This window comes from Pelobates fuscus, chromosome 5 (assembly GCF_036172605.1).
Source record: "Pelobates fuscus isolate aPelFus1 chromosome 5, aPelFus1.pri, whole genome shotgun sequence".
NCBI classification, from domain to species: domain Eukaryota; kingdom Metazoa; phylum Chordata; class Amphibia; order Anura; family Pelobatidae; genus Pelobates; species Pelobates fuscus.
The window spans coordinates 378,570,902-378,642,990 of record NC_086321.1 but is presented as its reverse complement, the minus strand read 5'-3'; the positions used below and the strand labels follow the sequence as shown (position 1 = coordinate 378,642,990).

General features: G+C 44.7%; 2 protein-coding genes across 2 annotated transcripts; one reads left to right on the top strand and one right to left on the bottom strand.

The window, feature by feature from the left end:
- Positions 1-25,703: 25,703 nt before the first annotated feature.
- LOC134610464 (BTB/POZ domain-containing protein 17) lies at positions 25,704-37,279 on the top strand. The gene is made up of 3 exons (XM_063453430.1): positions 25,704-25,871; positions 34,527-34,803; positions 35,473-37,279. Exons 1-3 carry the CDS (start codon positions 25,781-25,783, stop codon positions 36,551-36,553), a joined length of 1,449 nt encoding a protein of 482 aa, XP_063309500.1. The 5' UTR covers positions 25,704-25,780; the 3' UTR covers positions 36,554-37,279.
- Positions 37,280-48,704: 11,425 nt separating this feature from the next.
- On the bottom strand, positions 48,705-68,157 carry SLC26A11 (solute carrier family 26 member 11). The gene is made up of 18 exons (XM_063456277.1): positions 67,852-68,157; positions 58,495-58,747; positions 57,656-57,848; positions 56,536-56,621; positions 56,371-56,450; positions 56,142-56,284; positions 54,967-55,142; positions 54,622-54,694; positions 53,293-53,343; positions 53,005-53,065; positions 52,873-52,928; positions 52,550-52,690; positions 52,158-52,285; positions 51,944-52,043; positions 51,016-51,149; positions 50,199-50,265; positions 49,270-49,379; positions 48,705-48,967 (listed from the first exon to the last, which is right to left on the bottom strand). The coding sequence occupies exons 2-17, from the start codon at positions 58,714-58,716 to the stop codon at positions 49,312-49,314; spliced, it is 1,779 nt and encodes a 592-aa protein (XP_063312347.1). The 5' UTR covers positions 58,717-58,747; positions 67,852-68,157; the 3' UTR covers positions 48,705-48,967; positions 49,270-49,311.
- Between the last annotated feature and the right edge of the window lie 3,932 nt (positions 68,158-72,089).

Genomic DNA, 72,089 nt, shown 5'->3' with positions numbered 1-72,089 from the left:
CCCCTAATACTGTCACACAGCTGTACCCCCTAATATTGTCACACAGCCATACCCCCTAATAATGTCACACAGCCATACCCCCTAATATTGTCACACAGCCATGCCCCCTAATAATGTCACACAGCCGTACCCCCTAATATTGTCACACAGCCGTACCCCCTAATATTGTCACACAGCCGTACCCCCTACACAGCCGTACACAGCCATACCCCCTAATACTGTCACACAGCCGTACCCCCTAATATTATCACACAGCCGTACCCCCTAATACTGTCACACAGCCGTACCCCCTAATACTATCACACAGCCGTATCCCTAATGCTGTCACACAGCCATACCCCCTAATACTGTCATACAGCCATACCCCCTAATACTGTCACACAGCTGTACCCCCTAATACTGTCACACAGCCGTACCCCCTAATAATGTCACACAGCCGTACCCCTAATACCGTCACACAGCCGTAACCCCTAATACCATCACACTGCCGTACCCCTAATGCTATCACACAGCCATATCCCTAATACTGTCACACAGCCATACCTCCTAATGCTATCACACAGACATATCCCCTAATACTGTCACATAGCCGTAACCCCTAATACCATCTCACTGCTGTACCCCTAATACTATCACACAGCCGTATCCCCTAATGCTATCACACAGCCGTATCCCTAATACTATCACACAGCCATATCCCCTAATGCTTTCACACAGCCGTACCCCCTAATACAGCCATACTTCCTAATACTAAAGGCAAAATGGAATTGGGGGTACACCCGGAGCATGCATTTTGCAGGAATGTTGACAGTACTAGGCGGTACGGCTGTATAAGGGGATTCCTTAATACAGATTAAGGAGCGCACTCACATAAAAATACATTTTTACATTTTATAAGGCTACTTAAAAATCACCCATGTCAGCAAACAAATATGGGGATTCAGTTCCACCAACGTTCCATTTTGTGTTAAGCCCACCACTAGTTCACAGTAGCCCGGTATCGGTGGGTCCTACGAGGCCCGGACTGGCCATCGGGCACACCAAGCAAATGTGATGGCCATGGGCCGAGGCCGGCAAGGGAGGTCACAGGATCACCCCTGTTAGCCCATGCAGGGCCCGCGCTATCCAAGCGCAGGCCATGCTGCATTCCATGCCGCTGGCTGGGGAGGGAGGGAGAAAGGAGAGGACCTTGTGTCCACCCTAGAAACCTCTCCAATCTTATATCCATCCCATGTAACTCTCCTTTTAAGCCCTCCTTCCATTCTGCCCTCTGGAATGCACGCTCTGTGTGCAACTTATTCCTCTCACACTCCCTTAACTTACTTGCTTTAACTGAAACTTGCCTCTCTCCTTCTGACACAGCTACCCCTGCCTCATTATCCTATGGTGGTCTACGGTTTACACACAACTCAAGACAGTCTGACAGTAAAGGTTGTGGTGTAGGGTTTCTCCATTCCTATGGAATAGCCTGCCTACCGCCATCTCCCCTAGTCTTCAATTGTTTAAGAAGTGCCTTAAAACCCATCTCTTTAGGAAAGCTTATGGCCTCCCAGAGTAACCTCTACCTCACACACTTGTCCCTTGCTCTCTCCTAAAGGGCTGCACTCTACTCTCTCCTCCAGCTCTGCTTCACTCCCATCTTATTTGATTGATATTTCCTGTCCTATTGTGTTTTATACCCCACCTCCTATAGACTGTAAGCTCATTGAACAGGGTCCTCTTCAACCTATTGTTTTCTTGTAATTGTCCTATTTATGGCTTAATCCCCCCCCCTCTTCTAATATTGTAAAGCGCTACGGAATCTGTTGGCTCTATATAAATGGCAATAATAATAATAATATAATGCAAAATTAATGTGATAAACGCAATTCGAAAGCATTACAGTGTCATAACTAAACAATTAAAGTGATAGTGCTTTGATGTGTATACTCATAATGCAAATCATACCTGCTGTAAGAAAATTATAATAATATAGTAATGCCACTTAAATTATAATTTTCATTGAGCAGATATAACATTTACATTGTAAGCATATACATCAAAGCACTATCACTTTACAGCTGTACCCCCTAATACTGTCCGGATACAGTGTTACAGAATGGGATACACAGCCGTACCCCAAAATACAGTCGTACCCCATGATACAGCCATACCCCTTAAAACTCTCAGGAAGCAGGGTTACAGAATGGATTACACAGCTGTACCCCCTAATACAATCGTACCCCCTAATACTATTTGGATGCAGGGATACAGAATGGGGAACACAGCCGTAGCTCCTAATACAATCGTACCCCTTAATACTATCTGGATGCAGGGTTACAGAATGGGGAACACAGCCGTAGCTCCTAATACAATCGTACCCCTTAATACTATCTGGATGCAGGGTTACAGAATGGGGAACACAGCCGTAGCCCCTAATACAATCGTACCCCTTAATACTATCTGGATGCAGGGTTACAGAATGGGGAACACAGCCGTACCCCCTAATATCATTACACTGCCATACCCCCTAATACTGTCACACAGCTGTATCCCCTAATGCCATCACACAGCCATACCCCCTAATACTGTCACACAGCTGTATCCCCTAATACTGTCAGGGTGCAGGCTTACAGAATGGGACACACAGACTTAGCCCCTAATACAGCCGTGCACACTAATACTGTCAGGATGCAGGGTTACAAAACGGGATACACAACCGTACCCCCTAATACAGACTGTGACGGACCGCCTGGCACCCCGACTGGGTACCTCCGTCTGGGACACAGGAGTGCTTCAGCCCCTAGCCGCTGCAGCTTGGTTGGGGTCTCTTAGTCGCTTCCCATCCTGGAACAGGGTCCTGGGTACAGTTTCAAGTGATTAAGCTCTCCTGCAGAGTATAGCTGATACACCCAAACACTAGCCCAGACTGAGTGAAGGAACTTTATAATGGCCAAGTTGCCCACTTTTATACAAAGCCCCCAGCAGAGGGTCTCCAAACAATACATTGCAAGACCCTCCCATAAATCTCTGTTCCTGGGAGATAATTGCGTTAAAGACTGGTGAGCTAATTATATCCCAGGAAAAGAGAGGCAAACACAAAAACATAGAATCTAAACATCATAAAAACATACAAAAACATACAATAATCCCACAAATAATACATCCCTTTTGGGAGCGCCACAATACGGGGTGCTCCGGCTGGCTCTTAGGTAGCGTTAGTCTCAGGCACCTTCCCTCCAAAAAGCGCTCTCCTGGCGGAAGAACCAAAACCAAAACCCCGAACCAAGTTGTCCGGGAACCGCACGGTCACCTCATGCCGAAAACAGTTCCTTAACATTCGCGGCTAAGTCCCGCTGAGGACTATTCATGGGAGCCAGCGTTCGTTTACATTTGAATGAAGGGAAAGTGCCGAACCATGGGCACCCAGGGAAAGCTACTAATGGCGGCTGAGGAAGTTAACTCTTGAACGGGGTCTCCGACCTGGACCATAGCCGGTGGGCAGGAGGCCGGCTTCCACACTCCTCCAGGAGTTGGTGGCAAACGTCCATGGTAAAAAGGGTGATACCGGAGTAACTGACGGAAGCCAAGCACAGAGAGATGGACACAGGTTTCTTCAGGAAGGAAGAGATTCTTTATTGGATCACCGATCGGGACTCAGAGGGACTAATGTCACCAAAATACAGCAAGTTCTGAGCCCCGGACAATAGTGCAGGCTCCTTATATAGGCACATAACTCCTCCCATATTAAGCTCCACCCGCACATTCTCTTGACCAATCAAATACAAATAAGAACTAACTTCCTGCTTGACCGCATGGCCTGTCCAGCACAATGGAGGAGGGGAATACTATATCCTGTATTCTTGCACATGCTCCGTACACTACTGATCGTATCTTGCCTCGTGCAACCAACTGATCGATACGTCAGCATATGCACGTACACATGCCACGTGGTAATCTCGGCCTACTAAATTTATTTTTTACCGAGATTCCACCACATTCCCCCCTTTGATGCCTCTTGATATTTCACAATTACTTGAGGCATCACTTAACCTTAGTTTGCATACACCGCAAGTTACCATGAACCAGACCAGACTTATCTATGATTTGAATCTTCAACACTCATCTTCCTGCATTGGTTCTCCCTGATCTAGAGCCTTATATTTATAAATTGCCATTATCTGTGCAGCAGCCTTCCTCTCTGCTATATTTTCTATCAGGCTTTGCACAGACCTAACTACTAAGGGTATAAGACACGGCAGGAGTAGACACAACATTAAAATTAGTAGGACTCCACCTACCACTGCCTTAAGCCCTCCAAACCACTCATACCAGCTACCAAACCAACTACTTGGATTATACCCTTTCCATACCTGTGTAGGCACATGCGCTAGTTTAACCATATGGCTAGTAAGCTCAGCTATTGCTTGCCCTTCGTCATCTATTTGAAGACAGCAATTGCTCAGGTTAAACTTCCCACATACACCTCCCTCTACTGCCAAAAGGTAATCCAAGGCTAATCTATTTTGGTATACTGCTGTCCTCATCCTGGTATTGTGCTTCGCTAGAAGATTGAGCGCTTGTGATGTCTCGTTAGTAATAATCTCAACCACTGCCTGTAATCTTATAATACGGTTGAGCATGTAAATTGGGGTTCTATAACCAAAGGTACCATCCTCTGCCCACGTGGCTGGCCCATAGTAATCTATAATACGCTGGGGAGGCCATTCATTATCTTCCCAGGTGCCTATCTCTATGGGTCCTCTTTTCTTCCTATGATTCACATCATACACTTTAACACCTAAAGTCTCACCTGTTTCGATAGGTAACAAGAAGAAGGATGGTTTGAGCATACCCAACACACATGCCCCTTCCCAGTCCTGTGGCAACTCCGAATAGGCTTTCTTACCACAGATCCAGTACAAATTTGCTGGGGTTCTCCAGTTAGATGTGATGGATAAATCAAACCATACATCCTTTAAATTGGCGTATCTTGCAAACGGGTTAGATGGTTCTGAGACATTTGAAGCCGACCACCAAGTTGTATTCTTTGTATCATCATCATAAGCTTTTTGCCCTAGACAAGTTAATTCTCCTACAGAAGTATTATACATCATTCCTTTCCTTGCTATGCAAACATAACCTATGATGGAGGTCTTTAATCTCCACTCAGATTTACCTCTAACACTCATATGATAATCGGCTTGTGTAGATATTAATTGGTCAACTGCCTCAGAACCGGACATTACCTCCTTTGCTTCCCAAGGCCATTGGTCTCCCATGTTAGTACCTCCACACACATAGCAGTTGGTAACATTAAGACTACCGGCAATACTTTCAGCTAAATCAATAAACAGGTTTTTAGCATTATGGGGGATCTTATTATCTATGCTCATCTCTTCATAAAAGGAATGGTATACTTGATGAGTCTGGGAGGATACCGTATCAGTCTCTATCCCTATAAACAATACTGTCCCAGGATCTAAACCCGTCCCATATATTTGAAACCCAAATAAATTACCATATTTATCTAAGAACTTGTCAGGGTTTTTTATAAGTACATGGATTGGATTGCATTCCATAGACTTACAGTATGGATTGGTAGGCAACTTAGTCACAATCATGTCCTTGTCTACTGTCTGTCCCCAAGTTGCCCACCCCACACAAGACCAATATGGGCAAAAGTTATAATCTCTATTTGGGCATCTAGGGCTCACATACTTATTTTTACTACTGGGACAAATATATTTATCATTAGACCCATACGTCCTCTCCCATCTAAGATCCCCACATACATTCCACGGCTTTCTACCACTTGATATCGCCTTACACGCATCAAATAGCAGAACACCCGAAGAATGTACGGATTCTAATACCGTCTTATTAATTAGGGTCCCCTGAGGATCTCCATTCATGAGAGTCAACCAAATTGTACGAGGTTGATACTCTGGACTGAAGCACTTAGGTTCTCCTACTCCTAAATGGCACACACTATATTCTATATTTAAGTATCTACATCTTGATACATCTCCTTTACACTCGTATTGCGAATGCCAAATTAGGGTTTGGGAAATATGGTTACCTGTTCTTGTAGTCTTAATGCATACCTCACAGCTAGGAGTGTCGGTACCTCTACCTTCCTGAATATAAAAATACACATATAAAAACATTATTAAGAATACATCTTTCGTCGTCATCCTCAGTCTTCGTCCGTGCGAAGGCACCTCAGCTTCCAGGATGTAAGGGCTGCAGGGAATGGAGTTCTGCTCGTCTTCACAGGGGTCCCTTCGAGACTTTTCCTGACTTATACACTCGTTGGTGAGCGGACAGGCTTTATTATGGCCTTCTCACTCACTTACCAAATCTCTGAAACAATAAAATTTGTAATCCACAAGGTTCCTCGTCACTCCGACAGAGTCGTGCGCTTTAACCGGATCTTGCAGGGATTCTCTGGATCTGCTGTAGCTTGCCAAGAATCGACTGCTGCTGGTTTAACCCTGGAGTGATGTATCCACGGAGTCACTTCGGCTACTTTTATCGCTGTAGGGGTAGACAAAAGAACAACATAAGGACCTCTCCACTTAGGCCCTAACGGTACATTATTCCACTCTTTAATCCACACTTGGTCTCCTGGGTGGTAACTATGAACTGGGGGATAAATATTCACAGGTAATCTATCTTGTACCCATTTCTGTACCTCCTCCATAGTCTTACCCAACTCTACAACCTGCTGCCGGGTAATTCCTTCTCCCAACTGACTCAAATCCCCCCTTAAGTTACCAAGTACGGGAGGTGGTCGCCCATACATGATTTCAAAAGGAGAGAGGCCCATCCTTCTGGTAGGTGTACTGCGGATTCGCAATAGAGCTATGGGCAAGAGAACGTTCCACTTAAATTGGGTTTCCTGACACATTTTAGCCAACTGATTCTTAATAGTTCTATTCATTCTCTCTACCTTACCAGAACTCTGGGGTCTATATGCCGTATGAAGCCTCCACTTTATACCAAGCATATGAGTCAGTTGTTGTAGGCACTGATGAACAAAAGCTGGATGTCAGGGTACCTGTAGTCTCTACCTCAGAGGAGGTGAGAGACTTAGACGTTTATCCTCCCAGAGGGGTTGTTTCTTCCGTTCCTCGCGGTTCTCTCGGCCATTTACAAGCCGACCGCGAGGGATCCACTTCCTTATATGACGCGACGCTCAGTAGTCGACGTCATGACGCCAACCCGGGTCGACCTGTCAGTCAATGAGCAGATGCCGAAAGCCTTACTTTATACCTTGATTCTAGAGGGTAATCACGCCCCCGACGGGCCATTCTAAGGTCCGGTATACGTACCTACCACCTGTTTGTACTCTGCGTGTTGGATCCCTGTCCCGATCCTGACATTACGACAGGGCCAATGGATCCTGCAGGTACAAACACTCAGGTTGGTCCTTCTGACTCTAGGTTCGACGCCATGGATCACAGAATGGACCAGATGGCTCTAGCACTACAGGCGTTACTATCTCGTTCTGGTAATCAACCAGAGGAGATGCGTAATACTTCTATCTCTCCTGTGAGTTCAGGTCTAGAGGTAGCCACTGTAGGTGCTTCTTCCCGTATCACTCCACCTGTACGTTATGGTGGTTCTCCAGAGAAGTGTCGTGGTTTCTTAAACCAAATAGGTATCCATTTCGAATTACAACCCCGCTCCTATCCTACAGATAGGGCGAAGGTTGGATTTATTATCACATTACTTGTTGAGAAAGCTTTGAGATGGGCCAATCCATTGTGGGAAAATGATAATCCGTTAGTATATAATTATAATGCCTTTGTAGCTGCTTTCAGAAGAACTTTTGACCCTCCAGGTAGAAAGGTCAATGCAGCTAGATTACTGTTGCGCCTTAGACAAGAAAACCGAACACTTGTGGATTATGCACTAGAGTTCAGGTCCTTGGCGGCAGAGGTTAAGTGGAATGAACAGGCTTATATAGATGTATTTTTAAACGGGTTATCAGACATAATCCTTGACGAGGTTGCTACTAGAGAGCTTCCTGAAAATTTGGAGGATTTAATTTCTTTTATTTCTCGCATTGACGAACGTTTAAGAGAGAGGCAGAACACTCGAGAGAGAAACCGTAGACCTTCCTTTAAACTAGCTCCTTCATTTCTAAGTTCTGAATCCACAACCTCACTTTTTCCAGAACCTATGCAGATAGGCAATACTCGCCTCTCAGAAGAGGAGAGACAGTACAGGAGAAGGGAGGGGTTGTGTATGTACTGTGGAGTCAGAGGTCATTTACGCCTAAATTGTCCTAATCGCTCGGGAAACGCTCGCACCTAAGTTTCTCTAGAGGACAGGCCTTGGGTGTTTCTATTTTGTCCTCTAATCTTAATTATAAAGATCACAGGCTTCTGCTACCCGTTTCTTTAACTTGGGAGAAGGGAGTACTAGAAACTATGGCATTGATAGATTCCGGAGCTGCTGAGAGCTTTATCGACCAAGTTTTTGTTACCAAACACGCTATCCCATCCCAGTTAAGGGAGACACCCTTGGCCGTTGAGGCCATAGATGGTAGACCTTTAGTTGAGCCTGTTATTTTCCGTGAAACCATACCCGTTAAATTAACTGTTGGTATCTTACACGAGGAAGACATATCTTTATTGCTTATTTCTTCTCCTTCTGTTCCCATAGTCCTGGGGTACCCTTGGTTAAAAAAACATAACCCTATTATTGATTGGGAATTAGGGGAGATAATCTCATGGGGTCAGGGTTGTCAGGACAGGTGCTTACGGACAGTGTCACCGCTTTGCGCAGTTAACACACCGATTAATTCTACCTACTCTACAGAGGTACAAATACCGCCCCTGTACCTGGATTTAAAGGCAGTATTTGACAAAAAGAATGCTGATACTTTACCTCCACACAGGTCTTTTGATTGTAAGATTAATCTACTACCTGGTACTATGCCCCCCAGGGGTAATGTATATCCTTTGTCCACTAAAGAGAACTTAGTCTTAGAGGAGTATATTCGTGAGAACCTTGAAAAAGGATTCATTAGGAGATCCTCCTCTCCTGCCGGGGCTGGGTTTTTTTTTGTTAAAAAGAAGGATGGTACACTAAGACCTTGCATTGATTATCGAGGTTTGAACAAAATAACCATTAGAAATGCCTACCCAATTCCTTTGATTACCGAGCTCTTTGATCGTCTAAAAGGCTCCAAGATTTTCACCAAGTTAGATCTCAGAGGGGCGTATAACTTGGTGAGAATTCAGCAGGGACACGAGTGGATGACGGCGTTCAATACCCGTTATGGGCACTATGAATACACAGTAATGCCTTTTGGCCTCTGTAATGCACCGGCAGTATTTCAGGACCTGATCAATGAAGTTCTTAGGGAATTTCAACATGACTGCGTTATTGTATATCTGGATGATATACTTATACACTCTAGAGAGATTGAGACTCACCACAGACAAGTCAGAAGGGTATTGCGCAAGCTTCTTCAACATGGCCTGTACTGCAAATTGGAGAAATGCAGCTTTGACCAATCCCAGATAAACTTTCTTGGTTATGTGATTTCTGGGGAAGGGTTTAAGATGGACCCGGATAAGCTCCAGTCCATTTTGGATTGGCCTTTACCCAGGGGCCTCAAGGCCATTCAGAGGTTTATTGGATTCTCCAACTATTATAGGCGCTTCATTAAGGGTTACTCTTCAATTATAGCTCCTATTACCAATATGACCAGACAGGGGGCTGACACTAAGAACTGGTCTACTGAAGCCCTTCTTGCCTTCAAAACACTCAAGGAACTGTTTGCTTCTGCACCAATTTTAGTTCACCCTGATACGACTCTGCCTTTCCTACTCGAGGTAGACGCCTCAGAGACAGGTATAGGTGCTATCCTGTCCCAAAGGTTAGGTGTGGATAAGCCCTTACATCCATGTGTTTTTTTTCCAAGAAACTATCAGGCCCTGAGAGCAGATATGACATTGGTGACAGGGAACTACTAGCAGTTATCATGGCTTTAAAGGAGTGGAGACATTTATTGGAGGGCACCTTACATCCTGTTACTATTTTGACAGACCACAAGAACCTGTCCTATATTGGGGAGGCCAAGCGCTTGTCCTCCAGGCAAGCTCGTTGGTCTTTATTCCTCACGCATTTCAATTACGTGCTCACTTATAGACCTGGTTCTAAGAATTCTAAAGCCGATGCTTTGTCTCGACAATATGAACCTTCTGCGATATCTGAGCCGGTTTTGTCTTCTATAGTACCCAGGTGCAATATTATCGCCAACACGAGTCTTAAGATTCACTCTCCGTTGCTTGGTCAGATCATGAAGTTGCAGCATCTGGCGCCTAGACAGACTCCTGGGGCAAGGCATTTCGTTCCTCCTGAACTCCAACTGGAACTCTTACAGTGTTTTCACAACAGTAAGGCGGCTGGGCATCCGGGTATTCGCAAGACATGTTCCTTGATCTCTAAAGATTTCTGGTGGCCTTCTTTACGGAAGGATATTAGGGATTTCATCGGAGCATGTGAGGTCTGTATGAAGACTAAGCAACCTCATACGCTTCCATGTGGGTTGTTACATCCCTTGAACATTCCAGAGAGACCATGGTCCTGTTTGGCTATGGACTTCATTGTAGATTTCTAAAAAACAGACTGTGATCCTCACGGTGGTTGATAGGTTTACTAAGATGGCTCATTTCGTGCCCTTAACTAAACTCCCGACTTCTCCTGAATTGGCGGAGATATTCGCGAGAGAGATTTTTCGCTTACATGGGATACCTTCCGAAATTGTTTCCGATAGAGGTTCCCAATTTGTTTCACGTTTTTGGAGATCCTTCTGTTCTCAACTAGGCATGAAATTGATTTTTTCTTCTGCCTATCACCCTCAGTCTAACGGAGCTGCTGAACGTACCAATCAAAAGATTGAACAATATTTGCGTTGTTTTGTTTCTGAACACCAGGACGATTGGGTCGGTTTGATTCCTTGGGCGGAGTTTGCACACAATAATCTCGTTTGTGATTCTACTCGTTCCAGTCCCTTCTTCATGAATTATGGCTTTCATCCTTCCATTCTTCCCTCGGTTTCTCCTTCCCAAGGGGTACCGTCGGTTGATGTTCATGTTGCCAATTTGAGGAAGTTGTGGGATCAGACTCGACAAATTCTCCTACATAATTCCATGTTGTTCAAGAAACACGCTGATAAGCACAGAAGGGCGGCTCCGGTTTTTGTTCCAGGTGATAGGGTATGGTTGAGTACTAGAAACATTCGTTTGAAGGTTCCTTCTATGAAATTCGCTCCTCGTTACATTGGTCCTTACAGGGTTCTGACTCGAATTAACCCAGTTGCGTATCGCCTAGCTCTTCCAGCTGCCTTACGCATTCCTAACTCCTTTCATGTTTCTTTACTGAAACCGCTAGTCTGTAACAGATTTTCCTCCACTATATCCTCTCCTCGCTCTGTTCAGGTTGAGGGTCAGGAGGAGTATGAAATCAACTCCATCATCGATTCTCGAATCTCCCGGGGGAAGTTACAATATCTTATTGACTGGAAGGGATATGGTCCTGAGGAGAGGACTTGGGTACCTCAGGAAGATGTACATGCTCCTCGCCTCCGCAGGGCTTTTCACTCCCGTTTTCCATCTCGTCCCGGTTCCTTCCGCCCGGTGGGCGTTTCTGAGAGGGGGGGTACTGTCAAGGTACCTGTAGTCTCTACCTCAGAGGAGGTGAGAGACTTAGACGTTTATCCTCCCAGAGGGGTTGTTTCTTCCGTTCCTCGCGGTTCTCTCGGCCATTTACAAGCCGACCGCGAGGGATCCACTTCCTTATATGACGCGACGCTCAGTAGTCGACGTCATGACGCCAACCCGGGTCGACCTGTCAGTCAAGTCCTGAGCACTAATCAGGACTCGTCGGGGGCGTGATTACCCTCTAGAATCAAGGTATAAAGTAAGGCTTTCGGCATCTGCTCATTGCCCTGTCGTGGTTCTAGCCTGTCTAGACACTCAGTGCTCTTGTATTCTAGTTGTCTCTTTGGTTCTGACCCGGCTTGTCTGTACTACCCTGTTTATCTCTGTTACCCTTTAACTCGGCTTGTCTCTCGCTTACCTGTCCTCTCGTTCCCTCGACCTCGGCTTGTTCCTAGACCATTCTCTACTTACTCCTTACGTTAAGTCCGGCCATTCTAAGGTCCGGTATACGTACCTACCACCTGTTTGTACTCTGCGTGTTGGATCCCTGTCCCGATCCTGACACTGGACCATTGTCCGATCCTATAGAGCAGGGTAGTCCATATCGGGGTATTATTTCTCGTAGCAGGAATCTCACAACTTCCCCTGCTTTCTCTGTACGAGTAGGACATGCTTCTACCCAGCCTGAATAGGTACACACAACTACCAGTAGGTAGCGATGTCCACCAGATTTAGGCATTACTGTATAGTCAATTTGTAAATCGGACATGGGGAGTCCCCCCATAAACTGGACTCCTGGTGGCTTTACTGGTCCTTGCCTTGCATTATTCTTAGCACACGTTACACATCTTCGTACAATGGCCTGAGTCAAGTTAGACAATCTTGGTATGTAGAAATGTTTTCTGAGAGATTCTTCTGTGCTGTCTCTCCCAGAATGTGTCCCGTTGTGATAGTTTTGGACAATTTCTACCGCTAGTGATGCTGGAATGACTATTCTTCCATCTTCTAACTGATACCATCTGTTCTCCAAATACTTTCCAGGTTCAGTCTTTAACCACTCCTGTTCTTGAGCTGTATAAACTGGAGTCCATTGAGACAGTGGAGTTGGTATAAGAGCAGCTATATGCTCCACATATTCCTGTCTTCCTGATTCAGCGGCACGCTTAGCTGCACTATCTGCCATCCGATTTCCTTTGGTTACATCACCATCTCCTCTCAGATGCGCTCGACAATGTATAATACCGACTTCTTTCGGTTCCCACACTGCTTCCAATAGTTGTAGGATTTCAGCTGCGTACTTGATTTCTTTGCCTTCTGAATTCAATAGTCCTCTTTCTTTATACAAAGCTCCGTGGGCATGAGTGGTTAAAAACGCATACTTGGAGTCCGTGTAGATGTTCACTCTTAACCCCTTAAGGACACATGACATGTGTGACATGTCATGATTCCCTTTTATTCCAGAAGTTTGGTCCTTAAGGGGTTAAACCTTCAGCCAATTGTAACGCTCGTGTCAGTGCTATCAATTCTGCCTTTTGTGCTGATGTTCCTTTTGCCAGTGGCCGAGCTTCTATCACCTTGTCTATCGTTGTTACTGCATATCCTGCATAGCGGATCCCTTCTTTCACATAACTACTGCCGTCGGTGTAATATTGAACATCGGGGTTCTGGATAGGAAAATCACGAAGATCTGGTCTACTTGAAAATACTTCATTCATCACTTCCAAACAATCATGTTGACTTTCAGTAGGTTGTGGCAAAAGGGTAGCTGGATTTAAGGTATTTACAGTCTCTAAATGCACTCTTGGGTTTTCACACAACATTGCTTGATACTTGGTCATACGGCTGTTACTAAACCAATGATTTCCTTTGTAATCCAGCAACGTCTGTACTGCATGTGGGACTCGTACATAAAGTTCTTGACCCAGAGTGAGTTTATCGGCTTCAGCTACTAGCAGGGCGGCTGCAGCTACGGCTCTTAGACAAGGTGGAAGTCCGCTGGCCACTGCATCCAGTTGCTTAGACATGTAGGCAACAGGTCTTTGCCATGATCCCAAGTACTGTGTCAATACTCCCACAGCCATTCTTCTTTGCTCATGTACATACAGGTAGAATGGTCGTGTGTGATCAGGTAGACCTAATGCTGGGGCACTCATCAAAGCCTTCTTCCCATCTTCAAATGCCGTTTGCTGTTCTTGAGTCCATAAGAAGGGGTCGTGCTCTGTACCTTTGATAGCTGCATACAGAGGTTTTGCCAGTATCGCGTAGCTGGGAATCCATATCCTACAGAAGCCTGCTGCCCCCAAGAATTCTCGCACTTGTCTTCTATTCTTGGGTATCGGTATTTGGCACACAGCTTCTTTTCTCTCTGGCCCCATAATTCTTTGACCTTCAGAGATATGGAATCCCAGATATTTGACAGTTGGCAAACACAACTGAGCCTTCTTTCTAGACACCTTGTATCCTGCCTTCCAGAGAATGTGTAGTAGATCGTGCGTTGCTTGCTGACATATTTCCTTTGTAACTGCTGCTATCAACAAGTCATCTACATATTGTAACAATACACACTCTCCTGGGATGGACTCGAAATCCAATAAATCTTGACTTAGAGCTGAACCAAATAGGGTAGGTGAATTTTTAAACCCTTGGGGCAGTCTTGTCCAGGTCATTTGGCGTTTTGAGCCCGTCACAGCGTTTTCCCATTGGAAAGCGAAGATACATTGGCTTTCTGCGGCAATTCGGAGGCAAAAGAAGGCATCTTTGAGGTCTAGGACTGTAAAGTAAGTAGCCCCGCCCGGAATTAAAGCAAGCAGGTTATATGGATTGGGCACAACTGGATGTATACTAACAACCGCATCATTGACTGCTCTCAAGTCCTGTACAGGTCGATACTCATCTGTACCGGGCTTTTGAACAGGCAGCAATGGGGTGTTCCAGGGGGAAGTACAGAATTTTAGGATACCATACCGTATGAACTTATCCAGATAATATTGGATGTTCTTCTTAGCCTTCTACGGGATGTGATATTGTCTTAGGCTCACTGGATAAACCCCAAGTTTTAGTTAGATTTTAATAGGTGGAATATTGCGGGCCAGTCCTGGTGGGTTGTTCTCTGCCCAAACTCCTGGTATATTGAATAAGGATTCATCACTCCTAGGGTTTTGGCTAGTCAACGCTGTATAAAGTCGCCACTCTTCTTCCTTTGGTACGGATAATGTCATAATACCTGAAGGTCCATTAAACTTTAAGGATGTTGTTCCATTTGGTAGGAACGTAATCTGCGCTTGTAACTTAGATAGCATATCACGTCCCAGCAATTGGACTGGACATTCAGGCATATAAAGGAATTGATGTTTTACTACGTGGCCTCCCAATGTACAGAGTCGACTTTTAAGAACCGGTTTTGCAGCACTTCTTCCAGTTGCTCCTATTACAGTAATAGTTCTTCCAGATGGAGGAGCAACTAGGTCAGTCACCACCGAATGTTCAGCACCAGTGTCGATCATGAACGCACTCCTTTTTCCCCCTATTGATACATCGACCATAGGCTCCGCTCGACCAAGGGGGATGGAGCCCAGTCGGTATCAATAGTCCTCCATGACCGTGTCAGCCAATCCTACAAAGTCCCTACCTTCTCTATCGCGGGACCTTTGCGCTGCTGGATAGTACCTATCTTCCCTTACACTTCCTCTGTTCCCATTACTTCCTCTATTACCATTGCTCCCTCCGGGGCCTCCTCTACCTCTCGCTCTGCCTCTAAAGTTTCCGTAACCTGCCCTGGGTGGGTCTCTCTCGTACTGCTCTCTTTGCGGACACTCGTTTCTCCAATGCCCTTCTTCCTTGCAATACGCGCACTGATTCCTACTCAAAGGCTCCCTATTCCATCTACTATCGCCTCTATCTGGGCCCCGTCTATCTACGCCTGTGATCGCTACCGCTAGCATATCAGCCTTTTTACGCATCTTGCGCTCTTCCTCTTTCTTTGTCTCTGTTTCCCTGTTCAGCGTCTTCCGGATTAAAGGGGGTATACAAGCGGTATGCCTCCAATAATCGGTCATAAAAGACACTGGGCGCTTCATCACTTTTCTGAATCACCTCAACTGTCTTCGACATATTAATAGCTTTCTTCCCTCCGGCTTTCATGCCAGCAATTATAGCGTCTCTATAGGCTTTGAGTTGAACCATATCTGCGCCATTAACATTCCAATCGGGATCGGTATTAGGGTAATGTGTTGCGGCCCATGCTGCCGGATTGGCTTGATTCAAAGCACGGGCTCTATCCTCTAGCGCTTTAATGGCCGCTTGGTTAATCCTTGTCCTTTCCTCATTATTAAACAATGTCATTAATAACTGCTGGCAATCAGCCCATGTCGGATTATGTGTCTGAACTATCGAGGTGAACAGATCGGTCATAGCTTGTGGTTTCTCAGTGTACGAGGAGTTGTGGGTCTTCCAATTCAAGAGATCGGTAGTCGTGAACGGGACATATACGAAGACTGGGTCAGCATGTGCCATTTGGCCTGCGGCATCGAGATAGGCTGACCCAGGATTCAGACGAAGAGGCATCTGATAATGTTTGAGTTGTTGGGTACCGGTCAGTTGTCTGGTTAGTATAGGGCTACGTGAAGAGGCGTTAGTTATGGGTTCCAGTCGGGGGGAAATAAGGCATGAGGATGTGGGAGCTTGATTTTGGGAAAAGCTAGTAAATAGAATACTCCCAGCCGAGCTAGAAGAAGCTTGACCGGAAGTTTGAAGTGGCGCCAAATCAGGATATTCAGATCTAACGGGGGTTGGTTCTGGTTCCGGAAGGGGAGGTTTAATACGAGGGGGGTGGATTCTGTACTGGAGGAGGAAGCGGAAGTGGATGAGGGCAATGAGGGGAGGGGTATAGAACTTCCTGCACTCGCGTCACCTCTTCCTATAGGGAAGTAAGGGGGCGGCAAAGGGATCTCGGACTCAGGGGGCGTGTCCAAAATGGGCCTAACCACAGTCCTAGTGGACAAACAAGTCCTGGCCACCATGAGGCGACATTGCTCCTCGTGGCATATCTGAATCCATTTTGGCGAGTCGTTTACGGCCTGTCTCCAACAATCAATATATGGAAACTGTCCGTAAAGTTCAGGCCTACCTGACACAGCCACGTGTACACGCTGTATCAGGGTTGGATCCAAACTACCACGCGGCGGCCATGCCGCAACCAAAGTAGGCCACTCCCTAGTGCACAAAGTGACCAAACGTACAGGAGACATTTTAACCCCAAAATCACATGTTTTAAATCCCTTTTTAAAATGCTTTACCATACAACCTAAGGGATCCAAAATCGTTGTTGACAACGAATACTATGCACGTGTTCTATTCAACAGTCACACCCGTTTCCTCTGGCAACAGCACCACGTGGTACGGTTACCAAGTGAAACGTACACAATAACACAATAAACACTCAGGGAATTCCCGTACACACACAGCTGTTACACCAGTCACTAAATAATCAATATTATGCCCTTTGGCGAAACTATACAGTCACCCACGCTATAATTCTCTATATACGAATTACCCGTCTATAACACACCCCAGTAACATCGTCTTTTACAAATAGCGGTTACAGTACGGTTAGCATAGGTCAAAGCACAATTTAAGGTCACAATACAATTATTAGTGGTTATGGTGTTAAACATGCAATAGACGACAATGATTAGTACTTATATACAGTGTCAGTAAATATACAGGGTTATGGTACCATGCACTATGATACAGCAACACACTATTAACACTCTCGCTAGACGGCTGAGCTCGCGCTATCTAACAAGATATACACTTTACTAACAATCTTTAACACATATACAATCCCAACTAAACTATTGGCCAGTACCTTGAATGGACTACCTAAAACTATGTACACCCGTTTTGGTTAGCCACACTGCCCAAGCACCACATATAGCGAACTAGAGGGCGGAATTTACAACAGAACCCTCTTAGTCTATTTACTCTATCAAAAATCTAGTGGGTTCCAAATTTACACGCCTTCCCACTTAGCCAAGATAGGTTGAGATCTAGCGAACCGAATTTACACAGACGCCGCTTAGTCTCCCGGTCCCTCCGACCTAGCGAACAAAATATACACCCTAGAACGCTAGTCTAGACAAGACACCGGTGTCCGGCTAGGGCTATTTACACAGGACCCCGCCTGACTCCAAACCAAATCAAACGGTCTTACTAAAGAGCGTTCGATTGAGCGGTGCGCCTTCGCTCCTTCCCTCCGACAGAGGGGGCAGATTCCATACACAGATTTAAACCCCTTTTGGGCCTACCGCACAATCGGTATACCCCTAGTGGGTCTGCCGTCTAAAACAGCAGTTGTCTTACCTCCTCGTTCCTGAACCTGAGTTCACACTCATCGACGGGGACACCCCAGCACTTCTTACGTAGAGGCCGATGATCTCCTGGACAACAGACCAGTGGCGCCGAGACGAAGGGAGGTCCACGCAGAAGTTCAGGGGTGCAGCCGTAGAGAACGTGGGCAAAGATAGACCGTCTCACGCCTCTGCCTCTCAGCTACCGTTGAACGATGAGCTTCCCGGCCAATGCACCAAATGATACCGGAGAAACTGACGGAAGCCAAGCACAGAGAGATGGACACAAGTTTCTTCAGGAAGGAAGAGATTCTTTATTGGATCACCGATCGGGACTCAGAGGGACTAACGTCACCAAAATACAGCAAGTTCTGAGCCCCGGACAATAGTGCAGGCTCCTTATATAGGCACATAACTCCTCCCATATTAAGCTCCACCCGCACATTCTCTTAACCAATCAACACAAATGAGAATTAACTTCCTGCTTGACCGCATGGCCTGTCCAGCACAATGGAGGAGGGGAATACTACATCCTGTATTCTTGCACATGCTCCGTACACTACTGATCGTATCTTGCCTCGTGCAACCAACTGATCGATACGTCAGCATATGCACGTACACATGCCACGTGGTAATCTCGGCCTACTAAATTTATTTTTTACCGAGATTCCACCACAAGGGTTTGTTGCACAGTCCTACCCTCCAATACTGTCAGGGTGCAGGGTTACAGTATGGGACATAGTGCAGTACAGTTACAGCATACATGTGTGCTGTTTTGTGTGTGTCTCTGTGCGTGATGCATGTGAGGTTGTGTAATTTTGTCCATATTCATATAAATACCCCAGCATAGAGGTAATAGTGATAGAATTTAGAAAAGAGTGCAGGTGTCCGTTTGGGCAGCAGATCCATTCCCATGTGGCGGGGGATCAGCTTCATGCCACGTTTTTATTTTGTATTTCTTGTGTGTGTGTGGCAGTGTGTCCAAGGGGCCGTCAGGATTATTCCCAGTGTTAAAGGGACACTACAGGCACCCAGACCATGCCATCTCATTGAAGTAGTCTGGCTGCAGTGTCCCTGTCCCACTTAACACCGTAATGTAAAACATTATAGATTTAGAGAAACTGCAATGTTTACATTAAAGGGTTAAGACTGCTTCTAGTGGCTGTCTATTAACAACCACCAGACAGCCACTAGAGGAGTTTCCTGGCTTTTCGTAAAACGATGCTGGACGGCCACACACTGCATGAGGACGTCCAGTTTATTGAAAAACGCCATTGGCTCCATGCTTTCCTATGGGGAAGGCCTAATATACATGCGTCGATAGCCGTGCATGCGCAATTGGTTCACAGATCTCATTGACGGAGGAGGAAACACCCAATCCAAAACTGAGGGGAGGGGGGTGGAGACAGAGGGGCACTGTAGGGCTCTCACATTATATAAAGTCAGTGACAAGATTATTCAGGACAGGAGGAAGAATTAGGGGACCGGGCACGGGCACCTAACTAACAAACCATTTAAAATAATGAGCATCAGTTCAGAGAAGAATTTCAATATTACTAGCAAAAGCACATGGCTTCCCGCTGCTCATTAAAAGTTTAAATCTTTATTTACCACAACCAATTCCTTCTAATTCAAACGCCATTTCTAATTTAAAATATAATTTTCTAAAGTTTTTTTTTATTAGTTTGGCTTTCTATCAGCAATTAGAGAGACCCCGCAGAGCCTTTTTAATGGGAATTTGCTGCCATCCAGTGGTCATTTGTGGATGAGTCATGCAATTCAAGTGACTGTCATTTGTCATACACACTAAGCCTTTCACTGCCGTTAGATTCAGAGATTGGTTGGTAAATACGTCATTCTAAAACCAGACAGTATTGCATACCTACCCTGCTAAACTGAAAGAAAAAATTCACACTTTATTAAAGGACCACTACAGTGTCAGAAAAACAAACTCGTTATCCTGGCACCTTAGGGTCTTTAGATCCCCCCCCACCCTCAGGGTCCTCCTCCCGCCCGGCTGAAGGGGGCTGAAGGGGTTAAACACTTACCTTTCTCCAGCGCCGGGCTCCCTCGGTGCTGGGGACTCTCCTCCCTCTTCTGATGTCATCGGATTCTCAATGCTTTCCTATGGACGCTGGCGTCTTCTCACTGTGAAAATCACAGTGAGAAGCGCGGAAGCTCCTCTAGGGGCTGTCAATAAAACAGCCACTAGAGGCTGGATTAACCGATATGTAAACATAGCAGTTTCTCTGAAACTGCTATGTTTACAGCAGAAAGGGTTAATCCTAGATGGACCTGGCACCCAGACCACTTCATTGAGCTGAAGTGGTCTGGGTGCCTATAGTGGTCCTTTTAAATAACCCTAAGATTTATATACTAAACAACGAAATATAACAAATTAAAATACGAATTACAAAAATTAGAGACTTTAGCTAAGTTGCAAATTGTTTCCAATTGAGCTAGTTTGGCCTAAATGTTGCAGTTTTTAGTTGATGTTTAGGGAATAGTGATGTCCCAAACAGTTCGCCAGGAACAGTTCGCGAACACGCGCGATGTTCGGTCTGCCCCCTATTTGTCATCATTGAGTAAACTTTGACCCTGTACCTCACAGTCAGCAGACACATTTCAGCCAATCAGCAGCAGACTCTCCCTCCCAGACCCTCCCACCTCCATGACGAATAGGGGGCGGACCGAACATCGCGCATGTTCGCGACCACGAACACGCTATGTTCGCCGGCGAACGGTTCCTGGTGAACTGTTCGGGACATCACTATTAGGGAATAAACAGTCCTGGCCTCAAGCCCATCCGCTAAGCAATACTGTACCGGCAGGCTCAGGAAACTTGATACAGTATTAAGAGAATCTCAACCAATCCGAATTTACAAAAATGAACTATTTTATATCATTCTCTGCTAAAGCCAAGCGATTCTTACAGCTCTATATCTCTGCCATGTTTGGTTAATGCTAATTAAAATCTGTTAGTTTTATTAATGTTCCCATTAATTGAGGTATTCACAAACTGCAATATTGTAAATGCCTCGGGTATTTTTAAAAAATTTTGGGGGGGGAGAGTGGATTGTGGAGATTATCACGGTTATTCACTAACGTGAGAACTGCAGAGAATTCATAGTTAATTAATAGTGAATTTAAATTTAAGGCCAAAGTAGACGAACTGAAGGCATAGTTGACTGAGAATTTTTCGGGTTCAACCATTTTTACCTCAGATTTGAAATTCACTTTTAATTCACGTTAAATTCCCTGCAATTCACACGTTAGTGAATACGTGTAGGGCATTTCAGAGTCTGGATTTATTAAAATTGATTCTAATATATCTCACTTAAGGACTTTATTATCTCAAATTAGTGTAATTACACTCATGTGCACTTTATTTGATCGGAGCACTTTAAACTGTGTGATACTGTGAAAGATTTCGCATTTTTTGTTATATCTCACGTCATACAGGAACATCTCTCGCTAGATATAACTGAAGTCGAACGTGCTACATTGTAACGAAAGCTTTGCACACGGTTAGGGGTTGAATCCCCAGCTGGCTCCTCTCTGTACGCTGCAGGCAGTGAGGGGGTTAAATGTGGATACTGGCAGCAGCTGACTGCTCTGGGCTGTGATAACATAGCTGGCACAGAGATGGCAGCCTGCAGGACTGTCACAGCTGAGGGTTTCTGATTAATCCAAGTCAGAATTGACTGGGTAATCATTGCCAGCAAAAAGGGGTGAGGGGGGTTAACGGACATGACATGACGGAATGTGTATTTATCATTTATCTATCGCTGTCTGTCCGTCTGTGCGTCTGTCTGTCAATGCAATTATAACCGCTAACAACACTGTCCCCAACATGCAATATGACCCCTATAAATCTCTCTAATTTATTTTAATCAATCGATCAATCAATCAATCAATCCAAGTGCAACAGAAATGTCAGGAATTCTGAATTAATTTCACACTTCAGGCCAAAACAATTAAACTGGAAAAATTCCGATTTAATTAATAATAAAGATTTCAAAATTACAAATTTGGGGGTTGGAGGGGAGGGAGCAGAAAACAACAAGGGAGAACAAAAAAAGGGGGATAAAACATCCATCCAAATGTTCAGAATCAAACAATGCAATTAATTAATACCAATCAGGGCAACAATATTTCAAAGTAACGAAACGTGCCCAATATTCAATATATCACACGGTAATTAAATGAAGTATCAAGATTGGTCCAATGTGCACTTTTATCGTTATATTCCCAGACATTTCAATGAAAGTTTATTTGGTCACGTAGCGTAGATGGTTGCCAACTCGTAGTGTTTATTATTCGATATGAAATATAAACATTTTGTAAGGAATTATGTCCGTTTTCCAGTACCTGCGAGTGGACGATGTGGCTGAAAGTAAAATACGAAATGGCAATTATATTGAAAAAAACAAGTTTTGTTTTATTGGCTTCATATTTGATATTCAGTTTGATTTTCTGCCACGTTGTTATTTAGGGAATTACTCTGTTTTTGTCCCAATCCCACAGCTCACCCTCCAATAATAATTAAAAATATATATATAGGAGCATAAATTGAAATAAACCGAAACATCTCATATTACAAACTGTTACACCATTAGTTACCAGCTATTGTTTAATGTTCCTGAACAATGGCCTTGATTTAATATTTTTAATGAAAATTTAAAAGTACTTTTTCAAAATATTAAATTATTTTAAAGAAATTACAAAAAAAATATTTCAAATAAAAAAAATCGAAATATTTAAATATTTTTATTTTCTAAATATTAAGTAATTTTAAAAGTTATCCAAAAATATTAAATAATTTGAAAATCCTTTAAATTTTTTAAATTTAGATTTTTATTGAATTTCATGCAATATAGCAGATATTCACATCAGAGTATAGTATTATCCTATCCAAGAATATTAAATCGAGGTCAATATTAGTCCATTATAAGATTTTAATGGTGGATGTCATACATTGTATTTATTTGCAATATTGTAACTCTGACATACGTTCTCTATTTTATCTCACTGTCTCGATAACAATAAATTCACCAAAGGCTGCTTTGACCTGCGATATCTGATGGTCAAAGCAGCCTTCACGGCTCAAACAGGGCCGGTTTACTAAACTGCGAACAGTCTGAGATTCAAAGTGAATTTCACATTTTAAGCCAAAATGATTAAACGTGAAACATAGCGAACTTGGAAATGTTATCCCCATTTAGTTATTTTGCCCCAAAAATTTGAGCTTTGAGATTCATTTGATCTACACCAGGGGTGGGGAACCTTCGGCTCTCCAGATGTTTTGGACTTCACCTCCCATGATGCTTTGCCAGCATTATGTGTGTAAGAGCATTATGGGGGATGTAGTCCACAACATCTGAAGAGCCGAAGGTTGCCTATCCCTGATCTACACCATTAAATTGGTGGGAGTTTATCAGGACAATCAAAATTCTAGACTAAGCTAGTCAATAAGTAAAACTTTTTCCAGCTCGGGTGCTTTGGCCTAGATTTCGATATCCCCCAGTTTATTACCAGGTTATTGTATAACCCCAGCTGTCGCCCTGTGTGATCGGTAACTGAATGAGAGCCAGATATTCTTGGACTGAGACCCATAAGTTTTTCCAGAGAAGGATATCTGAGAATCGTAGCACTTGTTGCTGCCCAGCTCCCCATTGGCTGCCCCTGTGATTTATTTACCTGTTTCTCTATTTGTGGGATATTTAAAACAATGAACGTTTAATAATAATAAATGCAGAGGGGAATGCATGCTTGCCAGCTTTGGTTCTGCATGGTTTATTTCCTCACTGCCATTAGCCTAGTTCAGGTCCAGAGGATTTGATTGAATTTTCACGCTTTGCTGAATCTCAGAATTAATGGTAAAAGCCTGGTGCAGCGAAGTGACATTCCCACTGGCTGGACATGTAGGACGTCCCCCCAAAGGGAGCTGCAGGCTCTGTGTGTTTGTGGATTCCGAGCTGACCCAGACTGTTTCCCCCCCGAGGTCCAAGTCTCCATCTGCTAATTTCTCCCATGCGTGCAGACCCCCAGCTGCGTCCCCTCTTAGCTTGGCCATTACTGTGTGATTAAGCTGCCATTAGGCGCTCTGGGACCGTACAGCTGCAGATTGCTGTAGAGCAGGGGTAAGCAACCTTCTGCACTCCAGATGTTGTGGACTACAATTCACATAATACTCTTACACCCGCAATGCTGGCAAAGCATCAGGGGAGATGTAGTCCATAACATCTGGAGTGCTGAAGGTTGCCTACCCCTGCTGTAAACTGATCCTCGGCCATACACTCATTGGCCTGTGTCACCTGCACAGCTTTTAGGGTGACTGAGGATAATGGGAGCTGCAGTTCACAAATCATTGGGTTTAGGGTTTCACAAGGGGTTTATCAGATGTACGGAACTATACTGTAACTCACCTCTGATGACGTCATTCACTTGACGAGAGAAATGTTAATTTCAGACCAAACCAGCAGACCAGGGTAAATAGCAGAGTTTCAGAATCCTTATAGTTTGGCTACTTTGGCCTGAGATTCTCTATTCTGAGATCAATGACCTATTTAGTGAGTAAATCACATCAGACTTACTGTGAATGGAGCAAAGATTGGTTTATTTTGTTGTTTATTTACTAAATAGTGGACTGCAGTGAATTGAAAACCAAACTGTAAAATCAAAGCCAATATAGCTGATCTGGAAAAATTCTCTAGCAAACAATACTCATGGCTCAGCTGCTTTAGTCTGACTTGGTTTTAATGTCACTGAATAAAGTTGTAATGTTCCTTTTATCTTTTTTCACGCAGCCGCTAACTGGATGGGGATAAAGAAAAAAAAAAATACAAAAATCCAATTTCTTATAGCACAGGGGGGACCCACGGATATATCTCTGGGAAGCTTTAACCCCTTAAGGACCAAACTTCTGGAATAAAAGGGAATCATGACATGTCACACATCTCATGTGTCCTTAAGGGGTTAAAGTGTGTCTGTAAATCTGTAAATAAAATATATACCATTCTAATAAATAAAGAATCCCCAAATATTTACAAAGATTGAAACAAAGAAACCTTTATGTCTCTGCCTTTGTTGGTTGTTCAAAAACAGCTCTGTTTGGTTTATAAAATAAGCATAAAATATGAGAATATATTAAATATAACATTTTTGCATCGTTTGAATCTTCAGGGTTTGTAGGACGTCTAAATCCATAACTCGACCTAAATTGTGTACAGGTTTCAGTAAAAATCTTTGTCATTTTTATAAGTTCCTAACTTTGGCTGAGGGTGATTTGAGTTGTGCTCTGGCAACGACTGGAGGAACACAGAGGCTGTTTAATTCTCCTTTAAGATGTCAGTGTGCTCTGTGTACGTGGCTGATGGACAGTGTGTACGTTTCACATACATCAGTTTAGTGCAACTGGCTCACATTAAATGCATTAATCTGTGAGGGCTATGTCAAGGCTACCTTGGGCAGATTAACGCATTAGCCATTCACTGTATTACTAGCCCTTTGTCTGCTTGGCCATTTGATGGTTCTGTTTGGCATGGAGGAATTAGCCTCTAGCTTATCTCTAAACAGCCTGTGGGTTTCATTGTATCTGGGCACAGGGTGTGAGAATAAAGCTCCCAAACACGCTGACCATGGGACTCCGTATCCCACGGCAACGGCCAGAGCCCCAGATGCACCAATCGGTGAGTGGCGGCAGTCCGAGAGTACCAGAGTCACATATAAAGAGAGGCGATCGTATCGACGCCAGGACATGAACAGGGGATGGTGGGGGAGATGGCGCAGGGAACCTGGAATGCTGGGAGCCTGGCACAGGCAGTGGTTATGTTAAACCTGTTGGCGCTCACAGATGCAGGTAAGACGGGTACAGCGTTTGGAAGGTTTTATTTAGGATTTCGCTTTTAGATATATATATTTTTTTGTTCTTCCTTTACGTCACCTCCTAGAAGTTCAGATCAAATCAAGTTCTTTGCTCTTCGTGGTTCGAATGACGGTGAATGTCTGCGTTGCTATTCTGGGGGCCAATGGGTTTTAACAACGTACTTTTCCAGCAGTTAAATGGTTAATGAAGGAATCGGAAACAAGATAAAGTTCACAAACTGTATCAGGTTCAGCATTAAATGATATAAAAGCGGATCTGATAAACTTCATTTCGTTTGGTTTGTTTGCTCGCAATGTGATATGATTTATTTTACTATTTTTGAGGGCAGTATTTGGGGGTAATGTGGCGCTATGTGTACCTCTTCCCGAGTACCAGAGATTAATTTGATTAAAAAAAAGCTTGAGCAATAACCATGGAAACTGCAGATTTTTCAGCCTTTTCTATATTCGTGTCTAGTGACAGTATAGAATGGTCCAATGGAATCCTGCTGGGATTATTCATTGGAATCAGAGATACAGTTAAACCCCCTGTGCCTCGTGTTAACCCTTACACGTCACTTTGGGGAAATGTAATCCAACAGCGATCTGCAGCTAAATGAAAACCAAATCGCAAAATTTAGGCCAAAAACTGTTTGAAAAAAATAATTAATTCAGCTCAACTCACAGCGTGAATATCTTAGGCTGAATTTTACAATTTGATTTAAAACTCGTAACCATTTGGTTTTAATGAATAAACCAATTTATAGGAAATGGTAACAGTAATCACATTTAGACCAACTGTGAGTTATGGCAACTGACGTCTAAGCTCACAAGTGACTCGTAAAACGTAAACAGTCAAAATGAAAAAAACAATCGGACTATTTACATCTGCCATAAATTGCTGTTTTGTTTCTTTAAAAATGAAACACACATTCCATCATTGGTTAGAATTTCTGTGCATTAACCCTTCAATGTATCAGTCCCTTTCCTTTTCTTTGAATCTGTCCAGCATCCAATAGGCTTTCTAAATGCACAATGTTTGCTGGACACAGATCACAGCTTCTTATTGTTGGACAGGGCATGAATATTGCTGCCGTGTATGCTGTATTTATAATATATAATCTTCATAAATTAACTGATTTACCCTCCGCAGCGTATGAATGCCACATACTGTATGCCAGCACTTTTCATGAACTGCCAAACAGCATGCAGAGGAGCTGTGTGTGCAGGTAGATTAGCCATGTTTTTATTTTATTTTTATTGAATATTTTATTTCAATATTTGATGAACTGGATCTGTTATTTGCTGATAGATTAATAATTAAACTTGAATAATTGTGAATTGAAAACCCAGTTGCCAATTTGTGGTTAAAATAGCCAATCCGTGACCATCAGTGATATCTTCGTATTTCTAACCCAAATGTTGGAATTCATTCTTTAATTGCCTGTAACTCACTGTTTAACAAATAAGCCCCACAATGAACATTACTTTCATTCCCTTGTGGATACAAACTAGTTACATGTGAGAGGCTGCTCTTATTGTGTCATTCAGCTCTATAAAAGGGTTTAGAATGGGAAGTGAACCGCCATTGCGTTACTAAATGGTTTATTTGCAGCGCGTCCTGTGAGAGATGTTAAATGGGTCTTTGTGAAGCGGCCAGTTGACTCCCAAAGCCAGACTGTGACTGAGCGGACATTGAGAGCTGGCTCTTTGTGCTGTCACTTAGCAGATGGAAATGAGACTGTGACTGAGAAAGGTCCAAGGACGGGATCTGTTTGTCCGGAAATAATGTGATCTGAACAATGATAAATACTGAGCGCTCATTCCCTGGGAAACCGCACTGAGACCGCCTGCAGCTAATACCCAATACAGTGACCGCCATGCCAACACACCCCCTCCTAATACACAGCGACCACCATGCCAACTTACCCCCTTCTAATACAGTGACTGCCATGCCAACACACCCCCTCCTAATACACAGCGACCGCCATGCCAACTTACCCCCTCCTAATACACAGCGACCGCCATGCCAACTTACCCCCTCCTAATACACAGCGACCGCCATGCCAACTTACACCCTCCTAATACACAGCGACCGCCATGCCAACACACCCCCTCCTAATACACAGCGACCGCCATGCCAACTTACCCCCTCCTAATACACAGCGACCGCCATGCCAACACACCCCCTCCTAATACACAGCGACCACCATGCCAACTTACCCCCTCCCAATACACAGCAACCGCCATGCCAACACACCCCCTCCTAATACACAGCGACCACCATGCCAACTTACCCCCTCCTAATACACAGTGACCGCCATGCCAACTTACCCCCTCCTAATACACAGCGACCGCCATGCCAACACACCCCCTCCTAATACACAGCGACCGCCATGCCAACTTACCCCCTCCTAATACACAGCGACCGCCATGCCAACACACCCTCTCCTAATACATAGCGACCGCCATGCCAACTTACCCCCTCCTAATACACAGCGACTGCCAAGCCAACACACCCCCTCCTAATACACAGCGACCGCCATGCCAACACACCCCCTCCTAATACACAGTGACCGCCATGCCAACTTACCCCCTCCTAATACACAGTGACCGCCATGCCAACACACCCTCTCCTAATACACAGCGACCGCCAAGCCAACACCCCCCCTCCTAATACACAGCGACCGCCATGCCAACACACCCCTTCCTAATACACAGTGACCGCCAAGCCAACACACCCCCTCCTAATACACAGCGACCGCCATGCCAACTTACCCCCTCCTAATACACAGCGACCGCCATGCCAACTTACCCCCTCCTAATACACAGTCACCGCCATGCCAACTTACCCCCTCCTAATACACAGTCACCGCCATGCCAACTTACCCCCTCCTAATACACAGCGACCGCCATGCCAACTTACCCCCTCCTAATACACAGCGACCGCCATGCCAACTTATCCTCTCCTAATACACAGCGACCGCCATGCCAACTTACCCCCTCCTAATAAACAGCGACCGCCATGCCAACTTACCCCCTCCTAATACACAGCGACCGCCATGCCAACTTACCCCCTCCTAATACACAGCGACCGCCATGCCAACTTACCCCCTCCTAATACACAGTCACCTCCATGCCAACTTACCCCCTCCTAATACACAGAGACCGCCATGCCAACTTACCCCCTCCTAATACACAGCGACCGCCATGCCAACTTACCCCCTCCTAATACACAGTCACCGCCATGCCAACTTACCCCCTCCTAATACACAGCAACCGCCATGCCAACTTACCCCCTCCTAATACACAGCGACTGCCTTGCCAACTTACCCCCTCCTAATACACAGCGACTGCCTTGCCAACTTACCCCCTCCTAATACACAGCGACCGCCATGCCAACTTACCCCCTCCTAATACACAGCGACCGCCATGCCAACACCCCCTCCTAATACACAGCGACCGCCATGCCAACTTACCCCCCCCTAATACACAGTGACCGCCATGCCAACTTACCCCCTCCTAATACACAGCGACCGCCATGCCAACTTACCCCCTCCTAATACACAGAGACCGCCATGCCAACTTACCCCCTCCTAATACACAGTCACCTCCATGTCAACTTACCCCCTCCTAATACACAGCGACCGCCATGCCAACTTACCCCCTCCTAATACACAGCGACCGCCATGCCAACTTACCCCCTCCTAATACACAGCGACCACCATGCCAACTTACCCCCTCCTAATACACAGTCACCGCCATGCCAACTTACCCGCTCCTAATACACAGCGACCGCCATGCCAACTTACCCCCTCCTAATACACAGCGACCGCCATGCCAACTTACCCCCTCCTAATACACAGTCACCTCCATGCCAACTTACCCCCTCCTAATACACAGCGACCGCCATGCCAACTTACCCCCTCCTAATACACAGCGACCGCCATGCCAACTTACCCCCTCCTAATACACAGTCACCTCCATGTCAACTTACCCCCTCCTAATACACAGCGACTGCCATGCCAACTTACCCCCTCCTAATACACAGCGACCGCCATGCCAACTTACCCCCTCCTAATACACAGCGACCACCATGCCAACTTACCCCCTCCAAATACACAGTCACCGCCATGCCAACTTACCCGCTCCTAATACACAGCGACCGCCATGCCAACTTACACCCTCCTAATACACAGCGACCGCCATGCCAACTTACACCCTCCTAATACACAGCGACCGCCATGCCAACTTACCCCCTCCTAATACACAGCGACCGCCATGCCAACTTACCCCCTCCTAATACACAGCGACCGCCATGCCAACTTACCCCCTCCTAATACACAGCGACCGCCATGCCAACTTACACCCTCCTAATACACAGCGACCACCATGCCAACGTACCCCCTCCTAATACACAGCTACCGCCATGCCAACTTACCCCCTCCTAATACAAAGCGACCGCCATGCCAATTTACCCCCTCCTAATACACAGCGACCTCCATGCCAACTTACCCCCTCCTAATACACAGTGACCGCCATGCCAACTTACCCCCTCCTAATACACAGCGACCCCCATGCCAACTTACCCCCTCCTAATACACAGTCACCTCCATGCCAACTTACCCCCTCCTAATACACAGCGACCGCCATGCCAACTTACCCCCTCCTAATACACAGCGACCGCCATGCCAACTTACCCCCTCCTAATACACAGTCACCGCCATGCCAACTTACCCCCTCCTAATACACAGCAACCGCCATGCCAACTTACACCCTCCTAATACACAGCGACCGCCATGCCAACTTACACCCTCCTAATACACAGCGACCGCCATGCCAACTTACCCCCTCCTAATACACAGCGACCGCCATGCCAACTTACCCCCTCCTAATACACAGTGACCGCCATGCCAACTTACCCCCTCCTAATACACAGCGACCGCCATGCCAACTTACCCCCTCCTAATACACAGTGACTGCCATGCCAACTTACCCCCTTCTAATACACAGCGACCTCCATGCCAACTTACCCCCTCCTAATACACAGTCACCACCATGTCAACTTACCCCCTCCTAATACACAGCGACCACCTTGCCAACTTACCCCCTCCTAATACACAGCGACCACCATGCCAACTTACCCCTCCTAATACACAGCGACCGCCATGCCAATTACCCCCTCCTAATACACAGTCACCGCCATGCCAACTTACCCCCTCCTAATACACAGCGACCGCCATGCCAACACACCCCCTCCTAATACACAGCGACCGCCATGCCAACTTACCCCCTCCTAATACACAGTGACCGCCATGCCAACTTACCCCCTCCTAATACACAGCGACCGCCATGCCAACTTACCCCCTCCTAATACACAGCGACCGCCATGCCAACTTACCCCCTCCTAATACACAGTCACCTCCATGTCAACTTACCCCCTCCTAATACACAGCGACCGCCATGCCAACTTACCCCCTCCTAATACACAGCGACCGCCATGCCAACTTACCCCCTCCTAATACACAGCGACCACCATGCCAACTTACCCCCTCCTAATACACAGTCACCGCCATGCCAACTTACTCGCTCCTAATACACAGCGACCGCCATGCCAACTTACCCCCTCCTAATACACAGCGACCGCCATGCCAACTTACCCCCTCCTAATACACAGTCACGTCCATGCCAACTTACCCCCTCCTAATACACAGCGACCGCCATGCCAACTTACCCCCTCCTAATACACAGCGACCGCCATGCCAACTTACCCCCTCCTAATACACAGTCACCTCCATGTCAACTTACCCCCTCCTAATACACAGCGACCGCCATGCCAACTTACCCCTCCTAATACACAGCGACCGCCATGCCAACTTACCCCCTCCTAATACACAGCGACCACCATGCCAACTTACCCCCTCCTAATACACAGTCACCGCCATGCCAACTTACCCGCTCCTAATACACAGCGACCGCCATGCCAACTTACACCCTCCTAATACACAGCGACCGCCATGCCAACTTACACCCTCCTAATACACAGCGACCGCCATGCCAACTTACCCCCTCCTAATACACAGCGACCGCCATGCCAACTTACCCCCTCCTAATACACAGCGACCGCCATGCCAACTTACCCCCTCCTAATACACAGCGACCGCCATGCCAACTTACACCCTCCTAATACACAGCGACCACCATGCCAACGTACCCCCTCCTAATACACAGCTACCGCCATGCCAACTTACCCCCTCCTAATACAAAGCGACCGCCATGCCAATTTACCCCCTCCTAATACACAGCGACCTCCATGCCAACTTACCCCCTCCTAATACACAGTGACCGCCATGCCAACTTACCCCCTCCTAATACACAGCGACCCCCATGCCAACTTACCCCCTCCTAATACACAGTCACCTCCATGCCAACTTACCCCCTCCTAATACACAGCGACCGCCATGCCAACTTACCCCCTCCTAATACACAGCGACCGCCATGCCAACTTACCCCCTCCTAATACACAGTCACCGCCATGCCAACTTACCCCCTCCTAATACACAGCAACCGCCATGCCAACTTACACCCTCCTAATACACAGCGACCGCCATGCCAACTTACACCCTCCTAATACACAGCGACCGCCATGCCAACTTACCCCCTCCTAATACACAGCGACCGCCATGCCAACTTACCCCCTCCTAATACACAGTGACCGCCATGCCAACTTACCCCCTCCTAATACACAGCGACCGCCATGCCAACTTACCCCCTCCTAATACACAGTGACTGCCATGCCAACTTACCCCCTTCTAATACACAGCGACCTCCATGCCAACTTACCCCCTCCTAATACACAGTCACCACCATGTCAACTTACCCCCTCCTAATACACAGCGACCACCTTGCCAACTTACCCCCTCCTAATACACAGCGACCACCATGCCAACTTACCCCTCCTAATACACAGCGACCGCCATGCCAATTACCCCCTCCTAATACACAGTCACCGCCATGCCAACTTACCCCCTACTAATACACAGCGACCACCATGCCAACTTTCTCCTCCTAATACACAGTCACGTCATGCCAGGACAGGTACCTCTCACCTCCTAATACACAGACATCAGGACACGTACCTCTCACCCCCTCCTAATACACAGACATCAGGACACGTACCTCTCACCCCCTCCTAATACACAGACATCAGGACACGTACCTCTCACCTCCTCCTAATACACAGACAGCAGGACACCTACCGCTCACCTCCTCCTAATACACAGACATCAGGACACCTACCTCTCACCTCCTCCTAATACACAGACACCAGGACACCTACCTCTCACCTCCTCCTAATACACAGACATCAGGACACCTACCTCTCACCTCCTCCTAATACACAGACATCAGGACACCTACCTCTCACCTCCTCCTAATACACAGACATCAGGACACCTACCTCTCACCTCCTCCTAATACATAGACATCAGGACACCTACCTCTCACCTCCTCCTAATACACAGACATCAGGACACCTACCTCTCACCTCCTCCTAATACACAGACATCAGGACACCTACCTCTCACCTCCTCCTAATACACAGACATCAGGACACCTACCTCTCACCTCCTCCTAATACACAGACATCAGGACACCTACCTCTCACCTCCTCCTAATACACAGACATCAGGACACGTACCTCTCACCTCCTCCTAATACACAGACATCAGGACACGTACCTCTCACCTCCTCCTAATACACAGACATCAGGACACTTACCTCTCACCTCCTAATACACAGACATCAGGACACCTACCTCTCACCTCCTCCTAATACACAGACATCAGGACACCTACCTCTCACCTCCTCCTAATACACAGACATCAGGACACTTACCTCTCACCTCCTCCTAATACACAGACATCAGGACACGTACGTCGCACCTCCTCCTAATACACAGACATCAGGACACCTACCTCTCACCTCCTCCTAATACACAGACATCAGGACACGTACCTCTCACCTCCTCCTAATACACAGACATCAGGACACCTACCTCTCACCTCCTCCTAATACACAGACATCAGGGCACGTACCTCTCACCCCCTCCTAATACACAGACATCAGGACACTTACCTCTCACCTCCTAATACACAGACATCAGGACACGTACCTCTCACCTCCTCCTAATACACAGACATCAGGACACGTACCTCTCACCCCCTCCTAATACACAGACATCAGGACACATACCTCTCACCTCCTAATACACAGACATCAGGACACCTACCTCTCACCTCCTCCTAATACACAGACATCAGGACACCTACCTCTCACCTCCTCCTAATACACAGACATCAGGACACCTACCTCTCACCTCCTCCTAATACACAGACATCAGGACACCTACCTCTCACCTCCTCCTAATACACAGACATCAGGACACCTACCTCTCACCTCCTCCTAATACACAGACATCAGGACACGTACCCCTTCCACTGTCCTAATAAACAGACATCAGGATACGTACCTTTCTCTTTTTAATACACAAATATCAGGATACATCTTCTCTTGTAGAGGTAAGTTCCCCATAATTTTCACATAAAGGATTTTGAATCCCCTGTAATATATTATAATTTTCCTTTTACAGCTCACAAGTCAGACCTGAGCAGTGAAGCCTCTGGAGCTGTAATCAATCATTCCTCCATGCTCATCCATCGTCTGCAGGAGCTCCTACAGAATGGTAACTCCAGTGACACCACCCTGAGGGTCCACACCACCAACTCCGATGAGGTGAAGATCATACACGCCCATCAGCTTCTCCTCAGCCTACAGAGCGATATCTTCGAGGGGCTTCTGCTAAACCAGAGCGTGCTGACATTACAGGAGCCCGCAGACTGCGCTGTTTTATTTGAGAAATTCCTCAGGTGATAATGTAATAGTAAATATAAGTCATGTGTGATAACTGCTTCCATGTGTTGAGAATAAAAATCTTGGAGGGGATACTTCTTAGTCCTCAGAGTTCTTTTGCATTGCTGTAACCTGGGCAATCTACAGCGTGTTTGACACCTGCCCAAGCAGAGTGGACAATTTCGTGACAGAGTCCTAGATTATGGGTGTCAGGCCTGTCTTTGCTTTGGTGACAGTTCGGACACTGAGATGACAAGTGGAACAGATGTTACAGAGAGAAAAGACATAAAGAGACAATTCCCAGAAAATAACTTATCAATGGGTCCAGCAACACATTCTGTAATGTGTTCTTTAAATTAATTAAATAATAGGCAACATCGAACGCGTACACTGTATACATCTTTATTAATAGATCACACCCTACAGTCTGTTAATAAATACTGTGAAATCTACATGGTGAGTAAATTTTGGGGCTAACACATGGCTGTGGTGGCTAATGTTTGCCATTCCAGCCGTGACGGAGTAAAAGTTCACTGATGATTAGCCTGATGGATAGGAACGTTTTCTATTTCCTTCATAGATCAGAACACGAGTCCTACTGATATGTGCAATGTATATTTTTACAATAATTTGCAGAATTGAGATTGAGAGAGATTGTTTCACGTATTTTGTTTTTGTTTTTTTAGGTACTTTTATTGTGGTGAGATTTCTGTCCATTTGAACCAAGCTGTCCCTCTTCACCGTTTGGCCAGCAAATATCACGTCTCAGCCCTACAGAGAGGAGTCTCTGAATATATGAAAACCCATCTGGCCAGTGAGTCAACACAAGGCCATGTGGTTAGCTGGTACCACTATGCGTTAAAGATGGGCGATGAGGGCCTGCAGGAGAGTTGCCTGAAGTTCTTGGCATGGAACCTGTCCACCGTTATAAGTAGCAGTGAGTGGGTGACTGTGAGTGATGACCTCATGGTGTCTCTACTCCAGCGCTCTGATCTGGTACTGCAGAATGAAATAGAGTTATTTAGTGCAGTAGAGGAATGGATCAGCAAGAACAATCCTGATGTACCCATTATTGACAAGGTTCTGCGGTCTATCCGATATGCCATGATCTCTCCAAGTCAACTTTTTCAGATTCAGAAACAGTCCACGGTGTTGGCTACTTATCACAGCTCTGTGCAAGATCTCTTGTTCCAGGCCTTCCAGTTCCACTCAGCTTCCCCACTGCACTTTGCCAAATATTTTGATGTTAACTGCAGCATGTTTGTGCCTCGGAATTATCTGTCTTCCTCATGGGGGTCACAGTGGATCATTAACAATCCTGCCAGGGATGACAGAAGCCTTAGTTTTCAGACCCAGCTCGGGCCCAGCAACCACGACTCTACTAAGAAAATCACGTGGAATGCTCTTTTTTCTCCACGCTGGCTTCCCGTCAGCTTGCGCCCTGTCTACTCAGAGTCTGTGTCTGGTGCCTCTCAATCCAATCGTCTAGATGAAGGGAAACCTCGGCTGGTGGTGACCTCAGCAATGAGTGGCCTGGAATTTGCAGGGGTCACCTTCCAGAAGACTGTCTTGGTTGGTGTTAGGAGACAGCAGGGCAAGGTGTTTGTGAAGCATGTCTACAACGTCCACCAAAGTACAGATGAAGTGTCTGACTTCTTAGTACATGCTGACCTTCAGAAACGGACTTCAGAATATCTGATAGACAACTCCCTGCATCTGCACATCATCATTAAACCAATCTACCACTCTTTAATTAAAGCAAAGTGAGATGCTGATGTATGAAAAAAAACCAATAAAAGTATTTTGAATGGATCCATAAAGAATCTGAAATGTATTGTGACCAGAGCAACATTTGAAACACGTTGATCTCTGCAATCATTCTATCTTGGCCAGAAGTACCAGAGAACTCTTCACACAGCAAAGTAGCATAACTCAGAGACACCATCTAACCACAAAAACTTAATTACAGCCACTTTTAGGGACAAAAAACACCCCACCCCATACAACAAGAACACAGAACTGATTTACGAAACATTTGTTGAGTTGTTTATTGTGTAACATATAAACTATATATTTTTTAGAAATCGAATCAGTTATCTGCTCAAGGTTTCCTTACTTTCCAAACTCTTAACCCTTCAGCCCATGTAATTCCATAGAGCACTGTTTGTTTCGCCCACTGTGTGTATGTTTTTAAATTTTGTATGTGTTCAGTGTAGACAAAGTATGCAATTCTCACGTTTTCACAGCCTGCCCCGGAACTGTACGGAGTGTCCAAAATAGGTTTAGACAAAACATTAAAAAGAGAAAGAAGAAATAAAATAAAACGTAGAACACACAACCTTGTAGCATTAATATTAGTCTATAATAGAAATGCAAAAAACTACTACAACTGGATCAAGTGGGGATAGAGGGACTCAGAACAGTTGAGTGGAAGAAAATAAGGGAGAACAGCTGGACAAAAGACATGATTTGGGAGAATATCAAGAAAGGAATATCTTACATTGTAAGCATCTAACTGTAAATAAAACAGTCTTTGTGTTCTAATGTTTTTGTTTTCTGACCTCTTTTTCTCCAAATCAGTTGGATTCCTCTGAGCCCTGTATAGGTAGGTGAGCCTTGGGTTGTGAAGGGTCCTTCAATATTTGGACCAGAACGTCATATTCATAGAACCTCAAGCAGCTGCCCATAACTACAAACTGTTTCCTACAGAATAACTGCCTGAGGGTAACCAAATAAACATTGGGAAGAGTCTAACGAAGGTGTTTTGCAGAATTTATTTTGCTAGATTTTACATTACACATGAAGAATGGGCTACTAATATCATGTACGTAACTTGGCCCTTGTCAAATTAACCTGAGATAATGATCAGGCCGTGGTAACAATGTCTGCCTACAAGCATGTTTTCAGTAATTTTGTAGAATGACTCTTGTTTTCTTTAGTAATTTGCCTTTGTTCACTTGTATTCTGTCTGTCCGTCTGTCTGTCACATCTATCTATCTAACCCATTGTTATTACACCCCACACAGGTTTCTGGAAATATATATGCTTGGAACATAAATGAGGACTCCTAGAATCCAGCGATATTGGGATTTCTAAGAAACCTGTTTGAAGACTCATTGCACACACAGGTTTATGGTTGGACTTAGAATATACAGTGGGACAGAAGAGCACAATGAATAATGTGGTCAAATCTAAAAGCGTTACTTTTATTGGTAGTGTATCCTAAACAATATCATTAGAGATTCATAGTGAATTAAGTTTAAAGGCAAAGATATTAATATTAATAATCACTGTTATAGAATCTATAGTGTCTAAAACAATTAATAAAAGGCACCTGTTAGGAGGCCGTTCGGAGCAGACTGTTCAACTTTGAATTTTTCTCCCCTGTTCTCTTTACTAAACACTTCATTTTGTACCTGCATATTTAGACTTTTATTAATTAACCAGGGGATCTGGGTACTAGGCTGCCCCCTATTGTCAGAATGTTATTATTACACTGTCTCTATTCCTTTGCCCTCGTTGTATCACTTTGAACCGAGTGCTATTATTACTGAGTATTGATTATGATGACCCCTAGGGTTTGAGTCGAGAACTACATTTGTCGTCTGTTTTTTTTTCTTTTCAGACATTATTGGTGAATAGCTGTGCTAAATGAGAATGACTTAAATAGTTTACCAACAGATGGCTTTTATTAATTAGTATTAGAAACGATAGATTTTTTTTCCCTATAACAACGGTTAATAATATTGTTACTGTTTGCCTTTTGAACTTTGTTCACTATAAATCTCTAATTATATTTTGGGATAGAATACCAATAAAAGTTACGTTTTACATTTTACCTCATAATTCATTGTGCTTTTTGTTTTTTTAAAGAGGGCTTTAAAGTGATTCTTTAGGAATGTATGAAAAAAATTGTAAAACCAACCCCAAAGCATTCTTTTTTGAATCTCTTAAATTTGTTTATAATTCTTTATTTTATTGTGCAGGAAATGTACAAAGCATCAAGCAATGCCACAACAGCGATTGCAAGCGTAATGGTCAGTTGTTTGGCATATTGTAACAGTGCATATTTTATGTATTAAAGGACCACTATAGTGCCAGGAAAACATACTCGTTTTCCTGGCACTATAGGGCCCTGAGGGTGCCCCCACCCTCAGGGACCCCCTCCCGCCGGGCTCTGGGGAGAGGAAAGGGGTTAAAACTTGCCTTTCTCCAGCGCCAGGCGGGGAGCTCTTCTCCTCCGATCCTCCTCCTCTCCTCCCTTTCGTCTGAATGCGCATGCGCGGCAAGAGCTGCGTGCGCATTCAGCCGGTCTCATAGGAAAGCATTATCAATGCTTTCCTATGGACGCTTGCGTGCTCTCACTGTGATTTTCACAGTGAGAAGCACGCAAGCGCCTCTAGCGGCTGTCAATGAGACAGCCACTAGAGGATTTGAGGGCTAAAAAAATGGGTTAACCCTAGCTGGACCTGGCACCCAGACCACTTCATTAAGCTGAAGTGATCTGGGTGCCTAGAGTGGTCCTTTAATGTAGGTTTAGTAAGAGTGGTACCAATGTGTCCGCTAAGAGATAAGACAGACGAGTTATTCATTTAGTCTTAACAAGCTGGTAATATTGAGCTATTATATAGTTAGGTATATATCACAGGCTAGGTGACAGGCTATGAATATGCATCTAGATTGGCATTATGTCTCAGTATTACACTAGGGTAGGCTGTCTAGACTATTAGGATTAAGATTATTATGTGAAATCAGACTAAACATGTGCTCATCACGTAAAGGTTACAAGTTCTATGACGTTAACCTGAGTAGAAGTGGGGAACATTTGGGGAGAAATATGACTGTAGCATCCCGCTGGAGGGAGGGGGGCACATAGGGTTGTTGCTTGAGCTAGAAAAGGGTACTTACATATATAACTCCACCCATAGTGTTATACAGTGACCCAATCGTCCTTGCCAATAAACATAGAGTGGTTCCTAATCACCACTCCCTCTCACCTCCCCCCTCGTCATAAAAATCATATCTTTCCAATGCCCGCCATCAGCCGACCTTATCCACGCTCGATGGGCACGAGACCTCAGGCAACCTAATGTTAAACCTTTGAAGCAGGGGAGGTTGAGACCTTAAAAACTTGTTCATCTCATTTCATATACTTAAACGTAACCTCAAACTCAATTGGCAAGGACATACCCCCGCTAGCTGTGTAAAAATATACTAATAGGGCGAGCGGGAGGGAAGCTGTTTTCTGGCCCGAATCCCAAGTGGCACTGAGGTAAGACCTCCCCCACACTAATTTACACAGAACATAATCCCACACACAGACTCTTTCCCAACCAATCCCATGCATCTATCCCCACACTCCTACACGTGCCCTTGTCCGCTTAGCTCCCCAGGGCCTTATTCAGCACAGCTGAACATGCTGCTCTCTGAATCCTGCCAGGGATCTGTGGTAAAAGCCCCAGGCCATCGGGTGTTTTATTCATGTCGTTCAGCCTATTCCCGAGACAGGTAAGTTCATAGCATGCAGGTGGTATTCGCCAGGAGTGAGAGCGTAGGACTGCTCGGGGGTACCCTTGGCCTATCCCGTTGGAACTCGGGTTACACCTGTCCCCACAGACAACTCTTCACAAACAGAGGATCTATCAGAGGACGTGGGTCTCCGTCACTCAGGGGCTGAACTGCTGCAGGTAACCAACCCACCTTATTTTCTAATGCCTATTGCTGACTGGTAGCCCATTTATTCCCACAGTGGTCTCTCCTCACTCAGGATCCTTGGGTCCTTTTCTCCCCTTATCAGGTTTTAGGCTGTTTTTGTGGACTATTCCTAGAATAATTGCCTTTGGGCTCTGTCTCCCACTGTCGACCTGCACTGGTTTTTGCCATACTGTCTGTGTGACCCCCTGCCTCTGTTAGACTCTGTTACTCTATGCCTGCACTGATATAAGCCTCTCAGACTCCCCTTGTGTGCCCTGAAGGACTGCTTGAGGATGAGTGACCCCCCATAACCTAACTGTGACTAACACTGGGTACCTGCTCCCGTACCCTGACCGTGACTTACACTGGGTACCTGCTCCCATACCCTGACCGTGACTAACACTGGGTACCTGCTCCCATACCCTGACCGTGACTAACACTGGGTACCTGCTCCCATACCCTGACCGTGACTAACACTGGGTACCTGCTCCCGTACCCTGACCGTGACTAACACTAGGTACCTGCTCCCGTACCCTGACCGTGACTTACACTGGGTACCTGCTCCCGTACCCTGACCGTGACTAACCCTGGGTACCTGCTCCCGTACCCTGACCGTGACTAACACTGGGTACCTGCTCCCGTACCCTGGCCAGGACTAACACTGGGTTCCTGCCCCCGTACCCTGACCGTGACTAACACTAGGTACCTGCTCCCGTACCCTGACCGTGACTAACACTGGGTACCTGCTCCCGTACCCTGACCGTGACTAACACTGGGTACCTGCCCCCGTACCCTGACCGTGACTAACACTAGGTACCTGCTCCCGTACCCTGACTAACACTGGGTACCTGCTCCCATATCCTAACCGTGACTTACACTAGGTACCTGCTCCCGTACCCTGACCGTGACTTACACTAGGTACCTGCTCCCGTACCCTGACCGTGACTAACACTGGGTACCTGCTCCCGTACCCTGACTGTGACTAACCCTGGGTACCTGCTCCCATATCCTAACCGTGACTAACACTGGGTACCTGCTCCCATATCCTAACCGTGACTAACACTGGGTACCTGCTCCCGTACCCTGACCGTGACTAACACTAGGTACCTGCTTCCGTACCCTGACCGTGACTTACACTAGGTACCTGCTCCCGTACCCTGACCGTGACTAACACTGGGTACCTGCTCCCGTACCCTGACTGTGACTAACCCTGGGTACCTGCTCCCATATCCTAACCGTGACTAACACTGGGTACCTGCTCCCATATCCTAACCGTGACTAACACTGGGTACCTGCTCCCATATCCTAACCGTGACTAACACTGGGTACCTGCTCCCATATCCTAACCGTGACTAACACTAGGTACCTGCTTCCGTACCCTGACCGTGACTAACCCAGGGTACATGCTCCCGTACTCTGACTGTGACCAACACTGGGTACCTGCTCCCGTGCCCTGGCCAGTACTAACACTGGGTACCTGCTCCCATATCCTAACCGTGACTAACACTGGGTACCTGCTCCCATATCCTAACCGTGACTAACACTGGGTACCTGCTCCCATATCCTAACCGTGACTAACACTGGGTACCTGCTCCCGTACCCTGACCGTGACTAACACTAGGTACCTGCTTCCGTACCCTGACCGTGACTAACCCAGGGTACATGCTCCCGTACTCTGACTGTGACCAACACTGGGTACCTGCTCCCGTGCCCTGGCCAGTACTAACACTGGGTACCTGCTCCTGTACCCTGACTGTGACTAACACTGGGTACCTGCTCCCATATCCTAACTGTGACTAACACTGGGTACCTGCTCCCGTACCCTTACCGTGACTAGCACTGGGTACCTGCTCCCGTACCCTGACCGTGACTAACACTGGGTACCTGCTCCCGTACCCTGGCCAGGACTAACACTGGGTTCCTGCCCCCGTACCCTGGCCAGGACTAACATTGGGTACCTGCTCCCATACCCTGACCGTGACTAACACTGGGTACCTGCTCCCGTACCCTGGCCAGGACTAACACTGGGTACCTGCTCCCGTACCCTGACCGTGACTAACACTGGGTACCTGCTCCCGTACCCTGGCCTGGACTAACACTGGGTACCTGCTCCCATATCCTAACCGTGACTTACACTAGGTACCTGCTCCCGTACCCTGACCGTGACTTACACTAGGTACCTGCTCCCGTACCCTGACCGTGACTAACACTGGGTACCTGCTCCCGTACCCTGACTGTGACTAACCCTGGGTACCTGCTCCCATATCCTAACCGTGACTAACACTGGGTACCTGCTCCCATATCCTAACCGTGACTAACACTGGGTACCTGCTCCCGTACCCTGACCGTGACTAACACTAGGTACCTGCTTCCGTACCCTGACCGTGACTTACACTAGGTACCTGCTCCCGTACCCTGACCGTGACTAACACTGGGTACCTGCTCCCGTACCCTGACTGTGACTAACCCTGGGTACCTGCTCCCATATCCTAACCGTGACTAACACTGGGTACCTGCTCCCATATCCTAACCGTGACTAACACTGGGTACCTGCTCCCATATCCTAACCGTGACTAACACTAGGTACCTGCTCCCGTACCCTGACCGTGACTAACACTAGGTACCTGCTTCCGTACCCTGACCGTGACTAACCCAGGGTACATGCTCCCGTACCCTGACTGTGACCAACACTGGGTACCTGCTCCCGTGCCTGTGACCAACACTGGGTACCTGCTCCCGTGACTGTGACTAACACTGGGTACCTGCTCCCATATCCTAACTGTGACTAACACTGGGTACCTGCTCCCGTACCCTTACCGTGACTAGCACTGGGTACCTGCTCCCGTACCCTGACCGTGACTAACACTGGGTACCTGCTCCCGTACCCTGGCCAGGACTAACACTGGGTTCCTGCCCCCGTACCATGGCCAGGACTAACATTGGGTACCTGCTCCCATACCCTGACCGTGACTAACACTGGGTACCTGCTCCCGTACCCTGGCCAGGACTAACACTGGGTACCTGCTCCCGTACCCTGACCGTGACTAACACTGGGTACCTGCTCCCGTACCCTGGCCTGGACTAACACTGTAACACTGGGTACCAGTAGCCACAGTTTAGAGTGGACACTAGTCACTGCTGAGACAGTTGGCACCGAGGAGCTGTTTTCACGTGTTTTCAACATTTGTGCTTTCGAAATGTAAGTATATTATTTTGTTTCTTTATAACTATAACTTGTTAACCCAAACTTTTATAAAATCCATGGATGGATCCACAAGGAGAATGCAGGTTGTCCCATTTTATGATTATTAATATTTATCACGGGAAGGGTAGTGGCATACTTTTTATTTTAATTCTTATTTCAATAAATGTAAATCCTTAACAGTTTTTTAATATTCAAATCCCCATGACAGCCTATAGTATCTGTGTTTCGTTATTACTTACATTTGTTCTTTATCGTTACAGCAGTTTGCAATAATTGCTGCATCTATAGACCCCCCTTATTTTGGATTCATTCAATACATTTCATTCACTGTTCAGTGGATAGACCCAGTATTGTAGCAACTGTATATAATTAATGGGGATATATTAAAACATTTCCCCATGGTATATTTCTAGAACATCCTTTTATTAAAATCACTTTGCAAAATAAATTGACAGTACATTACCGTAATCACAGGAAATATAGAGTGGGGGGTTGTTTACTAAATTATTTTAGTTTTTTTGGCATTTATTTTAACTCTTTTAATTTCCTGTATTTTAGGTTGGTTTTAATTGTTTGAAAATATGGCTAGGCCCTGTAGCAGCCAATGGATGGACGGTAAAAATGTTTCGTTTGTTAGAGAATTTTTGTTGCAAAGTACCTTTGGTTCTCTGATTTTTTTTTTTTTTTGTTTTGTTACTGCCTTTTCAGAGCACCAGACGGCAAAGCCAAATATCTGCTGGTGATCAGCGAAAAGGAAAGGAACCACCTGGTACCTTAAAACACTGCCCGTGCTTGATTTGTATATATGTATGCGTATAATTATCTCCATGGTGACTGAACCAGTTTTTGCATTTTATAAAAGCTCACATTATTTTTTCAACATGTTCCACTACCCTCTGGCAGTCTGATAAGAGCCGATAAGTTCTATTTGAGTTTATTTTCCATTCTCTATAACACTGCTTTGATACATGTCTGCTATCACCTCTCCCCTGTGTAGGAAGCACTGTAACCTAACAGGACAGTTCTTCTATTTTAACACCATCAGAGCGATCTTACAGTCAAATCTCGAGTCTTCTCAATTCTTTTGAGACTTGGCTGTCAGAGCGCTCTGATTGTTTGGCTTACTAACCAACCAATCAGAGAGCTCTTGGTCATATTGCAATACGCTTTGCGATAGCTATCACAGGTATCAGGGTTCATACTGCGGTGAGCCCTCCATGGGTCAACATGGATTATTTTTTATTGCGCCACATTTTTATTTTTATTTTTTTATTCGATAGGGCCTGTTTTATTTTAATTAGTGGCATCAGTTATTATAGATTTTTAATTGCCCTCTTTTGGGGCTGAAGAGCAGAAGATTTAGAAGAAAGAAAACGTTACAGATTTTAGATTTATTGACAACACCCTCCTAACTATTTTTAGGGTGTGGTGGGATAGGTACAGACTTCATTTTAGTGGGGTGGCTTGGGTTTTGGGGACCCCAACATTATTACAATATAAATAATTTAATGATTACTTCATACAATTAATGTTCACAAAGATCCAGTCTTCTTCTTATCTTCCCTTGAAAATATTTAGAATAATCTAGTTCACTGGGCATCATACCCAATACTTATGTTGGGTCACTACCTTTACAGAGGAAACGTCTGTAGCCGTTTCAGAGACCGATGTGTGTACTGCTGCTGCTTCATTGTCAGTGGAAGTATCACGGGACGTAGAATCATCACCGTACGGGTATTTTGGATATTTGTTATCAATATTGTTAGGCCATTCGTTCTTTAAAGAGAAACAATAAAAGTGTGTCAACTGCTCACACTAATGTGAGAAATTTGAAACACACAGAGGTCAGAGTGGTGGTTCCAGATCCACCAATTAAGGGCTTGTACCCGGTTTGAAGTATTGAAGAAAAATTTGAGTCTCAATAACAAGAGAGGGATTCTAAGCTGTTTTAAATACAATTAATAGAATAATAATATATGTAGTGACTACACCAAAAGGCACTGAACCATTTAGGACCACAAAATAAGTCCACTGATATATAGCGTGATATAGGGTATGAATTCAAAATCCACAAAGTGGCTCAATATAAATGAAAATAACTTTATTAGTAAATTGAGAAAGAGAGAGAACACTTTAAATGGAATGTAATTGATAGGACTCAATACAATATATCAATATTCTATAGATACTATATACCACTAGGCAATGAAGGGGTAAACTGCAGCCTTAGAAAAAAATGTAGTGGGTAAATCCCCAGAGATACAAAAAGCTCCACTTGCTTACTCCTAAATGGAGAGCCTAAGGAAATAACTATATGACTCCTATATTGAACACCTTCAAGGGTGTACTAAGCTGTCCTTAATGCTGTATAGTGAGAGGGAAAATCCCCCAATAAAGCAAGACAGCCTGTAACAAAGGAGAATAAAGAAAGAGAGCTTATATCGCTGTAACTCCTAAGAGAAACACCTTCAAGGGTGTTCTATGCTGTCCCTACATGGAAAAGAAGGAGGAAAAACAAACGGACTGTCTGCAGCTAAACTCCCTTCAAAGCAAGTAAAACAGTGCTTAAAAAATAAACAAATCAAACAACTAGTGCTACCATAAATGTGAAAAAGTAAACAAAACGACGCGCGTTTCGGTGCGTCTGATGCACCTTCGTCAATGAAAACGTTATGATTTCTCAATTAACGGAGTATTATTAATAAAACCAGCAGAAAGCAAACAGCAGATAAATAAAGTAGAGGTTACCAGTGCCTTCTGCCTATGCACATTTAAACAACAGGAGGTTTTTAGTTTCACTCCAACGTTCATTAAATTGTAAGCTCTCCTACCCAGTAAGAAAAACCTCTTGCCGAGTCCTACACTAACAATTCACCTATTCTCCCCCTCCCCCCCCTTCCCATTCTCCTGGCACCAGAATAGGTAAGTGAAAATAAGCCGGTTGGGGAAATGTCTGCCCTCCCTCGCAGGTCCTTGATCACAGTTGCCTACCAGACAGATGTGTGCTACCTGAAGCATTTAATTAATATATTAGATCTTAACTAGGACATTTCCGATCAGAATATCGTCATATATTCAGAATACAAAATAATTTCGAATTGCTCATAGTGACACCGCTCATATATATCCCAATCTAAATTCCATATTCAGATTTTATCCCAGCCAAGACTAATGGCAATATATTTTAATTAGTCTGCAATGATTAATATAAGTGTACATGTGCCCAGATGTCACTCAACAACATAAAATAGTTTCCAGCGAAGTGCGTCGGGGTCAGAGAACTGTGGTGACTATATTGGAGACGTCCACAGTTTACTGTAGAATCATTCTACACACAGACTACGTCTGCTTAAGCTAAAGATATTCTTAGTAAAGTCTCACAAACACCTGCTGCTTTTTTTTTCCTTTTTCAATACATAGTTTACTCAAAGTTCACACAATATTACATAGTTTTCACGGACGCATTATAGGAACAAAAATAGGTGATTTAGTCCTAGGAGATATCAGAAAATACTGACAAATGTTCCCTAACCTATTACACTCTTGTCTGAGCGATGCTTTGCAGCTTTTAGAAAATACGGTCTCGCTCAGCTGATCCCCAGAATAATTCATCTGCCACTGAGCTAATTTTGCAATAGAAGAATGGTAAAAAAAAAAAAAAAACTCACACTGATAAAGAAAAAAAATCCCAGAATTTACAAAAATTAAACCACAAACAGAACCTCTAGGCCCCACTGTAGCAGTTATGGAGTCACAGTACGTTTTCCTTCTCTTGTTCGCTGAAGTAGAAATCAGTAATTGGGAGCCAATAAGAAGCATTGGATTGAACGAGGAGACTGGTGGATGCATGGGGTAAATCTTGACGTTGGGAAAAAATTGCATTTAGGGGATCCCTGAATCTAGAAAAAGGCAGAAGAACACTATAGCGTTAGCAGAGTGTTTGTACTCCTAATGCTAGGGTTTCTTAAAAAGGGGGAATTTACTAACAAGCGGAAACATTGAGCATCATTTTAAAGCTGAATAATAGTCTTAGATTAATACAAGGATTTTACTGTCAAATACGGCACCCAAAAATATACCCAAGGCGGCCAGTGCCAGGCCCTCATGGGTTATGTACACAAAATAGTAGGTAAGTGTGCTGAAATAGGCGCTTTTAAATATTGAACAGAAGAGATACTGTGTCAGCAGCTACAACATAGATATAGGAACTCTCCTTCCTATAGAAGTATATGTGAAAGCAAAGCACACAGAAGTGAAAAAAAATAAAATTAATCAATAAGTCACCCCTAGTGTGTAATTGGAGCGCTTCATATAATACAAACGTACCCCTAGGGGTTAACACCGTATACAGTATATAGGCAGTATATCCCAATATACAAATCTGAAACAGGAAACTCATATAGTGCAATATTGTAGTAACTTATATTATAGCACTATCTATGGTGTTACAAATACACAGTGATCCCACTCACATGGGCCAGAGCCGCTCAGGATAGGCTCAAATCGCTTGAATATGTGTTATGCAATTCTGTTTAATACAACAACCAGCATCTTGGTGGCCGGCTAGCATTGATATCACAGGATAAGAACCTGGATGAACAGGAATACCCAGAGAAGAAAAAAAAAGAATCCAACAAACACAAATCCCTATACAACTATAAACGTATTTATTGCACGTTGTGTTGATGAAAAGTGCAGCTGTGAATTTAGAAAATCAGTACTTGGATCAAATTAGGAAGACAAAAAACACAAAAGGCAGAGGAAAAATGGACGGAGTGTTCTTGATTATCACCAGGAATTCAATACAGAGTCAAACAGGAAACTACCATTACTTATACGTAAACATCATCCAAAACTTTATCAAAGTGACTCTTCTTTTAACCTGGTATAAAATCCTTTCATGGAAACATTTGTCACACGGAGATGCAGTCAGTGATTCTTTTTGATCAATACTTGGGTTGTTCTCCCGTTAATTATATGTTTTACAATTCACCTGAATGCCACTTGTGTAAAGAAGAAATTGATTTGAACATGGTTAGACGTTTGCTCATCTTTGTCCATCATTTACCGGCTTGGTCGTAGCTTTGTGATCCAATACACACAGTTATTGCATTGTCTTATTTTAAGACTCTTGTCAATCAGCCAAACGTCTGACTCCTCACACAATCCTGGTGCTCCCCGTAGCGGAGCCACTGCTGGGAGTCGATTTTGGGTTTCATACTATCAGACCAGTCCCATTTATTCTTTAAGAATCTCCAATACTTCTCCTATGCCAAAAAAACCTGGAAAAAGAATGCAGACGGCATTAGAACTATGAAACACATACTTCGAAAAGAAACGAAACCAGATTCAGAATTTCCGTGCCGGTCAATCAAACCTAAATGTACATTTTCTTGCGAGTTCTGATGTCTTATCAATATGTCTGGTCAGAATAAGAGTTGGTTTATGAAACGTTTGTTTTCTTTCATTCATTTATCCCTTTTCTATGATCCACCTGCTAAATCAACATGGAGAATGCACATCTTCACTCCCAGATTCGAGTAATGTCAGTTTAGCTTATTATGTCCTAATGAATGCTATTTACCATGAGCTCTTCACTCTCTCCAGCTGAAGGTGGTGGGGAAACCTATTTTGAGGGTCCGATAACACCTTGAAGTAATGGCTCAGTGCTGTCTTCATCTTTTAACCGGTCTTCTATAACAAACATATTTCATGAAATCAATATATAGAATTAGTAGAGTGTTACCTTTTTATACAATAAGTTCACAAGTGCATGCTAAGACATTGGAAAAAGACAATGTAATATTTTTAAATTATCTGGAAAAAAACGCACTCCAATGTACCGGTATATAGAAAGCTCACAACTTTTTCACCATGAACACAATATGTCTAAGGGCTTATCTAGTTGGGAGTTAGGCGTTACTGATCTAAAACTCATCTTGAGAACACTGCAATTCTACTGTATCATTTAGTATCAGAATGGGAACGCACTTGCGGATACCAGAGGTGGGGCTTTGATTTTGACGGCATGCATGCAGAGTATCTGCACAATTTTCCAGACGGGATTTAGAACACCCTGCAAGTGCAGAACGCTTCACTAAAACCCTCCACAAGCACACACCGTGCCAGTAACATGGCTCCAACATGTGACCATAAAAGGGGCAATTGGGGCAAATTAACACCAAATATCTAACCCGTGACAAACACACGCATGCTACTATTCCGTGTACTGAATGTTCTGAGCATTGTCGGAATAATGTATTTTTCTTCCAATACTTCTGCTCTTTAAAAAGTGAACATCCAGCTCAACTGTTTGGGTTGAGGGGTTCTGTTGTGAATTTACTTTTGAGATGAATTCCGCCCAACTTAACATTACTGAACAATGACAAAAATATGGCAACACTGTAACAGAACACCACGCGTTCTAATAGGGTGACTTCCTACACAAATTACCCTCGATTGATGGTTTAAAAACAGAACAATACATTCATACTGTATCTAAGTCGAAGTTACCTGTTTTGCCCTGGAGATGATGAAAAGCTTTTAAATCAGCTGCCATTAGTTTCTGAAGAAGTGGTGGCTTAGAAAACAAAAACAAGATGAGAGGTGTGATAAGCAGGGCTTGTGTTTAGATGCGGTTTAAGATAAAAATCGGTCTCTATTGGCTTACATTCCCATAGGGGCCATCACAACCATCAGGTCATTAATACCATGGAACATACCTTTGGCTTATTAGCTCTGACTTACTGCAAGTCCATGGTTACTCAAGGAGAGGGGGTACCATTTCAGATTTCCTTCAGTGGACAGCCAGTGCACAAAATCGGATTATTCTACCTCCTGGCATAAATTCCTGCCTGCAGTCTGTACTTTGTATTTAAAAGGTTTCCAGTTTTGCCTTCTATGTCCCCCCCAACCCAGTACAATACTACGGATAGTGATGTGTAACAATTAGACCTGTATTTATTTATTTATTATCACTTGTAAACTTTTTTACATTCAAACTTTTCACATTTAACACACATGCATGAGTAAATCCTCATCTTTCTTCTCTTTAAACTGATAAAGATCCTGAAAGCCTAAATCGGTCTTATGTCACTGAATATATACAGAGTTACAATAAAAAGCCTTTTCACATCATACAAGATCTGATTTATTGTGTCTCGACTCTCTCCTCATTGGCTTCAGCCCGGTAAAAATCGAGGTTATATACATATACGATATTTATGAATGTCTGGAAACTGACAATAGGTTGGATTAAACATCAACAGCACTCACACATTTTCATAATCTCTCCATCGATAAATCTCCCTAATAAAATCTTATCGCGTACCTGCAATCCTCGGATGGTCAAGCAGAGTCCCTGAGACTTGAATTCGTGCAGCAGGTCTCGAAGTCCCACCACAATCGTATAATCCACCATAGTGACTTGAGATAAATCGAGTGTTACCGAGCGTTGGGGTGACACTGAGAGAAGGAGACAGCAGCCATCAGCAACCGACTGAGATAGGGATTTAAATTGTAAAATTAACTCAAAGACGCCAAAACCCAAATGTAACTGGAGTACCATTACTCTGTGGATACGGGTCCAGTGCATTGATTATTAGGGGGTACCTTTTTATTGAAGTATTATGCTAAACCACAAAATCTGTATCCACATTTGGAAGCACCAGGACACAATGAAAAGCAAGTACAACAGAAAAAAAGGAAAGAAAAACAAACTAACATCACTTTTTTTAGTCCTGATCTATCCTGTATCAAACACTGCGTCCTTATTTATTTTCTCATTGCTCCCAAAGAGGAGAAGATCAGCCATGCAGATCAACACTGAGACAACTGGCAAGGTTGTATCAAGCATTATGCATAGAATCTCCAGGATACTGTAACTATCTATAAATAAAGAGACTCCATCTGATGGAACACACAGGGTCTCTCCTAAAAGCAGTGATTGGCTGAGAGGGCTCATACACTTCGTAGTCAATGCAGGCACCGCTGTAGACCATTATGGGATATTCCACACAGAGTCCTAGATGTTCATATGGAAAGTCCTGATCATTCTACATTTAAATCTCTAGAAATTAGATCATAACATCATCTCTCTCTGGAGACATTTGGAAACCTCCCTCATGTAACAACCAGCACCTGTGAAATGGTTGTATTTACAATGTTTTAATTAAATATGTAGAAGTTTAGCAACTAGAAGTGAGATCCCTTGAAACCTTCCCACGGAATTACAATATGATCAGTTACCACCTTCTCACCTGCTAGTGCTTTCTCATGTACCGTGTCTCGGACAAACTCCATGGCTGGGAAATACAGGCCGCTTGTCGGCTGCAGAACGAGACTCTCTGACTCAAAGACCTAGAAGGAAGACATGTCAAAGGAATAGAGAAATGATCAGGTTCCTCCCCAGTGCAAGGTCAAAGCATATAGAGCGGATTAGCGCACCCTGATCAGATATCACCAAGTGCTCACCTTGATTTGTGGCCGTGCAACTGGATAACATAGAATGACGATGGAGACCAGGATCCCAGCAAGAATCCCATACTGGATCTCCCAGAACGAAACAAGGAATGTTAGAAGGAAAGGCACCAAGTCTAGCCCTAAAAGAACATAAATAATCACCACACAGCAAAGCCTTATACAAAGTACCAGACTACGAGAATATTTACATTACCCTTTCTATTCCCTTTAAAAATCCTTGTACAAAGTACCAGACTACGAGAATATTTAGATTCCCTCTGGACTCCAAGCTTGGGCCACCTGTTATTTCAATATGTTTAAACCCATTAAATCAATGAAGCATTGCCTGTAGATGACAGTTTTTTCCCCACCCCATTCCATCCCTACAGAAAGTTTCTAGTTACTTTTTACGTTCCACAAGGTTTTGCAGATTCGCAGATCAAACATGGGCGCCACCGCGCAGATAATGACTGCAGCGAGAGCAGCCTTGGGGATGTAGAAGAAGAGAGGCGTGAGGTATCCAAGAGAGAGTAAAACCACCAGGCCTGAAAAGAGACGTGAGATTCCATCAATAATAGAATTACTGATGAGAAAGAAAAAATAAAAAGAATTTGAGAAGCAGTAATCAAGGAAACTGAATGTTTCTGCTGTCAAAATCAAAATCTGTAATAGTGTGTCATTTGTTGTTACATTCCCCTTTATAATATGAACGACTCACTAATCTCACCTGTAATCAGTCCTCCCGCTGGGGTACACACTCCAGTCTGGGAGTTAAGGGCCGTCCTAGACACAAAACATTCAGTCACTGCTTGCACGCTCGACATTGGGTGAGATTTGTTGATGGTCCAGGATTACTCACCTCCCAAAGCTTCCGGTAATTGGATACGAGGACAAGAAAGAGCCCAAGAAGTTGGTGAGGCCTGCAGGAAAATCAGAACGCAATTAGTTATTCAGAGCTTTGATATCAGGGAGCCTACTCTGGACTTTGCACCTAGAGGATCCCAGTGAAATGAATCCCCATAAAAAGCTATTGGGACAGAATCTAGGACACCACTTTAAGGGCGCTTACAAGTGAGATTGATCTAATTGTTCTAATCCAACAGCTATTTTTAACATTTTCCCTTCCCCAAGCAGCATTTGATATTACCGATAGCGAGTAGCTCCTGGTTTGTGTTCACTCTGTAATTGTTCTGAGACGCTGCAAAAATAAAGACAATTTTATATTACGATACGTCTTTAAAGAATCACAATATAAAGAAATTTCACTTTTACATATAAACTGCATTCTTTAGATCAGTTTTATCACTGAAAGATTGGGTCGTTAATTAATCTTCAACTTACAGTTTTCTAAAGAATTAATTCCGGGATAAAGTAGTAAAAATAACGCAGTGGGAACATTTCATTAGTTTGTGACTTCTTCACTCTATAATCAATGTAAAAAGGAGAAAGGACAGGACTCATTTTTATTGTAAATTCTAAACAGTGAATTGAAAACCAAACTGGAAAATGTAAAACTACAATAGTCTACTTCTCACAATTCGTTTCCAGTTTATTTTAATTCACGGTTTAGTAAATTAGATGGGTGATTTTTTGTAAAAAATGGTCCAGAAAATGTTTTGTGAAACCAATAAATACACAGAGTATGCTGCATAATTCATATTAACCCAATAAACACCAGGACACGGTTTCATTAATATGTACATGCACAGAACCTATAGCATTCTGGCTTCAGGACCACAACCACTGTCAGGAGATTCACATGTTGATCAATGACTGTAAATACTTTACTTCTTCTAAACAAATCAATCGTTTGGACTCATATCGATCTACTGGCAATAAATGATCTATACATGCGCAGTAACACGCACACACGACTGATGGGTTGTATGCGTTCAGTCAACTGGGTGTCCAAAGCTATAAGCTCTCCAGGCGGCCTCTGGTGGCTATATGGGAATTGCTATTTGTTTTCAAAGGTGGACAAAAGGCACATTGAAAAATTAGGTTCATACACTACTTAAAGGATTTTAAAAGCTCAAATTAAAAGAAACAAAGGTTATAAAGAAAAGCGAGGCTGCTGGTATGCTGATACTCTAGATTGGGGTATATTTTATTTTTATTTTAAAGCACCAACATACTCCCCGGATTCTGGTCGCTCTGTCTTCTCTACAACCTAAACAGTATTGGAATAACCCAAAATTTCCAGCAGACAACGCAAAAGTATATTCTGTTGTTCATACCTGTGGGGATAACATAGGCCATGGTGGGTACGCTGTATAACTGGATGACGCCTTATATACATATGGCACAGATTGCTCCTCCTTGCTCTCAGCACCTGATGTATGGTCACGATATTATATTCCCCAGAATTGCATTTTGGTCCCAAAAGTGACCCCAACATTTCTGGCATGGAATTATCCCACTGACTTCTAAGCAGCCCTAGTTAACACAAAAACTGCAGATTCTCCCCGGTTCTTACCAAACGCTCTTGCGATTGCGACACTTTCCAATAATGCCATCAGGGGGACAACAAAAAGACCCGGTCCGATTTTCTGTAAAAAAAAATAAAAAAAATAATGATTTGTAAAAGCATCAAATATAAACTAGATACATGGACAGCTGTGAATCTGCCCTCACATGTGCCAGAATTAGCAGGATTTACAGAGGGTACGAGACAGATTATGTTAGCATTAATCTAGTGAATGGGAGAATCAATATGGTAGAACACTGGCGCTCAATGACAACATATAAAGCCCTTGGCTAAGGTGAAAAAACCAGATGAATGCAATACCAGAAGACGCACACAGGACAGAACCCCACATACCTGCACCATCTCATTAAACGTGCGAGTTTCATTGGCTGTAGTCTCGGAGAACGGCGGCAACTGGAAGTGGGGGAGACCCTCTGCCGTCTTCCCAGTGAGAATAAATGGTTGTGACCCCAATACTTGGAAGGAATAAGCCACCAGTCCAGCAGCGATCACTATAACCGCGTTACGGGCTAGGGACGGGCAGAAGGGGATAGTTACTCATGGTCAGATCAGCGTTACAGTAACTACTTATACTTTATATGATTTCTTTGCAGACTCCCAGGACTTTACTGGAATAATTGTAAAAAGATTATGGTGTACAGAGTACCCTGCACTCACACTCCGCTGGCACCTCCTGCTCTTTAACCGAGGTAATGGAGGCAAGGAGTGAAGTCCCGGTAAACCGCAGGTAAGATTTCGAAAAGCCAATACAGGTTTGACTATTTAAAATGATGGGGTGCCATGGCACCATAACCACTATGGCAACATGTAGTGGTTATGGTACCAGATGTGTTTTTAAAAATAAAATGTAAAAAACAGACAAAAAAAATCCTTAGATTTAAATTTGTAATAAATAAATTCCCAAGTTTACTGGAGAAGTTACTGGAGTGGACAGACCTCATGCTTAGCCAATCAGAATGCATTGAGGTTTCCAATATGCTGATTTTATTCCTGGGCAATGGGACAGTGACATAATGAACACAGTTACAGTAACCAGCAGGAAGGAAAGACTGTAAAAAGGAGGAATCACAACAGGCAGAGTTAAACTGCACAATGCTGCAAAACATTGTCATTTTATCTCAAAAATCGTGCAAAGCTGAGCACACAATCTAAAGAATTCTTTAGATCAAAAGCTGTAAACTGAATGAACAATATACTTTTGGTGCGTGCAGTGTCCTTTTTAAAGCTTCTGTAGCATTTACAGAGTGAGGAAAAGAGTGGTTACAGTCTCCCTTCCCGAGAAAACACAGCAGAAAAGCTGCAGTGAATTGGGCTGAACTCAAAACCAAACTTGCAAATTCAACTCCTTCCTGAATATTGCATTTAATCCAAAATGACCAGAAGGTTTTGAGGTTTAATGACTTGATCTCTGTGATAATTGCCACACTCCCATTTTCCATGGTTTTTGAGGTGTGTGGTCACATACTCGGCTGCCCGGTTATGCCCAGTGCTTCCCTTGCCACCATCACCTGTTGTGATGAACCAAACGATGAGGTTGCAGAGCCGGTAAAATCTTGGTATGTTGCGGTGCATTCTGGGAGAGGTGTCCTTCATCCATTTTAACAGAACAAGTATTACAATGCAGGATAGGCCCAGTAAGGCATCTCCAAGTCTGGCACAGAAAAAGACAAAGCAACCCCTGCGTTAAATGCCTCTTAGAAACGAAATCTCTCAGTTGGAGTAAATGTATCTACTGACCTGGTACTTGGAAGTTTGCAGAATGTTTCGTAAACTTGCAGAACAAATTGACGAGGAATATCCTTCAGACCCAGCAGGTTCTGACAAAGAACACGAGATTAGAAAGTCAAATTCACAACACAGCATTGAAAACAAATGGAAAACGTGGGACGCAGAGCTCCCTACCTTCACCTGGCTGAAGGCTATAGTGACGGCAGCGGCCGATGTAAACGCTTTGATGACTGGATAGGAAATGAAATCCAAGAGGAAGCCTGGATTCAATAAAATGGTGACAGATTAACCCAGTGTCGGTAGAGATCTATAGTATCTATGGAAACTGTGACTGGAACAGAAAGTTACAACCATATTTGACTCTGTAACTTTTGAGAACACCATAAAGCCGGTACATGAGGGGTACTGTTATAATCGGGAGACTTCGCTGAACACAAATATTAGTGTTTCAAAACTGCAAAACGTATCGCAACAATTTTATCATTAGTGTAAGTGCCGGTTGTGTGAAAAATGCAAAAAAACTTCACTTTCACTGATGAGATCATCGTTGTAATACATTTTACTGTTTTAAAACACTAATATTTGTGTTCAGCGAAGTCTCCAGAGTAAGACAGTACCCCTCATGTACAGGTTTTATGGTGTCTTGGAAAGTTACAGGGTTAAATATAGTGCTAGCAAATTAAATTCTCTGGACTTTCTGCCTGGGTGATCATGATTATGATTATGTAAAAATATTTCATAGATTATATATATTTATTTTTTTATTAATATATAGGTATATATATTATGCATATACACACACATATTTTTGTATATAGATATATTATTTCGTTCTAAGTGTATTTTGATATCAATATATATTAATATCAAAATACAGTTAGAACAAAATTACATATATATTTTAATTTTTTTATTTTTCATTTTTAACGTATATATACATTTCATTAAGATAATTATATGTGTATTTTGAGAGATATAGATATATATACATACATATTTATGTATATTATCTAAGTATATATTATTTAATTCTAAAACTGTGTTTTGACTTTATCTTACTTCATTTCATGCAGCAGAGGGACTGCCTGTCATTCCAGGCACTCCCCTTGCTGGCACTGCTATGGACGGCTATTTCGTCTATGTGATCGTGAGGTCCTCGCAATCTAGACACTTCGACCCCAGCCATTGCAAAGTCTAGCATTTTGTCATCTCTGCTATAAGGTGACACATATGCACATTAACCCTCCAAGTGCCATTCTGCAATCTGTGGTTTGGGATAAAGACTGTGACTTACCAAAGTTTAAGAGCCCCATTGCTAGCTGTATGCAGCCAGACAGAAAAGATAGGAGAATGGCCAAAGAGACATCTTCATATGTATAGAGAGATACCAGCAGGGAGATGATAGCCGTGGGACCAAGTGTCACATCTTTAGACGTCCCCAAGACACAATATACAAAGCAGCCAACAAACGAGGAATAAAGTCCGTACTGCCAAGAGAAAAAATGGCGTCAAAGTATTTCGCCATGTGGATTCAAAAACACAACGTCAGCGTATTGGGGACAAACACATAAAGCAACAACTGTTCTAATAAGAGGATTTAGTAACACTATGGCCTACATTACAATCCGGCATCAGGAACCGATCTATAATGGGATCTGAATTTTGGACACTTTTTTAAACTGCTAATGACTTGTTAATCTTGTGATGTTGAGCTCAAAAGGCCTAAACACAAGGTTAAAGAGTTACACATCAGTGACTTGAAGTCATCATGGTGCCTGTATGTGCAGCTTTTCAGTTTTAAATGCTGCACATCCGGAGATGAACCCTTCTGCTGACACAGGTGTAACTCCACCTGTGACAAGGTCATTGGGGGTCATTAACTAGCCCGGAAGAATTCTGGGCAAAGCTGGAGCCTGATTCCAGCATACACAACATGCTGGCGCCAGACGGCCAATGGCGGCACAGCTCCAAGTCTGCACTCCCCGATCTCTAACCCAGTCCGGTGAGGGGGAGTGATGGATTATATGTATCTTTCCCTAGTTATATTTTAGTAAATCTTTATTTCTTCTTTCAGAGGCCCCTTATTGAATAAAATTGAAATCTTCCCTGACACCTTTAAACAATTCAACTTACCTGCACCGGAAGTCCTGCCACGTCTGCATAGGCCAGAGCCTGCGGCACCACAGTTAGCCCCACAGACAATCCTGCGATAACATCTACCTGCAGCCACTGCAAGGTATACCGTGGCAACCAACCAAGAATGGGCAGCTTCTTCTTTAACGTTTCATAAGAGCAACACCTGGAGCAGATACCAAGTGACCGTCTCCGACCCTCCTGGATATTCGACCACTCCATGGCAGCACTGGAAACCTAAACCATTATCAGCCTAGGTAAGAGGGCGATATAATGTGTTATCACATGTTCTCAGACAGAATTATGTTACAGGTGATATATACACAATGCACATTCTAGGAAATTAACAGACAATACAAACAAACACACAGTGGGAAAGTCAGACCACACAGTCCTTCAGTAGGATTCCATCATGGCTGTGGCTGTCGTCAACAGGAGAATTGACATTGTCCATTATATAAATTCAGTGACATTCCCGGTACACATAAATAATAAAACACCGGAGCTACTTTATTTCCAGGACCCAAAAAATATGGAGACAAAATCTGAACATGCACGTTCCGGCTTCCGATTTGGAGACTTCCCAAATCTTTTACATTGAGAAAACGGTCAATATTTAGAACATTGAGGTTGGTCAAGGAAACATTGGCCTCCAAGACCTCCTTTTTAATGATACGTGAGCATGGCTATAATGTACAATCCCATTTATCTCCTACTGTAAAGCCTTAAATTGTACATATTAACAAGCGATGGTTGCGGAAAAGTCCCTTTAATATTCAACTCCCAACCAAATCCTCGTTCTCTAGAGGGTGGGTGACGGGGACCTGATCATCAACAAGACATCATGACCGATGAATGGGGGAGCATTGGGTTTTCAACAGCTTTTATACAGACTATACAATTCATGTTTTAACAGTTTACAGTAAACAAAAAATAATAATACTCCTATGAATTTTCCACTAAAATCACGTTACCTGAAAATGCATCATATCATAGAGTTTAAAACCATTTCCCTAACAGATCAATGGTATCTCCATAACGAACTACACATTTTGCCGATTTTCAGACTAGGGGCAGCCATCTTGAAACTCTGATTTCCCAAACTAAGCATATTATAGACAGTCACTGGTAAGTATAGCCCAGAGGCAATAGTCCATAGAATTATTGAATTGAGTGGATTTGCAGGGTAATTAATTATAGAACGATAGATGCCAAATTACATGTGCTCACAGGGAGTTCAGATTACTTACAAATTATTATTATTATTTTTTTATTTATTTTTTTTACACATTAAGGCAGCTAAACAGTTTTAAAGCTTATCGTTACAAGAGAAACGCCATACATATGCATTTTTTTATTCTCCCCCCTATCCATTTGTGTAACTTGGGCTGCATTGTATTGGGCATTAGACAAAGACGTCCATAAGATGTTCATTTACTCTCAGCCTGCGCTGTGCGTTCTGTTTGAGATTGTTTGGCAATGTATCAGGAACCCGGCAGGTCATACAATAACATCCTGCAATCCGTTACGTCACGCAGAAGCTGGTTTATCAAGTTACAAGATTCTCAAATAAACTGGGAAGAATGTTTATTACAAATACCCAACAGGCATTACGGAGGATGGATACACATTTACCTATTAAACTTTACAAACACGTTCTGTGAATTTAGTGGTAGAATAACATAACATCTTTGTTGTCAGTCTGTGGTATTTCAGGAAATCAGGGCGTGCGTAAATAAATGGCAATGCATCAGTTCAGTTACATAAACAAGAAGAATGCGGAAAGATAAAAAAAAAACAAAAAAAAAACAACGTAAAAAAGTCATGGTTGGAGGGGCGTGGCTGGCAGCCGAGCGAGCTGGACGTGATCGAGTAGAGCTCCGCTGCAGCCACGGTGCCAACGGCATACATCTGCAGCGACAAACTCTAAAAATCGAACAATCCTGTGGAGGAACTAAAATGGATAGGAGGGCACAGAGAAAATTGACTAAAAAAGGGACCGAGTCAACCCCAACGGTGTCCGACTTATTTGCGGCCTCTCGCGCCATGCGATTGAGCTCACAAGATGGCGGGCGGGAGGGCCTGGGAACACCAAGATCACCCTCGAGCCCGAGTAGTGAATTGGCCGTAGGAGGATCGGAATCCGACACCGGACAGATACTGGCTAAACTAGCCGAAGTACGATCCTACCTGGCCACCGAGATGGTTCGCAATACTGCAGAAGTCAAAGCGGAAATCCAGGCCTTGGGCGTCCGGACGGCAGAATTGGAACAGCGGGTAGAAACTACTGTGGTAGCTCACAATGCAGCCGCCGCACAAATTAATTTCCTGACAGCCCAGCTCCATACTGCTACGTCGGCGATCGATGACCTGGGGAACAGATCGCGGAGAAACAACATTCGCCTCCGCGGCCTACCGGAACAAGAAGGGGAAGGCTCCCTCGCCGAGGTTGTCTTGAATATCTTCCGTCCACTGCTCCCGGATATACCGGACAATCTATGGCACATCGAACGGGCACATAGAGCCCTCAGGGCCAAGAGAGCAGCAGACAGGGGACCTCGAGATGTGATTGTGCGGTTCCTCTCCTTCCAAACAAAAGAAGCCGTTATGAGATGTGGTAGGGATCGCCCGATATCTCATAACGGGGCGGAAATAGCCTTATACCAGGATCTCACTCCACAAACTTTGCAACGACGGCGTGAGTGGCGCCCAATAACCGAACTCTTGCAGAACCACTCGGTTCGATACGCCTGGGGCCACCCCTTTCGCCTACTGGCGTTCAGAGATGGACGCACTAAAATCTTATTTCCAGATGGCGACCCGGCAACTTTTCTCAGCGGCCTGGGGATCCAGGTTCCTGAGGGCTTTGCAGTACCGACAACACCGACAGAGGTCCTTACGGCTCTGCCCCGCGAGTGGATGTCGGCCGGCGAATGACGAGGTCAGCTCTCCGGAGGCGGTACGCGGTCGGATATCGTTGGTCCCTGGCGGTGAGATCCTCCGGGCGGGTTAACATTGTTTGGGAGGGTGGTTCCGATTCCCCTTCCCCTTACTGTCCTATTTTGGGGTTTTTTATGGGGACCCCACGAGGGTTCCGGGGTTCCCTGCTCGGGTGGGATCTTTCCGATTGGGGGGGTTAGGGCTGTACGATGTCCCCGATCTCCACCTTCCCGTGTGAGTCCGCCGACTGGGCCCCCTCACTATTGCTTCCTCTGTGACTCTTCCCCGGCCTGGCGACGGGCAGTCATTATGGGTCCTGGCAGGTTTTTTCTCCCCTCTTTGTGGACCCAATAGGACTTGCAGCAGTGTCCCGTTTCGTCTCGGCCCCCCCGAATGACTATGTACTATTTGGTTTGTGTAACTGTACCGGGTGACGGGCGGCGGGCGGCGGCCCCGGTAATAAGTATGTTTGGGGTTATATTTCACCGTTTCATGAGATTTGCTTTGAATTTTTTTTCTTCTTCTTTTTTGCATTCAAGGGTTATGTGCTTAGGGGCGTTCAGAAGGGGGTGGGGGGGGTGTAGCGCCCTTTATCTCTCGATCTACCAGCGGGAAATGGGGTATATGCTCTATGTTTTTCGCCTCGGCTGGCCTGCTGGGGTGGGGGATGTTCTCGTCTACATCCCCCCCCAGCCTGCACGCTGACTATGTATGTAGGTATGTACTGGGTCCAGATACATGGGGGGCCGGGACCCACCCCAGGGCGTGGGAGATTGGGATCTGTTTCATGCTTATCCATGGTATATTTGCAAGTTTTATGTTTATGCCCTGTCCCAGGCTCCTTCACACACGCTTAACGCTTAGAGGATCTAATATGTGTATATGCCACCATGACCCTGTGGGGGAGCCCCGGTGCAGACCTCCTAGCTCTCCGTTTCTTAGGGAGAGGGATCCACTTAATGAAAATATGTCCCTCATTTGACTCTCGCTCCCCCCGGCGCCCGTGTTTCTACCATAACTGGGTCCTCTATCGAGGGGGTGGGTTTTTTTTTTACCCCCGAGGGGGACTCTGCCCGAGTAACGCGGTAGTGGGGGACAGGACAGTTTATCCGGTAACGCCCGGCTCGGGAGGGGGGGGGGGGGTTGGTGTCATTCTAACCGTTTAGCTTTACTTGTTTGTCCTCAATATGATATAGGTAGGCACCTGGGAGTGCCTATCACTGTTGGTCTGTGTTCATGCAACCCTGGAGCATTTTATGTGCTCTGGAGTCGCTTCAACACATACCCCATATTGACCTGGCTATAGGTAAGTCCAGGCGAAAGTTCTCACAATTGTTATTCTTCTTCTTCTTCTTCTTCTCTATACCAATTTCCTTTCCTTCCTCTACTCTCTCCCCTCCCTGCTCCCCCTTTCCCATTTTCCCTCTCCTACCTCCCTGGAAGGGAGACGTTGGAGTACTTCGATATATTGCCAAGTACGGAACTGGTTGGCATAGACCGAGCTATTGCTCGCGGCACTTACTCTGTACACTACAAAATGCACGTCGGCTCCGGGTGGGTCAGACACGTGAGACAAGCATGACTCTTTATCTGACACGATGCCGTTAAAATTACTGTCCCTGAATGTCAAGGGCCTTAACGCACCGAGCAAACGTCGCCTTATGTTTAGGGATCTTAAACGCTCAAACCCCGATATTGTATTCTTGCAGGAGACACACATACCGGCACCGGCGAAATTCGCTCTAAAAGATCATGTATTTCGAACCGTGCACGAGGCTAGGGCCTTGAACAAACGAAATGGTGTTGCTGTGCTTATAAACCACAGATGCCCATTTAGACTTGGAAGGGTGACAGCGGACCCATCAGGGCGCTTTATCCTTGTGTCAGGAAATTTATACTCCCATGCGATTCACTTTCTTAACATCTATGCCCCCAATGACCCCTCTGCTGAATTCTGGGATGCTATGGCCCACTTGGTCAATGATCTACCGCATGGCATGGTAGTAGTGGGAGGGGATCTTAACGCTGCTCCATGTCCGGCTGTAGATAGAAGCCGAAGCGATGGCCTACCGAGGTCTCATAGGAGAGGGGGACAGGACAAACTGCTCCGTTCCTTTATTCTCAAAACAGGCCTATTAGATATCTGGAGGGCGCATCACCCGACTGACCACGATTATACCTACTACTCTGCCCCCCACGATACTTACTCCAGAATCGATATGTTCCTAGTAAATTCACAATCAGCATCAAAAGTCTCGGGATCTACGATAGGCTCTATCACTTGGTCGGATCATGCTGAGGTCACTCTGACCTTAGATAACTTATGTGTAGCGTCCCCATGGTCCTGGAAGTTAAATACTTCCTTGCTGCAAGATCCGACCGTAGTGGAGACAGTTCGGACGGAATTGATAGACTATTTCAATAGGGAAACAGGGTCGGATCTCCGCCCGGCTACGATATGGGCCGCCCATAAAGCGGTTATTCGGGGCGTTTTGATCCGCGAAGCCTCGCTGAGGAAGAAACGCAAATCGCAATTGCTATCATCTCTCCTCACGACTTTGGGAAAAGCTGAGGAGAAACATAAGACTGCCTCGTCACCAACCACATTAGCGAGCGTACGGGACGCACGGAACTCGGTTCGCGAGGCACTCCTTGATGATACAGCTAGAGCCATAGTGTGGTCCAAGAGGACTTACTATGAAAAATCCAACAAAATGGATACGCTATTAGCCAGATCTCTCCGTCCACGGCAGGGCCAATCGCATATATTGAGGGTTAAGGATAACGCGGGTAAGTATTGTACAGATCCCACCGACATAGCCAAAGTCTTCACGGATTACTTCTCCAAACTATACAATCATTCCGAGGATGACGACGCGACACGTCAGCGTGAAATTGATGACACCAAGAACTTCCTGTCGCATCTACAATTACCGACATTGAAGGGGGAGGAGTCCGCTGCCCTTGGATCGCGAATTACAGCAGAGGAGATTGACGCGGCGATTTCCTCCCTGAAGGGCAATAAAGCCCCGGGCCCGGATGGCTTTGAAGGTAGTTATTATAAGGTTTTTCGCGAGGAACTCACACCCCACTTGGAAACCCTATTCAACAACCTCATGGAGGGGGGTATGCCGGACAGAGACATGTCACTGGCTGACGTGGTCCTTTTGCCAAAACCCGGCAGGGACGATTCAATACCGGAAAACTATCGCCCGATTTCATTAATAAACCACGATTCAAAGATATTGGCGAAGATCCTGGCGACTCGCCTAAACCCTTTCTTAACACATCTAATTCACCCAGACCAGGTGGGGTTTATCCCTAGTAGACAACTGTTTGAGAACACTAGGCGCAACATCGATCTCATATGGCGGCAGACCGACGAGGGGATCCCGACGCTGCTTTTATCACTCGATGCGGAGAAGGCCTTTGACAGAGTTAAGTGGCCTTATCTCTTCGAGGTTCTCCGACATTTTGGCCTCCCAGACACTTTTATAACAGCAATTCAGGCAATGTATACTGATATTCAGGCGCGGGTCCGGATCACGGGATCGAAAGTTATGCCCTTCAGGTTGGGCAACGGAACGAGGCAGGGCTGTCCTTTGTCACCTTTATTGTTTGCTTTATCACTGGAACCCCTGTTGCAAACAGTGCGTAATAATCAGGAGATTCGGGGGATTCAGATCGGGGGACAACGATACGTTGTGTCCGGTTTTGCCGATGACGTGCTGTTGACCTTGACGGACCCAAGACCATCGATGGCAGTTTTAATGGCCGTGTTGGACGCTTATAGCGATCTGGCCGGATATAGGGTGAACCTGTCCAAATCGAGCGCTCTCCCTCTCAATATACCTGACCCGGATGTGACTCATATAAAGGAGACTTATAAGATCAAAATCGATAGAGACCATATCAAATACCTTGGGGTTCGACTGACGGCGGACCCGGCCCGGCTCTACCAGCAAAACTATATGCCTTTAATCCGCACTCTAATCTCGGATATGGAAAAATGGCAGGACAAACCGATCTCTTGGATCGGCAGGATCCACGCAGTAAAGATGAATGTGCTCCCTAGACTCCTGTTTCTATTTCAAGCTCTTCCGGTTAGACTAACTAAGTCTGATCTGGGCACAATTCAACAGGCGATTGGCAAATTTATCTGGCAGAACAGGAAACATAGAGTCTCACGGAATATCTTATATCGGGCCAAACCGAGAGGTGGTTTAGGTTTACCGAATCTATATTTTTACTATCTAGCGGCCCAATTAGCGCAAATAGCGTTATGGCACTCTCCCCCGGATGAGAGGAGGTGGGTAGATTTGGAGTCCTCCCTCATGGGGCCTGACATTCCCCAGTTCTTCATGTGGACTCCTAAGGCCAACAGGCCGTCCCGGCATATTAAATGCCCGGCAATAGCGAACTCCTTGAAACTATGGGATGCCGCATCACTAAAATATGGACTATCCTCACAGAACTCCCCATTGACTCCATACCTAAGAAACACAGCTTTTAGCCCGGGTTTGCATGCCAGGGATTTCAAGGGCATAGAGAGCGCTGGTGTCCAACGTCTCTGCCATTTATACGTAGGCGGTTCGCTTCTTCAGTTCGAGGACTTGAAGGCTAGGGCTACTATGCGCCCTTCTGATTTCTTTAGGTATCTGCAACTAAGAGATTATGCCCAGACACCAGTAGTTAGAACCGCTGCTTTGACGGTGCCTACCTTTTTCGAAAACATGTGCCTTAAAAAACACATCCCGAAAGGTCTTATTGCTGCTCTGTATTCACATTTAGGTATTACCACGCCGGAATGGGGGACGCTCACATACACATCCCAATGGGAGGCTGACCTTGGTGAGGAGTTGGAAGGGGTGGAGTGGCAGGAGATATGGGAAGCTGCGGCAGCTTCGTCTATATGTGTCTCCATACAGGAACAAGCGTATAAGACCATGTTCCGGTGGTATTCCACCCCAGTAAAGCTTTGTAGAATGAACAGAGTCTCTAATGATTTGTGCTGGAGAGGTTGTGGCCACAAGGGAACCTATTTGCACATGTGGTGGGACTGCGCGGAGGTCCAAAAGTTCTGGAAGCAGGTTGCGGAGCTACTAAGAGATATTTTTAATAGAGACATCAAATTGGACCCTTGGGTGTTTCTTCTGGCCAGACCTATGGAGGACTGGTCCAGAACAGAACAGAAATTGATAAATAAAGTGAATTCAGCTGCTAGGAGGGCCCTAGCACAAGGGTGGCTACAGAGTGTTACTCCTCCACTGAATGTTGTTCTGCAAAAAATTAAAGATTCCTTTCTTATGGATAAACTGACGGCGAAGGTCAGAGGCACGACCGCGAACTTCGACAAGATCTGGGCTCCATGGATAGACAGCGGAGTGGGCGATTAGGAGGCGGAAGGTGTGGGCTCTTTCCCCCATACCCCTATATTTGTGGGACCTTGTATTTCCTGTTCCCCCGCTCCATGTCATACTATACCCCTGCGTGGGACATTCATGATCCCACTGGGGGGCATATGGTGCGCTGTCGACCCTTTCGTGTCGGACATCTCCAGGCCGACACTACCTTATGTACCATTTCACTTATGCATGCCGGTTATAAATTATAAATTATAAACTACATAAATAGGTCCCAACGTCTCCCCCCCTTACCATCCCTTCCCTACCCACTTGATTTCTCTTTCCTATCTTCTCTTGCTCCTATCTCTAGTTTTATCTACCTTTAACCCCTTCTCTTTCTTTCTTTCCCTCCTTTCAATCTGACTGGCCCGCCTATTCCTTTTCACGTGCAGATACCTTTTCGGCCATGCCTCCAGGGAACTGTGCACACCTAAGGTCTGCCGTGGATTTGATGTAACATTTAAAAAGGCAAACACACACTCAAGGCTGGAAGAGGGGAATATGCATACATATGCCTCGAATCCAATGAAACTGTGTCAGTACTCCTCTGCTTAACATGACCCACGTGATATTGCCAGTCGAAAGTTCTTTTCTCTCTTTACTTTTTGTTTTATATATATATATATTTTAAAATCAGGTGGAACACCATCTCTACATATGAACTTTCATGGCCGACGTTCGCTCATCATACTCATCATTACTGATTGCTTATTTTTTGTTGTTTTTTTGCCATATTCCTATCTTCGCTGATGCCTGAAACTGTTCAGTTCTTTGTATGTACTCTATTACCACTGTTATGTATGGTGTTGAAACCTTGTAATAAATAAAGAATTTAAAAAAAAAAAAAAAAAGTCATGGTTAATGCCAATTTTTACCCTCCTTTCAACGAAGTCCACATTACAGAACATGAGAGGGGCTGATGGTATAAAAACTTACAGCAGTAAAACCCAATGTATGTGTTTGAGCGTTTCTGTTCTGATATAAATATAATATGTATTAAAACGTGACTTACATATAATGTGCGTAATATTCTCTCTCATGTCTGTCTCACAGCCAATCGTATGAAGATGGCAGCACAGTCAATCAGCCTGTGATTCCAGCTGATCGGCCAGTGAATTCCTGAAATAATAAATGTTTGGATTCCCGTTAAGCTCGTACAGAATTACTATAAATTCTCGACTGTACACCAAGTATAACAGGACAACGACCTGAGACCATACACCACGGACACCGTGCGCGGCTCCCATAACATAGCTCAGAGTCAGACATCGACATTAGCAACAGGATAAGTCCAAGACAGGCTAGCGGCCAACTCATAGGGCATCACAGCCCAGCCAACGTGGGTTCACAATCACCAACGGTCACGAGCTACAATGCCATATCTGTACTAACTTTTGTGACGTCATCAAGAAAACATTAAATATATTTTATTGTTGTGTGTTTAAAAACACATTTAGGCTGCCAGTGGCATACCATGCAAATCCTCACAACTCCCATGATGCCATGCATGCTGGCCTTTGATAAGGGGAGCACACACACCAGGAGTAAAGGCGGATTGTAAATGTATGCTCACTAACAAACACACACTCCCCATGCCAAATATGGGGAAATTAGCTCTCAACCACCACCAGTGCCACGTTCTACAGACACAGGTTTATTTGTTACATTATGAAAGTTTGAGTGTGAAATTCCATTTGTTCTGCTTATATTATTAATGAAAGCAGCGTAAGAAACAGACCGACCGTTGATTACTGGCATCGAGCCCCTCCGGGCAGGAACTCATCTCAGGAAACAATATGTCCATTTATGTCTCCTCAGTCACTCAGACAGAAATATAAACCGTTGTGTTTTTGCGTGAAGCTATAAGCCACTAATTAAATATTTAGCTGACTAACTTGGCCAAATGGCGGGTTTTACGGTCTATCTTGCGGTTTCAGTTTGGAGATCGGAGTGATATCTCAGCAGATAGAGAGCTGTGGAACCTCTTCCTGTTAGTTTGAGAAGTTAATTTGGGATGAAAAGTATTGGTTTCCTATCCACCCATTGAACTGGTAGTGCCGACACCATGAACTCTGACATATCTATGCTGTAGGCATGTTCCATGAATTGTTCTGTCCCTCCACTGTGTGACTGGCAGCTACTCTAACTGGGCCCCAGTGCGCCAGGTAATGAATTCTGGGTGTCCGGGCAGTGAAAGTAGGTATACACTGGTCACACAGTAGTTAGTCAGTCAGTGGTCACACAATAGGCAGTCAGTCACTGGCCACACAGTAGGCAGTCAGTCACTGGCCACACAGTAGGCAGTCAGTCACTGGCCACACAGTAGGCAGTCAGTCACTGGTCACACAGTAGGCAGTCACTGGTCACACAGTAGGCAGGTAGGCATACAGTGGTCACACGGTAGGCAGGCAGGCAGTCAGTGGTCACACAGTAGGCAGGCAGCCAGTGGTCACACAGTAGGCAGGCAGCCAGTGGTCCCACAGTAGGCAGGCAGTCAGTGGTCACACAGTAGGCAGGCAGCCAGTGGTCACACAGTAGGCAGGCAGCCAGTGGTCACACAGTAGGCAGGCAGTCAGTGGTCACACAGTAGGCAGGCAGTCACTGGTCACACAGTAGGCAGGCAGTCACTGGTCACACAGTAAGCAGTCAGTGACTGGTCACACAGTAAGCAGTCAGTGACTGGTCACACAGTAGGCAGGCAGTGGTCACACAGTAGGCAGTCACAGGTCACACAGTAGGCAGGCAGTCACAGGTCACACAGTAGGCAGGCAGTCACTGGTCACACAGTAGGCAGGCAGTCACTGGTCACACAGTAGGCAGGCAGTCACTGGTAACACAGTAGGCAGGCAGTCACTGGTAACACAGTAGGCAGGCAGTCACTGGTCACACAGTAGGCAGGCAAAACTTTTTTTAGATACATAAATGAGAAAAGAAAAGTAAAACAAGGATTAGTTAGATTAAAAACAAAAGAAGGAAGGTATGTAGATGAGGATAAAGGTCTAGCTGACTGCCTCAATGAATATTTTTGTTCGGTATTTACAGATGAAAATGAAGGAAAGGGACCTCAGTTAAGAAAAAGGATAAATGAGTCATTTATTACACGTGAGTTTACAGAGGAAGAGGTTCTATTTCAACTCTCAAAAGTAAAGACAAATAAGTCAATGGGACCTGATGGAATACACCCAAAGCTATTAAAAGAGCTTAGTGGTGTACTAGCAAAACCATTAACAGATTTATTTAACCAATCATTGATAACAGGAGTAGTCCCAGAAGATTGGAAGTTAGCGAATGTTGTGCCCATTCACAAGAAAGGTAATAGGGAGGAGTCGGGCAACTATAGGCCAGTAAGCCTTACTTCAGTAGTGGGGAAAGTGATGGAAACCATGTTAAAGGATAGGATTGTTGAACATCTAAAAACACATGTATTTCAAGATCAGAGGCAACATGGGTTTACTTCAGGGAGATCATGCCAAACTAATCTTATTGATTTTTTTGATTGGGTAACTAAAATTATAGATCAGGGTGGTGCAGTAGACATTGCTTACCTAGATTTCAGTAAGGCTTTTGACACTGTTGCACATAGAAGGCGTATCAATAAACTACAATCTTTGAGTTTGGATTCCAATATTGTTGAATGGGTAAGGCAGTGGCTGAGTGACAGGCAACAGAGGGTTGTAGTCAATGGAGTATATTCGAAGCTTGGGCTTGTCACCAGTGGGGTACCTCAGGGATCTGTACTTGGACCCATTCTCTTTAATATTTTTATTAGTGATATTGCAGAAGGTCTTAATGGTAAGGTGTGTCTTTTTGCGGATGATACTAAGATATGTAACAGGGTTGATGTTCCAGGAGGGATAAGCCAAATGGAAAATGATTTAGGTAAACTAGAAAAATGGTCAGAGTTGTGGCAACTGACATTTAATGTGGATAAGTGCAAGATAATGCATCTTGGACGTAAAAACCCAAGGGCAGAGTACAGAATATTTGATAGAGTCCTAACCTCAACATCTGAGGAAAGGGATTTAGGGGTGATTATTTCTGAGGACTTAAAGGTAGGCAGACAATGTAATAGAGCAGCAGGAAATGCTAGCAGAATGCTTGGTTGTATAGGGAGAGGTATTAGCAGTAGAAAGAGGGAAGTGCTCATGCCATTGTACAGAACACTGGTGAGACCTCACTTGGAGTACTGTACACAGTACTGGAGACCCTATCTTCAGAAGGATATTGATACCTTAGAGAGCGTTCAAAGAAGGGCTACTAAACTGGTTCATGGATTGCAGGATAAAACTTGCCAGGAAAGGTTAAAGGATCTTAACATGTATAGCTTGGAGGAAAGACGAGACAGGGGGGATATGATAGAAACATTTAAATACATAAAGGGAATCAACACAGTAAAGGAGGAGACTATATTTAAAAGAAGAAAAACTACCACAACAAGAGGACATAGTCTTAAATTAGAGGGACAAAGGTTTAAAAATAATATCAGGAAGTATTACTTTACTGAGAGGGTAGTGGATGCATGGAACAGCCTTCCAGCTGAAGTGGTAGAGGTTAACACAGTAAAGGAGTTTAAGCATGCGTGGGATAGGCATAAGGCTATCCTAACTATAAGATAATGCCAGGGACTAATGAAAGTATTTAGAAAACTGGGCAGACTAGATGGTCCGAATGGTTCTTATCTGCCGTCACATTCTATGTTTCTATGTTTCTATGGTCACACAGTAGGCAGGCAGTGACTGGTCACACAGTAGGCAGTCAGTGACTGGTCACACAGTAGGCAGTCAGTGACTGGTCACACAGTAGGCAGTCAGTGACTGGTCACACAGTAGGCAGTCAGTGACTGGTCACACAGTAGGCAGGCAGTGGTCACACAGTAGGCAGGCAGTCACTGGTCACACAGTAGGCAGGCAGTCACTGGTCACACAGTAGGCAGGCAGTCACTGGTCACACAGTAGGCAGGCAGTGGTCACACAGTAGGCAGGCAGTGGTCACACAGTAGGCAGGCAGTGGTCACACAGTAGGCAGGCAGTCAATGGTCACACAGTAGGCAGGCAGTCACTGGTCACACAGTAGGAAGGTAGTGGTCACACAGTAGGCAGGCAGTCACTGGTCACACAGTAGGCAGGCAGTCACAGGTCACACAGTAGGCAGTCACTGGTCACACAGTAGGCAGGCACAGGTCACACAGTAGGCAGGCAGTCACTGGTCACACAGTAGGCAGGCAGTCACTGGTCACACAGTAGGCAGGCA

Excerpts from the sequence above, each read along its gene's own strand:
- SLC26A11 (XM_063456277.1), bottom strand. The coding sequence starts at position 58,716 with ATGGAGTGGTCGAATATCCAGGAGGGTCGGAGACGGTCACTTGGTATC. Across the intron at positions 55,143-56,141 it reads CGTTTGGTTCATCACAACAG|CCCGTAACGCGGTTATAGTG; the intron begins GTGATGGTGGCA and ends GCCCGTCCCTAG. Across the intron at positions 52,286-52,549 it reads AACCTTGTGGAACGTAAAAA|GGCTAGACTTGGTGCCTTTC; the intron begins GTAACTAGAAAC and ends ATGTTCTTTTAG.
- LOC134610464 (XM_063453430.1), top strand. The coding sequence starts at position 25,781 with ATGGTGGGGGAGATGGCGCAGGGAACCTGGAATGCTGGGAGCCTGGCA. Across the intron at positions 25,872-34,526 it reads GTTGGCGCTCACAGATGCAG|CTCACAAGTCAGACCTGAGC; the intron begins GTAAGACGGGTA and ends TTCCTTTTACAG. Across the intron at positions 34,804-35,472 it reads TTATTTGAGAAATTCCTCAG|GTACTTTTATTGTGGTGAGA; the intron begins GTGATAATGTAA and ends TTGTTTTTTTAG.